Source organism: Thunnus albacares, chromosome 8, assembly GCF_914725855.1.
Source record: "Thunnus albacares chromosome 8, fThuAlb1.1, whole genome shotgun sequence".
Taxonomy (NCBI): Eukaryota; Metazoa; Chordata; class Actinopteri; order Scombriformes; family Scombridae; genus Thunnus; species Thunnus albacares.
The window spans coordinates 10,250,156-10,322,244 of record NC_058113.1 but is presented as its reverse complement, the minus strand read 5'-3'; the positions used below and the strand labels follow the sequence as shown (position 1 = coordinate 10,322,244).

Sequence of the window (72,089 nt, the reverse complement as noted above, 5' to 3'; positions counted from 1 at the left end):
TAACTCTGACGACATCCTTTGTGATGTGACACTGAAGACATTTTTTGTGAGGTAACACTGAGGACATCCTTTGTGACCTAACAAAGACATGAAATTTCATCCTTTGTGATGTAACAAAGACATGAAATTTTATCCTTTGTGATGTAACAAAGACATGAAATTTCATCCTTTGTGATGTAACAAAGACATGAAATTTCATCCTTTGTGATCTAACAAAGACATGAAATTTCATCCTTTGTGATCTAACAAAGACATGAAATTTCATCCTTTGTGATGTAACAAAGACATGAAATTTCATCCTTTTTGATGTAACAAAGACATGAAATTTCATCCTTTGTGACCTAACAAAGACATGAAATTTCATCCTTTGTGATCTGACAAAGCCATGAAATTTAATCCTTTGTGATGTAACAAAGCCATGAAATTTCACATCTGCTCAATGAGGGCATCTTTTTTGATGTAACACTGAAAACGTCTTTCGTGGTGTGACATTGAAAACATCCTTTGTGATGTAACTGACGACATCCTTTGTGATGTGACACTGAAGACATTTTTTGTGAGGTAACACTGAGGACATCCTTTGTGATCTAAAAAAGCCATGAAATTTCATTCTTTATGATTTACCACAGCCATGAAATTTCATCCTTTGTGATGCAACAAAGCCATGATATTTCACATCTGCTCAATGAGGACATCTTTTTTGATGTAACACTGAAAACGTCTTTCGTGGTGTGACATTGAAAACATCCTTTGTGATGTAACTCTGACGACATCCTTTTTGGTGTGACACTGAAGACATTTTTTGTGAGGTAACACTGAGGACATCCTTTGTGACCTAACAAAGCCATGAAATTTCATCCTTTGTGATGTAACAAAGCCATGATATTTCACATCTGCTCAATGAGGACATCTTTTTTGATGTAACACTGAAAATGTCTTTCGTGGTGTGACATTGAAAACATCCTTTGTGATGTAACTGACGACATCCTTTGTGATGTGACACTGAAGACATTTTTTGTGAGGTAACACAGAGGACATCCTTTGTGATCTAAAAAAGCCATGAAATTTCATCCTTTGTGAACTAACAAAGACATGAAATTTCATCCTTTGTGATCTAACAAAGACATGAAATTTCATCCTTTGTGATCTAACAAAGACATGAAATTTCATCCTTTGTGACCTAACAAAGACATGAAATTTCATCCTTTGTGACCTAACAAAGCCATGAAATTTCATCCTTTGTGACCTAACAAAGCCATGAAATTTCATCCTTTGTGATCTAACAAAGACATGAAATTTCATCCTTTGTGATGTAACAAAGACATGAAATTTCATCCTTTGTGATGCAACAAAGACATGAAATTTCATCGTTTGTGATCTAACAAAGACATGAAATTTCATCCTTTGTGACCTAACAAAGCCATGAAATTTCATCCTTTGTGACCTAACAAAGCCATGAAATTTCATCCTTTGTGATCTAACAAAGACATGAAATTTCATCCTTTGTGATGTAACAAAGACATGAAATTTCATCCTTTGTGATCTAACAAAGACATGAAATTTCATCCTTTGTGACGTAACAAAGACATGAAATTTCATCCTTTGTGACCTATCAAAGCCATGAAATTTCATCCTTTGTGATGTAACAAAGCCATGATATTTCACATCTGCTCAATGAGGACATCTTTTTTGATGTAACACTGAAAACGTCTTTTGTGGTGTGACATTGAAAACATCCTTTGTGATGTAACTCTGACGACATCCTTTTTGGTGTGACACTGAAGACATTTTTTGTGAGGTAACACTGAGGACATCCTTTGTGACTTAACAAAGACATGACATATCACATTTGCTCAATGAGGACATGTTTTTTGATGTAACACTGACAACAACATCTTTTGTGGTGTGACATTGAAAACATCCTTTGTGATGTAACTGACGACATCCTTTGTGATGTAACTGACGACATCCTCTGTGATGTGACACCGAAGACATTTTTTGTGAGGTAACACAGAGGACATCCTTTGTGACCTAACAAAGACATGAAATTTCATCCTTTGTGACCTAACAAAGCCACGAAATTTCATCCTTTGTGACCTAACAAAGCCACGAAATTTCATCCTTTGTGACCTAACAAAGACATGAAATTTCATCCTTTATGATGTAACAAAGCCATAAAATTTCATAGCTGCTCATAAAGGACAACCTTTGTGATGCAACAAAGCCATGATATTTCACATCTGCTCAATGAGGACATCTTTTTTGATGTAACACTGAAAACGTCTTTCGTGGTGTGACATTGAAAACATCCTTTGTGATGTAACTGACGACATCCTTTGTGATGTGACACTGAAGACATTTTTTGTGAAGTAACACTGAGGACATCCTTTGTGATCTAACAAAGAAATGAAATTTCATCCTTTGTGATGTAACAAAGACATGAAATTTCATCCTTTGTGATGTAACAAAGACATGAAATTTCATCCTTTGTGATGTAACAAAGACATGAAATTTCATCCTTTGTGATGTAACAAAGACATGAAATTTCATCCTTTGTGATCTAACAAAGACATGAAATTTCATCCTTTGTGATGTAACAAAGACATAAAATTTCATCCTTTGTGATGTAACAAAGACATGAAATTTCATCCTTTGTGATCTAACAAAGACATGAAATTTCATCTTTTGTGATGTAACAAAGACATGAAATTTCATCCTTTGTGATGTAACAAAGACATGAAATTTCATCCTTTGTTATGTAACAAAGACATGAAATTTCATCCTTTGTGACCTAACAAAGACATGAAATTTCATCCTTTGTTACCTAAAAAAGCCATGAAATTTCATCCTTTGTGATGTAACAAAGACATGAAATTTCATCCTTTGTGATGTGACAAAGACATGAAATTTCATCCTTTGTGATCTAACAAAGACATGAAATTTCATCCTTTGTGATCTAACAAAGACATGAAATTTCATCCTTTGTGACCTAACAAAGACATGAAATTTCATCCTTTGTGATGTAACAAAGACATGAAATTTCATCCTTTGTGATGTAACAAAGACATGAAATTTCATCCTTTGTGACCTATCAAAGCCATGAAATTTCATCCTTTGTGATGTAACAAAGCCATAAGATTTCATAGCTGCTCATTGAGGACAACCTTTGTGATGCAACAAAGCCATGATATTTCACGTCTGCTCAATGAGGACATCTTTTTTGATGTAACACTGAAAACGTCTTTTGTGGTGTGACATTGAAAACATCCTTTGTGATGTAACTCTGACGACATCCTTTGTGATGTGACACTGAAGACATTTTTTGTGAGGTAACACTGAGGACATCCTTTGTGACCTAACAAAGACATGACATATCACATTTGCTCAATGAGGACATGTTTTTTGATGTAACACTGACAACAACATCTTTTGTGGTGTGACATTGAAAACATGCTTTGTGATGTAACTGACGACATCCTTTGTGAGGTAACACTGAGGACATTCTTTGTGATCTAAAAAAGCCATGAAATTTCATCCTTTGTGATCTAACAAAAACATGAAATTTCATCCTTTGTGATCTAACAAAGACATGAAATTTCATCCTTTGTGATCTAACAAAGCCATGAAATTTCATCCTTTGTGATCTAACAAAGACATGAAATTTCATCCTTTGTGACCTAAAAAAGACATGAAATTTCATCCTTTGTGATGTAACAAAGACATGAAATTTCATCCTTTGTGATGTAACAAAGACATTAAATTTCATCCTTTGTGACGTAACAAAGACATGAAATTTCATCCTTTGTGACCTAACAAAGACATGAAATTTCATCCTTTGTGACGTAACAAAGACATGAAATTTCATCCTTTGTGACCTATCAAAGCCATGAAATTTCATCCTTTGTGATGTAACAAAGCCATAAGATTTCATAGCTGCTCATTGAGGACAACCTTTGTGATGCAACAAAGCCATGATATTTCACATCTGCTCAATGAGGACATCTTTTTTGATGTAACACTGAAAACGTCTTTTGTGGTGTGACATTGAAAACATCCTTTGTGATGTAACTCTGACGACATCCTTTTTGGTGTGACACTGAAGACATTTTTTGTGAGGTAACACTGAGGACATCCTTTGTGACCTAACAAAGACATGACATATCACATTTGCTCAATGAGGACATGTTTTTTGATGTAACACTGACAACAACATCTTTTGTGGTGTGACATTGAAAACATCCTTTGTGATGTAACTGACGACATCCTTTGTGAGGTAACACTGAGGACATTCTTTGTGATCTAAAAAAGCCATGAAATTTCATCCTTTGTGATCTAACAAAAACATGAAATTTCATCTTTTGTGATGTAACAAAGACATGAAATTTCATCCTTTGTGATGTAACAAAGACATGAAATTTCATCCTTTGTGACTTAACAAAGCCATGAAATTTCATCCTTTGTGATGTAACAAAGACATGAAATTTCATCCTTTGTGACTTAACAAAGCCATGAAATTTCATCCTTTGTGATGTAACAAAGACATGAAATTTCATCCTTTGTGATGTAACAAAGACATGAAATTTCATCCTTTGTGACTTAACAAAGCCATGAAATTTAATCCTTTGTGATGTAACAAAGCCATGAAATTTCACATCTGCTCAATGAGGACATCTTTTTTGATGTAACACTGAAAACGTCTTTCGTGGTGTGACATTGAAAACATCGTTTGTGATGTAACTGACGACATCCTTTGTGATGTGACACTGAAGACATTTTTTGTGAGGTAACACTGAGGACATCCTTTGTGATCTAAAAAAGCCATGAAATTTCATCCTTTATGATCTAACAAAGCCATGATATTTCACATCTGCTCAATGAGGACATCTTTTTTGATGTAACACTGACAACAACATCTTTTGTGGTGTGACATTGAAAACATCCTTTGTGATGCAACAAAGCCATAATATTTCACATCTGCTCAATGAGGACATCTTTTTTGATGTAACACTGAAAACGTCTTTCGTGGTGTGACATTGAAAACATCCTTTGTGATGTAACTCTGACGACATCCTTTTTGGTGTGACACTGAAGACATTTTTTGTGAGGTAACACTGAGGACATCCTTTGTGACCTAACAAAGCCATGAAATTTCATCCTTTGTGATGTGACAAAGACATGAAATTTCATCCTTTGTGACCTAACAAAGACATGAAATTTCATCCTTTGTTACCTAACAAAGCCATGAAATTTCATCCTCTGTGATCTAACAAAGACATGAAATTTCATCCTTTGTGACCTAACAAGGACATGAAATTTCATCCTTTGTGACCTAAAAAAGCCATGAAATTTCATCCTTTGTGATGTAACAAAGACATGAAATTTCATCCTTTGTGATCTAACAAAGCCATGAAATTTCATCCTTTGTGATGTAACAAAGACATGAAATTTCATCCTTTGTGATGTAACAAAGACATGAAATTTCATCCTTTGTGACCTAACAAAGACATGAAATTTCATCCTTTGTTACCTAAAAAAGCCATGAAATTTCATCCTTTGTGATGTAACAAAGACATGAAATTTCATCCTTTGTGATGTAACAAAGACATGAAATTTCATCCTTTGTGACCTAACAAAGACATGAAATTTCATCCTTTGTGATGTAACAAAGACATGAAATTTCATCCTTTGTGATGTAACAAAGACATGAAATTTCATCCTTTGTGACCTAACAAAGACATGAAATTTCATCCTTTGTGATGTAACAAAGACATGAAATTTCATCCTTTGTGATGTAACAAAGACATGAAATTTCATCCTTTGTGACCTAACAAAGACATGAAATTTCATCCTTTGTGACCTATCAAAGCCATGAAATTTCATCCTTTGTGACGTAACAAAGCCATAAGATTTCATAGCTGCTCATTGAGGACAACCTTTGTGATGCAACAAAGCCATGATATTTCACATCTGCTCAATGAGGACATCTTTTTTGATGTAACACTGAAAACGTCTTTTGTGGTGTGACATTGAAAACATCCTTTGTGATGTAACTCTGACGACATCCTTTGTGATGTGACACTGAAGACATTTTTTGTGAGGTAACACTGAGGACATCCTTTGTGATCTAAAAAAGTCATGAAATTTCATCCTTTGTGATCTAACAAAGCCATGAAATTTCATCCTTTGTGATCTAACAAAGACATGAAATTTCATCCTTTGTGATCTAACAAAGCCATGAAATTTCATCCTTTGTGATCTAACAAAAACATGAAATTTCATCCTTTGTGATCTAACAAAGACATGAAATTTCATCCTTTGTGATCTAACAAAGCCATGAAATTTCATCCTTTGTGATGAAACAAAGCCATGATATTTCGCATCTGCTCAATGAGGACATCTTTTTTGATGTAACACTGAAAATGTCTTTCGTGGTGTGACATTGAAAACATCCTTTGTGATGTAACTGACGACATCCTTTGTGATGTGACACTGAAGACATTTTTTGTGAGGTAACACAGACGACATCCTTTGTGATCTAAAAAAGTCATGAAATTTCATCCTTTGTGATCTAACAAAGCCATGAAATTTCATCCTTTGTGATCTAACAAAGACATGAAATTTCATCCTTTGTGATCTAACAAAGCCATGAAATTTCATCCTTTGTGATCTAACAAAAACATGAAATTTCATCCTTTGTGATCTAACAAAGACATGAAATTTCATCCTTTGTGATCTAACAAAGCCATGAAATTTCATCCTTTGTGATGAAACAAAGCCATGATATTTCGCATCTGCTCAATGAGGACATCTTTTTTGATGTAACACTGAAAATGTCTTTCGTGGTGTGACATTGAAAACATCCTTTGTGATGTAACTGACGACATCCTTTGTGATGTGACACTGAAGACATTTTTTGTGAGGTAACACAGACGACATCCTTTGTGATCTAAAAAAGTCATGAAATTTCATCCTTTGTGATCTAACAAAGCCATGAAATTTCATCCTTTGTGATCTAACAAAGACATGAAATTTCATCCTTTGTGACCTAACAAAGACATGAAATTTCATCCTTTGTGATGTAACAAAGACATGAAATTTCATCCTTTGTGATCTAACAAAGACATGAAATTTCATCCTTTGTGATCTAACAAAGCCATGAAATTTCATCCTTTGTGATGAAACAAAGCCATGATATTTCGCATCTGCTCAATGAGGACATCTTTTTTGATGTAACACTGAAAATGTCTTTCGTGGTGTGACATTGAAAACATCCTTTGTGATGTAACTGACGACATCCTTTGTGATGTGACACTGAAGACATTTTTTGTGAGGTAACACAGACGACATCCTTTGTGATCTAAAAAAGTCATGAAATTTCATACTTTGTGATCTAACAAAGCCATGAAATTTCATCCTTTGTGATCTAACAAAGACATGAAATTTCATCCTTTGTGACCTAACAAAGACATGAAATTTCATCCTTTGTGATGTAACAAAGACATGAAATTTCATCCTTTGTGATGTAACAAAGACATGAAATTTCATCCTTTGTGACCTAACAAAGACATGAAATTTCATCCTTTGTGACCTAACAAAGACATGAAATTTCATCCTTTGTGATGTAACAAAGACATGAAATTTCATCCTTTGTGATGTAACAAAGACATGAAATTTCATCCTTTGTGACTTAACAAAGCCATGAAATTTCATCCTTTGTGATCTAACAAAGCCATGAAATTTAATCCTTTGTGATGTAACAAAGCCATGAAATTTAATCCTTTGTGATGTAACAAAGCCATGATATTTCACATCTGCTCAATGAGGACATCTTTTTTGATGTAACACTGAAAACGTCTTTCGTGGTGTGACATTGAAAACATCCTTTGTGATGTAACTGACGACATCCTTTGTGATGTGACACTGAAGACATTTTTTGTGAGGTAACACTGAGGACATCCTGTGTGATCTAAAAAAGCCATGAAATTTCATCCTTTGTGATCTAACAAAGACATGAAATTTCATCCTTTGTGATGTAACAAAGACATGAAATTTCATCCTTTGTGATGTAACAAAGACATGAAATTTCATCCTTTGTGATGTAACAAAGACATGAAATTTCATCCTTTGTGACGTAACAAAGACATGAAATTTCATCCTTTGTGACCTATCAACGCCATGAAATTTCATCCTTTGTGATGTAACAAAGCCATGATATTTCACATCTGCTCAATGAGGACATCTTTTTTGATGTAACACTGAAAACGTCTTTTGTGGTGTGACATTGAAAACATCCTTTGTGATGTAACTGACGACATGTTTTGTGAGGTAATACAGAGGAAATCCTTTGTGATCTAAAAAAGCCATGAAATTTCATCCTTTGTGATGTAACAAAGACATGAAATTTCATCCTTTGTGATGTAACAAAGCCATGATGTTTTACATCTGCTCAATGAGGACATGTTTTTTGATGTAACACTGAAAACGTCTTTCATGGTGTGACATTGAAAACATCCTTTGTGATGTAACTGGCGACATCCTTTGTGATGTGACACTGAAGACATTTTTTGTGAGGTAACACAGAGGACATCCGTTGTGATGTAACAAAGACATGAAATTTCATCCTTTGTGATCTAACAAAGACATGAAATTTCATCCTTTGTGACCTAACAAAGACATGAAATTTCATCCTTTGTGACCTAACAAAGACATGAAATTTCATCCTTTGTGATGTAACAAAGACATGAAATTTCATCCTTTGTGATGTAACAAAGACATGAAATTTCATCCTTTGTGACCTAACAAAGACATGAAATTTCATCCTTTGTGACCTAACAAAGACATGAAATTTCATCCTTTGTGATGTAACAAAGACATGAAATTTCATCCTTTGTGATGTAACAAAGACATGAAATTTCATCCTTTGTGACTTAACAAAGCCATGAAATTTCATCCTTTGTGATCTAACAAAGCCATGAAATTTAATCCTTTGTGATGTAACAAAGCCATGAAATTTAATCCTTTGTGATGTAACAAAGACATGAAATTTCATCCTTTGTGACCTAACAAAGACATGAAATTTCATCCTTTGTGACCTAACAAAGACATGAAATTTCATCCTTTGTGATGTAACAAAGACATGAAATTTCATCCTTTGTGATGTATCAAAGACATGAAATTTCATCCTTTGTGACTTAACAAAGCCATGAAATTTCATCCTTTGTGATCTAACAAAGCCATGAAATTTAATCCTTTGTGATGTAACAAAGCCATGAAATTTAATCCTTTGTGATGTAACAAAGACATGAAATTTCATCCTTTGTGACGTAACAAAGACATGAAATTTCATCCTTTGTGACCTATCAAAGCCATGAAATTTCATCCTTTGTGATGTAACAAAGCCATAAGATTTCATAGCTGCTCATTGAGGACAACCTTTGTGATGCAACAAAGCCATGATATTTCACATCTGCTCAATGAGGACATCTTTTTTGATGTAACACTGAAAACGTCTTTCGTGGTGTGACATTGAAAACATCCTTTGTGATGTAACTGACGACATCCTTTGTGATGTGACACTGAAGACATTTTTTGTGAGGTAACACTGAGGACATCCTGTGTGATCTAAAAAAGCCATGAAATTTCATCCTTTGTGATCTAACAAAGACATGAAATTTCATCCTTTGTGATGTAACAAAGACATGAAATTTCATCCTTTGTGACCTAACAAAGACATGAAATTTCATCCTTTGTGACCTAACAAAGACATGAAATTTCATCCTTTGTGATGTAACAAAGACATGAAATTTCATCCTTTGTGATCTAAAAAAGCCATGAAATTTCATCCTTTGTGATCTAACAAAGACATGAAATTTCATCCTTTGTGATGTAACAAAGACATGAAATTTCATCCTTTGTGATGTAACAAAGACATGAAATTTCATCCTTTGTGATGTAACAAAGACATGAAATTTCATCCTTTGTGATGTAACAAAGACATGAAATTTCATCCTTTGTGATGTAACAAAGCCATGATGTTTTACATCTGCTCAATGAGGACATGTTTTTTGATGTAACACTGAAAATGTCTTTCGTGGTGTGACATTGAAAACATCCTTTGTGATGTAACTGGCGACATCCTTTGTGATGTGACACTGAAGACATTTTTTGTGAGGTAACACAGAGGACATCCGTTGTGATGTAACAAAGACATGAAATTTCATCCTTTGTGATCTAACAAAGACATGAAATTTCATCCTTTGTGATCTAACAAAGACATGAAATTTCATCCTTTGTGACCTAACAAAGACATGAAATTTCATCCTTTGTGATGTAACAAAGACATGAAATTTCATCCTTTGTGATGTAACAAAGACATGAAATTTCATCCTTTGTGACGTAACAAAGACATGAAATTTCATCCTTTGTGACCTATCAAAGCCATGAAATTTCATCCTTTGTGATGTAACAAAGCCATAAGATTTCATAGCTGCTCATTGAGGACAACCTTTGTGATGCAACAAAGCCATGATATTTCACATCTGCTCAATGAGGACATCTTTTTTGATGTAACACTGAAAACGTCTTTTGTGGTGTGACATTGAAAACATCCTTTGTGATGTAACTCTGACGACATCCTTTTTGGTGTGACACTGAAGACATTTTTTGTGAGGTAACACTGAGGACATCCTTTGTGACCTAACAAAGACATGACATATCACATTTGCTCAATGAGGACATGTTTTTTGATGTAACACTGACAACAACATCTTTTGTGGTGTGACATTGAAAACATGCTTTGTGATGTAACTGACGACATCCTTTGTGAGGTAACACTGAGGACATTCTTTGTGATCTAAAAAAGCCATGAAATTTCATCCTTTGTGATCTAACAAAAACATGAAATTTCATCTTTTGTGATGTAACAAAGACATGAAATTTCATCCTTTGTGACTTAACAAAGCCATGAAATTTCATCCTTTGTGATGTAAGAAAGACATGAAATTTCATCCTTTGTGATCTGACAAAGCCATGAAATTTCATCCTTTGTGATCTGACAAAGACATGAAATTTCATCCTTTGTGACTTAACAAAGACATGAAATTTCATCCTTTGTGATGTAAGAAAGACATGAAATTTCATCCTTTGTGATCTGACAAAGCCATGAAATTTAATCCTTTGTGATGTAACAAAGCCTTGAAATTTCACATCTGCTCAATGAGGACATCTTTTTTGATGTAACACTGACAACAACATCTTTTGTGGTGTGACATTGAAAACATCCTTTGTGATGCAACAAAGCCATGATATTTCACATCTGCTCAATGAGGACATCTTTTTTGATGTAACACTGAAAACGTCTTTCGTGGTGTGACATTGAAAACATCCTTTGTGATGTAACTCTGACGACATCCTTTTTGGTGTGACACTGAAGACATTTTTTGTGAGGTAACACTGAGGACATCCTTTGTGACCTAACAAAGCCATGAAATTTCATCCTTTGTGACCTAACAAAGCCATGAAATTTCATCCTTTGTGATGTAACAAAGCCATGATATTTCACATCTGCTCAATGAGGACATCTTTTTTGATGTAACACTGAAAATGTCTTTCGTGGTGTGACATTGAAAACATCCTTTGTGATGTAACTGACGACATCCTTTGTGATGTGACACTGAAGACATGTTTTGTGAGGTAACACAGAGGACATCCTTTGTGATCTAAAAAAGCCATGAAATTTCATCCTTTGTGATCTAACAAAGACATGAAATTTCATCATTTGTGATCTAACAAAGACATGAAATTTCATCCTTTGTGACCTAACAAAGACATGAAATTTCATCCTTTGTGACCTAACAAAGCCATGAAATTTCATCCTTTGTGATCTAACAAAGACATGAAATTTCATCCTTTGTGATCTAACAAGGACATGAAATTTCATCCTTTGTGACCTAAAAAAGCCATGAAATTTCATCCTTTGTGATGTAACAAAGACATGAAATTTCATCCTTTGTGATCTAACAAAGACATGAAATTTCATCCTTTGTGATCTAACAAAGACATGAAATTTCATCCTTTGTGACCTAACAAAGACATGAAATTTCATCCTTTGTGATGTAACAAAGACATGAAATTTCATCCTTTGTGACCTATCAAAGCCATGAAATTTCATCCTTTGTGATGTAACAAAGCCATAAGATTTCATAGCTGCTCATTGAGGACAACCTTTGTGATGCAACAAAGCCATGATATTTCACATCTGCTCAATGAGGACATCTTTTTTGATGTAACACTGAAAACGTCTTTTGTGGTGTGACATTGAAAACATCCTTTGTGATGTAACTGACGACATCCTTTGTGAGGTAACACTGAGGACATTCTTTGTGATCTAAAAAAGCCATGAAATTTCATCCTTTGTGATCTAACAAAAACATGAAATTTCATCCTTTGTGATCTAACAAAGACATGAAATTTCATCCTTTGTGATCTAACAAAGCCATGAAATTTCATCCTTTGTGATGAAACAAAGCCATGATATTTCACATCTGCTCAATGAGGACATCTTTTTTGATGTAACACTGAAAATGTCTTTCGTGGTGTGACATTGAAAACATCCTTTGTGATGTAACTGGCGACATCCTTTGTGATGTGACACTGAAGACATTTTTTGTGAGGTAACACAGAGGACATCCGTTGTGATGTAACAAAGACATGAAATTTCATCCTTTGTGATCTAACAAAGACATGAAATTTCATCCTTTGTGACCTAACAAAGACATGAAATTTCATCCTTTGTGATGTAACAAAGACATGAAATTTCATCCTTTGTGATGTAACAAAGCCATGAAATTTCATCCTTTGTGATCTAACAAAGACATGAAATTTCATCCTTTGTGATCTAACAAAGACATGAAATTTCATCCTTTGTGACCTAACAAAGACATGAAATTTCATCCTTTGTGATGTAACAAAGACATGAAATTTCATCCTTTGTGATGTAACAAATACATGAAATTTCATCCTTTGTGACCTAACAAAGACATGAAATTTCATCCTTTGTGACCTAACAAAGATATGAAATTTCATCCTTTGTGATGTAACAAAGACATGAAATTTCATCCTTTGTGATGTAACAAAGACATAAAATTTCATCCTTTGTGACTTAACAAAGCCATGAAATTTCATCCTTTGTGATCTAACAAAGCCATGAAATTTAATCCTTTGTGATGTAACAAAGCCATGAAATTTAATCCTTTGTGATGTAACAAAGCCATGATATTTCACATCTGCTCAATGAGGACATCTTTTTTGATGTAACACTGAAAACGTCTTTCGTGGTGTGACATTGAAAACATCCTTTGTGATGTAACTGACGACATCCTTTGTGATGTGACACTGAAGACATTTTTTGTGAGGTAACACTGAGGACATCCTTTGTGATCTAACAAAGACATGAAATTTCATCCTTTGTGACCTAACAAAGACATGAAATTTCATCCTTTGTGATGTAACAAAGACATGAAATTTCATCCTTTGTGACGTAACAAAGACATGAAATTTCATCCTTTGTGACGTAACAAAGACATGAAATTTCATCCTTTGTGATGTAACAAATACATGAAATTTCATCCTTTGTGACCTAACAAAGACATGAAATTTCATCCTTTGTGACCTAACAAAGACATGAAATTTCATCCTTTGTGACCTAACAAAGACATGAAATTTCATCCTTTGTGATGTAACAAAGACATGAAATTTCATCCTTTGTGATGTAACAAAGACATGAAATTTCATCCTTTGTGACTTAACAAAGCCATGAAATTTCATCCTTTGTGATCTAACAAAGCCATGAAATTTAATCCTTTGTGATGTAACAAAGCCATGATATTTCACATCTGCTCAATGAGGACATCTTTTTTGATGTAACACTGAAAACGTCTTTCGTGGTGTGACATTGAAAACATCCTTTGTGATGTAACTGACGACATCCTTTGTGATGTGACACTGAAGACATTTTTTGTGAGGTAACACTGAGGACATCCTTTGTGATCTAACAAAGACATGAAATTTCATCCTTTGTGACCTAACAAAGACATGAAATTTCATCCTTTGTGATGTAACAAAGACATGAAATTTCATCCTTTGTGATGTAACAAAGACATGAAATTTCATCCTTTGTGACGTAACAAAGACATGAAATTTCATCCTTTGTGACCTATCAAAGCCATGAAATTTCATCCTTTGTGATGTAACAAAGACATGAAATTTCATCCTTTGTGACCTAACAAAGACATGAAATTTCATCCTTTGTGATGTAACAAAGACATGAAATTTCATCCTTTGTGATGTAACAAAGACATGAAATTTCATCCTTTGTGATGTAACAAAGACATGAAATTTCATCCTTTGTGATGTAACAAAGACATGAAATTTCATCCTTTGTGATGTAACAAAGACATGAAATTTCATCCTTTGTGATGTAACAAAGCCATGATATTTCACATCTGCTCAATGAGGACATGTTTTTTGATGTAACACTGAAAACGTCTTTCATGGTGTGACATTGAAAACATCCTTTGTGATGTAACTGACGACATCCTTTGTGATGTGACACTGAAGACATTTTTTGTGAGGTAACACAGAGGACATCCGTTGTGATGTAACAAAGACATGAAATTTCATCCTTTGTGATCTAACAAAGACATGAAATTTCATCCTTTGTGACCTAACAAAGACATGAAATTTCATCCTTTGTGATGTAACAAAGACATGAAATTTCATCCTTTGTGACGTAACAAAGACATGAAATTTCATCCTTTGTGACCTAACAAAGACATGAAATTTCATCCTTTGTGACGTAACAAAGACATGAAATTTCATCCTTTGTGACCTATCAAAGCCATGAAATTTCATCCTTTGTGATGTAACAAAGCCATAAGATTTCATAGCTGCTCATTGAGGACAACCTTTGTGATGCAACAAAGCCATGATATTTCACATCTGCTCAATGAGGACATCTTTTTTGATGTAACACTGAAAACGTCTTTTGTGGTGTGACATTGAAAACATCCTTTGTGATGTAACTCTGACGACATCCTTTTTGGTGTGACACTGAAGACATTTTTTGTGAGGTAACACTGAGGACATCCTTTGTGACCTAACAAAGACATGACATATCACATTTGCTCAATGAGGACATGTTTTTTGATGTAACACTGACAACAACATCTTTTGTGGTGTGACATTGAAAACATGCTTTGTGATGTAACTGACGACATCCTTTGTGAGGTAACACTGAGGACATTCTTTGTGATCTAAAAAAGCCATGAAATTTCATCCTTTGTGATCTAACAAAGCCATGAAATTTCATCCTTTGTGATGTAACAAAGACATGAAATTTCATCCTTTGTGACTTAACAAAGCCATGAAATTTCATCCTTTGTGATGTAAGAAAGACATGAAATTTCATCCTTTGTGACCTAACAAAGCCATGAAATTTAATCCTTTGTGATGTAACAAAGCCATGAAATTTAATCCTTTGTGATGTAACAAAGCCATGATATTTCACATCTGCTCAATGAGGACATCTTTTTTGATGTAACACTGAAAACGTCTTTCGTGGTGTGACATTGAAAACATCCTTTGTGATGTAACTGACGACATCCTTTGTGATGTGACACTGAAGACATTTTTTGTGAGGTAACACTGAGGACATCCTTTGTGATCTAACAAAGACATGAAATTTCATCCTTTGTGATCTAACAAAGACATGAAATTTCATCCTTTGTGACGTAACAAAGACATGAAATTTCATCCTTTGTGACGTAACAAAGCCATGAAATTTCATCCTTTGTGATGTAACAAAGCCATAAGATTTCATAGCTGCTCATTGAGGACAACCTTTGTGATGTAACAAAGCCATGATATTTCACATCTGCTCAATGAGGACATGTTTTTTGATGTAACACTGAAAACGTCTTTCGTGGTGTGACATTGAAAACATCTGTTGTGTTGTAACTCTGACGACATCCTTTTTGGTGTGACACAGAAGACATTTTTTGTGAGGTAACTAAGAAGAAATCCTTTGTGATGTAAAAAAGCCATGAAATTTCATCCTTTGTGACTTAACAAAGCCATGAAATTTCATGCTTTGTGATGTAACAAAGCCATGATGTTTCACATCTGCTCAATGAGGACATCTTTTTTGATGTAACACTGAAAACGTCTTTCGTGGTGTGACATTGAAAACATCCTTTGTGATGTAACTGACGACATCCTTTGTGATCTAAAAAAGCCATGAAATTTCATCCTTTGTGACCTAACAAAGCCATAAAATTTCATAGTTGCTCATTGAGAAAAACCATTTTGATGCAACAAAGCCATGATATTTCACATTTGCTCAATGAGGACATGTTTTTTTATGTAACACTGACAAAAACATCTTTTGTGGTGTGACATTGAAAACATCCTTTGTGATGTAACTGACGACATGTTTTGTGAGGTAACACAGAGGACATCCTTTGTGATCTAAAAAAGCCATGAAATTTCATCCTCTGTGATGTACCATTGACGACATCCTTTGTGTGGTAACACTGAAGACATTTTTTGTGAGGTAACACAGAGGACATCCTTTGTGATCGAAGAAAGCTATGAAATTTCATCCTTTGTGATGTAACAAAGCCATGAAATTTCATCCTTTATGATTTACCACAGCCATGAAATTTCATCCTTTGTGATGTAACAAAGCCATGAAATTTCATCCTTTATGATTTACCACAGCCATGAAATTTCATCCTTTGTGATGTAACAAAGCCATGAAATTTCATCCTTTGTGATGTAACAAAGCCATAAAATTTCATCCTTTGTGATGTAACAAAGACATGAAATTTCATCCTTTGTGATGTAACAAAGACATGAAATTTCATCCTTTGTGACGTAACAAAGACATGAAATTTCATCCTTTGTGACCTATCAAAGCCATGAAATTTCATCCTTTGTGATGTAACAAAGCCATAAGATTTCATAGCTGCTCATTGAGGACAACCTTTGTGATGCAACAAAGCCATGATATTTCATCCTTTGTGACCTAACAAAGCCATAAAATTTCATAGTTGCTCATTGAGAAAAACCATTTTGATGCAACAAAGCCATGATATTTCACATTTGCTCAATGAGGACATGTTTTTTTATGTAACACTGACAAAAACATCTTTTATGATTTACCACAGCCATGAAAATTCATCCTTTGTGATGTAAAAAAGCCATGAAATTTCATCCTTTGTGACTTAACAAAGCCATGAAATTTCATCCTTTGTGATGTAACAAAGCCATGATATTTTAGATCTGCTCAATGAGGACATCTTTTTTGATGTAACACTGAAAACGTCTTTTGTGGTGTGACATTGAAAACATCCTTTGTGATGTAACTCTGACGACATCCTTTTTGGTGTGACACTGAAGACATTTTTTGTGAGGTAACACTGAGGACATCCGTTGTGATGTAACAAAGACATGAAATTTCATCCTTTGTGATCTAACAAAGACATGAAATTTCATCCTTTGTGACCTAACAAAGACATGAAATTTCATCCTTTGTGACCTAACAAAGACATGAAATTTCATCCTTTGTGATGTAACAAAGACATGAAATTTCATCCTTTGTGATGTGACAAAGACATGAAATTTCATCCTTTGTGACCTAACAAAGACATGAAATTTCATCCTTTGTGACGTAACAAAGACATGAAATTTCATCCTTTGTGACCTAACAAAGACATAAAATTTCATCCTTTGTGACGTAACAAAGCCATGAAATTTCATCCTTTGTGATGTAACAAAGCCATAAGATTTCATAGCTGCTCATTGAGGACAACCTTTGTGATGCAACAAAGCCATGATATTTCACATCTGCTCAATGAGGACATCTTTTTTGATGTAACACTGAAAACGTCTTTTGTGGTTTGACATTGAAAACATCCTTTGTGATGTAACTCTGACGACATCCTTTTTGGTGTGACACTGAAGACATTTTTTGTGAGGTAACACTGAGGACATCCTTTGTGACCTAACAAAGACATGAAATTTCATCCTTTGTGATCTAACAAAGCCATGAAATTTCACATCTGCTCAATGAGGACATGTTTTTTGATGTAACACTGACAACAACATCTTTTGTGGTGTGACATTGAAAACATGCTTTGTGATGTAACTGACGACATCCTTTGTGAGGTAACACTGAGGTCATTCTTTGTGATCTAAAAAAGCCATGAAATTTCATCCTTTGTGATCTAACAAAAACATGAAATTTCATCCTTTGTGATCTAACAAAGACATGAAATTTCATCCTTTGTGATCTAACAAAGCCATGAAATTTCATCCTTTGTGATGAAACAAAGCCATGATATTTCACATCTGCTCAATGAGGACATCTTTTTTGATGTAACACTGAAAATGTCTTTCGTGGTGTGACATTGAAAACATCCTTTGTGATGTAACTGACGACATCCTTTGTGATGTGACACTGAAGACATTTTTTGTGAGGTAACACAGAGGACATCCTTTGTGATCTAAAAAAGTCATGAAATTTCATCCTTTGTGATCTAACAAAGCCATGAAATTTCATCCTTTGTGATCTAACAAAGACATGAAATTTCATCCTTTGTGGTGTAACAAAGACATGAAATTTCATCCTTTGTGATGTAACAAAGACATGAAATTTCATCCTTTGTGACCTAACAAAGACATGAAATTTCATCCTTTGTTACCTAAAAAAGCCATGAAATTTCATTCTTTGTGATGTAACAAAGACATGAAATTTCATCCTTTGTGATGTAACAAAGACATGAAATTTCATCCTTTGTGATCTAACAAAGACATGAAATTTCATCCTTTGTGATGTAACAAAGACATGAAATTTCATCCTTTGTGACTTAACAAAGCCATGAAATTTCATCCTTTGTGATGTAAGAAAGACATGAAATTTCATCCTTTGTGACCTAACAAAGACATGAAATTTCATCCTTTGTGACCTAACAAAGACATGAAATTTCATCCTTTGTGATGTAACAAAGACATGAAATTTCATCCTTTGTGATCTAACAAAGACATGAAATTTCATCCTTTGTGATCTAACAAAGCCATGAAATTTAATCCTTTGTGATGTAACAAAGACATGAAATTTCATCCTTTGTGATGTAACAAAGACATGAAATTTCATCCTTTGTGATCTAACAAAGACATGAAATTTCATCCTTTGTGACGTAACAAAGACATGAAATTTCATCCTTTGTGATGTAACAAAGACATGAAATTTCATCCTTTGTGATGTAACAAAGACATGAAATTTCATCCTTTGTGACGTAACAAAGACATGAAATTTCATCCTTTGTGATCTAACAAAGCCATGAAATTTCATCCTTTGTGACCTATCAAAGCCATGAAATTTCATCCTTTGTGATCTAACAAAGCCATGAAATTTCATCCTTTGTGATCTAACAAAGACATGAAATTTCATCCTTTGTGATGTAACAAAGACATGAAATTTCATCCTTTGTGATGTAACAAAGACATGAAATTTCATCCTTTGTGACGTAACAAAGACATGAAATTTCATCCTTTGTGATCTAACAAAGCCATGAAATTTCATCCTTTGTGACCTATCAAAGCCATGAAATTTCATCCTTTGTGATGTAACAAAGCCATAAGATTTCATAGCTGCTCATTGAGGACAACCTTTGTGATGCAACAAAGCCATGAAATTTCATCCTTTGTGATGTAACGAAGCCATGAAATTTCATCCTTTGTGATCTAAAAAAGCCATAAAATTTCATAGTTGCTCTTTGAGGACAAACTTTGTGATGCAACAAAGCCATGATATTTCACATTTGCTCAATGAGGACATGTTTTTTGATGTAACACTGACAACATCTTTTGTGGTGTGACACTGAAAACATCCTTTGTGATGTAACAAAGCCATGAAATTTCATCCTTTGTGATGTAACAAAGCCATGAAATTTCATCCTTTGTGACCTAACAAAGACATGAAATTTCATCCTTTGTGCCTTAACAAAGCCATGAAATTTCATCCTTTGTGATGCAACAAAGCCATGATATTTCACATCTGCTCAATGAGGACATGTTTTTTGATGTAACACTGAAAACGTCTTTCGTGGTGTGACATTGAAAACATCCTTTGTGTTGTAACTCTGACGACATCCTTTTTGGTGTGACACAGAAGACATTTTTTTTGTGGTAACACAGAGGACATCCTTTGTGACCTAAAAAAGCCATGAAAATTCATCCCTTGTGATGTAAAAAAGCCATGAAATTTCATCCTTTGTGACTTAACGAAGCCATGAAATTTCATCCTTTGTGATCTAAAAAAGCCATGAAATTTCATCCTTTGTGATCTAACAAAGCCATGAAATTTCATCCTTTGTGATGTAACAAAGCCATGATATTTCACATCTGCTCAATGAGGACATCTTTTTTGATGTAACACTGAAAACGTCTTTCGTGGTGTGACATTGAAAACATCCTTTGTGATGTAACTGACGACATCCTTTGTGATGTGACACTGAAGACATTTTTTGTGAGGTAACACAGAGGACATCCTTTGTGACCTAAAAAAGCCATGAAATTTCATCCTTTGTGATGTAACAAAGCCATGAAATTTCAACCTTTGTGATGCAACAAAGCCATGATATTTCACATTTGCTCAATGAGGACATCTTTTTTGATGTAACACTGAAAACATCTTTCGTGGTGTGACATTGAAAACATCCTTTGTGATGTAACTCTGACGACATCCTTTGTGGTGTGACACTGAAGACAGCATTTGTGATGTAACAAAGCCATGAAATTTCATCCTTTGTGATGTACCATTGACGACATCCTTTGTGAGATAGCACTGTGGACAGCCTTTGTTATGCAACAAAGCCATGAATTTTCATAGCTGCTCAATGTGGACATTTTTTTTGATGTAACAATGACAACATCCTTTGTGGTGTGACACTGAAGACATTTTTTGTGAGGTAACACAGAAGACATCCTTTGTAATCTAAAAAAGCCATGAAATTTCATCCTTTGTGATGTAACAACGCCATGAAACTTCATCCTTTGTGATGTAACAAAGCCATGAAATTTCACATCCGCTAACTGACGACAACCTATGTGATGTCAGAAAGCCATGACACTTTATAGCTGCCAATTGAGTACATCCTTTTTGATGTATCAAAGCCATCAATCTTCAGATCAACTCCCTTAAAACCTTTTTTGTGATGTAACACTGAGGAAATAATTTGTGATGTAACAAGCCATGAAATTTTATCCTTTGTGATGTCACAAAGCCATGAAATTCAATACATGCTCTTTGAGGACATCCTTTGTGATGCAACAAAGCCATGATATTTCGCAACCGCTCAATGATGACATGTTTTTTGATGTAACACTGACAACATCTTTTGTGATGTAAGAAAGCCATGAAAATTCAGAGCTGCTCATTGAGCTCATTGAGTTGTGGACGTCTACATGACAGATAATACTAATAATGATAATAATTTGAAATATAATGTCAGAAAGGCTGGAATTGTAATTGGCTCATAATTATTTTAGGGTTAGGACGGCATTCGGGTTAAGGTTCAGTCTTGGGAAATCTGAATTTGATTAGGGTTACTGTCAGGTGCATCTTACTCTCTAAACTGCAGTTCAATTTGGAAGTGATCAAGTATTCCTCCAATAATTTGAAATATAATGTTAGAGAGGTTGGAACTGTAATTGGACTGTGGAAATAGGAAGTTCAGAATTTATTGATCTATACAAGTTGTGATATTAGTTGGATACAAACTGTGTCACCTGATTCCCAGATGTGCTGCAGCCACCTATTGGCTGGTTTAATTAATGCACCTACATTAGTGGGTAGGCTGAGCAGTTGGAGTGTGGCAGGCTTTAGAGAGTAAATACATGAGGTGTGTGTTTCTGACATAATGTAAGTAGTTTCTGGTTTGTTCTTGTTTGGAGTGTTTAATTAGTATCTGTGAAGGGAATATTGTCTATTGAGATTACTGCGCTGTGCAAATAAGTAAATTACCCTGCCACTTGCCTGACATAATTTCCTCCTTTTTCATGTATTTGTTCATGTGCATTGGCATTTAAAAGCATAGGCTCGTAATTTTTCAGGGTAAGGATCATATTCCTGCTATGTGGGTTCAGTCTTTGGGCAAGAATATCACGGTACGACTTCACCATTATGTCATGTTTTGTGCTCCACAGTTCTCTCACAACTGATGACAAAATCAATTCCTAAAAAACAATTGTGATACATATACCCTTTAGATGTATGAGACGATGACAGAGAACGGAGGGGAACAGACAGAAAGATTAAGGGATATTAACAAAGAGCTGCGAGGGAAATATGCTGCAATTAGTTTGGTAGCATTGTTTATGTCATTATTACACCTTTGTTTTTGAACCTACTTGTGATTGTGCCTGAGGTACCCACAGGAACACTGTGACATGACATGAAATTGAATGCTTCTTGGATGGTGGATCAGATTACTAAATAATAACACTGCATCATTTCCTGTTGGTGCATCATCAAAGTTTCTGGCCTCTGACAACATCAAGAGTTTATATCTTCTAAAAAGATTTTATTTTTAGCATCTCTTTATTGCATGATCACAAGAACTGTCTCTGCGCACGTGTGGACACAGAGAAAAACACACTCCCACTGGACATAGAGTTTGGCAGAAATGTGCAGACCAAATGTTTTTTCCTTCCTTTCTCTTCTTAAACACTAATCAGAGGATGGAGTGAGTCTGCTGTGTGTGCAAAGAACCAAAGAATAAAAATGTAAAAAGTTTCAGGGAGTTTTTGAACTCTTGTCTAGTATCACACACTACAAGACAAATAACCTTTATCAACATCAACCCTAAATTAAGCTGCAAGTTTCCAGGCCAATCCTATATTTTCTACAATATATTTGTAAATATAGGATTACCCTGTATCTTTTCACCACATTAAAGTGAAAATAACATGTAAGGGATTTTAAAATAAAGAAAATGCAGCAGCAACAACTAAAAGGCCCAAAAGAAATAAAAAATCACCATTTATGTTTTCATGTATCTCTTTATTTCTTCATTTTAAATACACTGATTGCCATCATCCACACTCTGGTCCAGTAACATGAAAAGTGACATGCACACATTCACTCTTCAACACATTCACACATCGAACCGTCTGAAATAGCTGTACCTTCATGTGTCATACACACTGGGACATATATTTAACAACCTTCAACATGTTAAAAACAGGTGGATGACATGAAAAATAATATCAACATTATAAAGTTACAACAGCTTTTAAAATTCAGCAGATGAACAGAGATCATTGCTAATTACCATTTACAATTCACCCTAAACCAAACCACAGTGTTAGAAAGTGCCAGAAGCCATGAGTCCCTGTTTGTAGAACATCTAAATAAATACAGATCCAGGAGCAGCCTTTTATATTGAACTAATAATAAATTTACACTATAAATGTTAGTTTTGCTATTTTTTTTTCTTCCCACCAAGACCTTGTCATATTGTGGTATTCTGTCACACCTGAGATAACTATGTAGGACTGTTAAAACTGTTAGCATTTTGCAGTAAAACGAATGGTTGTTGCAAACAGGACTGAACAAACTGCTTAATACTAATGTGACTCACAGGCTGCAGTGAGGAGCTGTTTTCAGTTACATGAGGGCATAACTATAAACTTGTTCTACACATGTGACTTGTGTCTCATGAAGGAAATTAAAATGAGGATGCAAAAGAGCTAAACAGGTTCAGCACCTAGTTTGCCTTTCAGTTCTTAAATCAGGGACTGCATTGCAGAGCTTAAAAGTGCAACAGAAATATTGAAGTTAGACATACACATAATCATAATCTTTAGAACAAACAATGTATTGCTTTCATCTGATTCTCCATTTTGTCACCAAATGAATTCAAACGCTCACAAGGAGACACCTAACGGATCATTTTACATCCCTCCTTGTTGGTATTCGAGTGAATAAATTTGGAGACATAAAAGTCAAGTTACATGTCGTCATCCTGACAGTACAACACACACACACACACACACACACACACACACACACACACACACACACACACAGAGTATATTTATATGAAAGTAAGACACCTCCAAAGCTGCAACTGTACCAGAAACGCCTCTGCACAAACTCCACCAACGGAATCAACGGAAACAACATTAAGTGCATTCAAAGTGTGAGAGAGAAGAATATTAAAAGTAGCTCTATAGTACTGTTATAATACATGTCATGAATTAACATTTGGCACTAACTGTATTATCTGGTCAACTGCTCTGTTTTATCTAGCAACACTGATAAGTAATGGTTTGACTGGCTAGAACTGGCTGGTTCAGAATCAGGATTTAATAAAAAGAGTTAGGCGAGTTTTAACCTGCTGTAACTGATGTAAAACAAAACAGAACAAAAAAAAGACTAACAAGACAAACATAAATAAAGGTCTAATGGCCGAGCACTCTTGGAACATAATGTGAAACTGAATCATAAAGTGTGTGCAAACTAAACCGACAGCGGTCGAAACAACTGAGTGAAGTGCACTAAAGAGATGATCATGTCACACCAGAAAGGGGCCATTGTGGTTATTCAGTTATAGTGGCGGCAGTGATTTATAAAGAATTTCATTATGGCTTAGAAATGGAGGTGAGCTTGGCACAGATATGTTAAAAACCTACTGTAGATGGTTAAAGTTTCTTACTTCTGCTCTGAATCAGCCAGTTCACATGTTAGCTACAGCTTCAACAGCAGGACTTGAATAAGAAGGATAATAAGTGATTCCTGCTGTTAGAGATTGGTTGTGAAAACAATCACTAACTGGTTATTTTACAGGTTATTGCTGGCTGATTTGACAAAGTCAGCGAGATGATCTGGACTACTGGAGACAACTTTGAGACTGTAACCACCCTGTTTTCTTTTAATTACAACCTTAACTTACAACTATAAACCCTTAAAGGAAATTTAAGTCTTCTGTAGTTCTTGTGCATTTTGCATTTTAGCAGTTATTTCTATTACAGACTTCACATTCACTTTTCTTTTTTGTAGTGCCACACATCTAAATGATCTAAAAATATTTTGATGGATTCTCATGGAGGGTAGCGATTGAGCTCAGTCCTGACTGATGGATACCAGGTTGATTATAGGGAGATCTTCAGGACACTAAAACTATCTCTAAAATTGAGCTCTTCTGAAACTAAAACTAAACATCCACAAACATTATCACGAAATGCTGGTATAACTACACACTCTCACACTTAAGCAACCAGCCAGAGTCATGTCACAGTTCTGTCATGTACTGTCTGTAATGTGCATCACTCTTATTATTTGCACATAAATAATATTTGAAGAAACTATATTTATTCTAAAAACATATTTACTTAAGTGTGTTTTTATCCTTTGATGTGTGGTATGTTTCAACTGACAGAAGCAATTAGACATACAGTTTGTCTCTGGTAAACACTACACACAACTTCAGTCTGTATAAAGCAACACAGTCTTTGGTCACTAAATAATTTTTTAAGAATTAACACTTCCTTTCAAGTACCATAGCCAAGTGTCAAAATAAGCTAAATAAAGCTGCTAACGGCTAAGTATATGTGCATTTGTGTGTGTGTGTGTATATATATATATATATATATATATATATATATATATATATATATATTTATATGTATGTGTATTATCATTTGTATGATTCTGTCACATAGATGCAACAGTTTGGCTTCCAGCTCCACACTTTGGTCCCTCTTTTATTTAATAAAGGTTGCAGTTTTGTGTCATTTAAATACTGTTATAATGACTGCAAATTTAACACTGGGCTCTGAATGTTTTTAACTGTGGGCCAAAATATAAACATAGTTTTTTCATGTTTTTTTTTTTGTAGTGGTGACATAGCACTTGTCATTAACTTCAAAGGAATCACTCTTGTGTGGATGTGGATCTTTGTTTGTGTCAGTGGAAGTGTCCCATGGCCTCAGCGGCCTTCACTCTCACCACAGGATCTGGATCTTGCAGCAGCATCACTAGACCTGAGGATGGAGACACACAAAACACAGTCAACACCAGAGGACAAACAGAATATTTGTTTTTAATTTTTGAAGGAAATGAAGGTGTGAAGGCTGTGCAGTGCATCACCTTTAGTGATGGTGCCCATGTTGAGGTGGGAGAAATGCTCCTCTGGAAGGTTTCCCAGCAGAAACCCTGATAACACACACATTATGATCAGGTCACATCATATAACAAGAACACAGTTTCTAACCCATACATCAACTTGAGTTCAATTGCTTCAGCTTCATTTGTATAGTGTACTAACAGGGCTGGATGATTGTGGACAAATTTATACATAAGTTGCTGCTGATTTCCTAACATTGTGAGCACAATATTTTAAAATTAATAAATGCATTTTAAACTTATAACTTTACCCCAGGATGTTTTGGCACAGATGTTTACAATATGAAGCAAGTTTACAGAGGGTTGAAGTCGTACCTATAAACATGGCAGCTCCTGCTCTAACCTCAGACCAGTTACTCTTGAAGAACTGGATGACTGAGATGTGGTAGAAGTTCAGCATGCCTGGAAAGTCCTGGATCTAAAACCACAAAACAAGCACTGAACATGAAGTAAGTATAAACATTGTCTCCTGAATAGTTTAACAATATGATCTTATCTGATTTTGCAAATAATCTTTATGTTTAATCCCAGATGTGACCAAATCTTTACAATTTATCTAGATATTCTGTCCAGATTTCCATATAATCAAAAAACCTGCAGGAATCAAAATCAAACTGATTTAACAAAGAACAATCCAAATGCATTTTATTCTCTGTAAGCCAAACTTGTGTTTATCTCACCAGGTACTTGGTGAGGTCATTGATGAACTCTCCATAGTGCAAGCTCTTGTCCTCATGGAGGTGGTTCTGAAACATGGTTGTGATCTGCTCTGATCCCACCACAGGAGCACACACACGCATTGCATACTTACACGCCTGGACAAACACAAAAACACAATCCATATTTGTAAGAAACAAAGTAGAAATTTGCCCTGCAAGTCTAAGATTTATCCACAATAAGACAAAATAAGGAGTTGTGAAAGCTTCTGTGTGTGAGTGCAGATTTCTTACCTTGACCACCTGTGGGTTTGGGTCAACCAGGTGTAACAGCAGGCTGACCAGAACATTGTGAATCTGGTCTTTGAACACCGCCTCTCCTGAGCCAAACTTGGACAGGTTTCCCATTAGATGGATGGAAGCACAGCGGATCTCGTCATTGTCCTGGATGAAGACAGAGCCAGTAGATACTATTAGTGTTACATGTGTCTGTATGTGTGGGAAGCAACTTCACCAGGTTCAACAACTCCAGCACTGCAACCAAATTCTGATAATTATGATTATTAGTTATAATGTGGTATATGTCATCATATAAAATCTTGAAAGATAAAATGAAACTTACACTCTCCAAGAAAGGTTTAATCTTCATGAAGATATAAACCACAAGTAAGTGGACATTCTTCTTGTCCAGATGGAGGAGAACTTTAGACAGACCTGACATGGCCTCAAGAGTAATCAGTTTACCTGCAGGAAGACACGAGGCCATAAATAAAAAAAAGAACTGTATTTCTATCAATGATGACCTATCCAGAGTGAGTGGCTGAAGTAGAATAAACATGATGGATGGGATCAAGGAAAGTGAAACTCAAAGGCAGTGGACTATAAGCCTTAAAAATATGCAATAATGCAATAAATTAGGTGAGCCATATTACATATTACTATAACTTTGCCTTTTCTAACATGACAAATAACTTTGTGGTCATCTTACCCGGGTCGTCTTTCTCCTCCATGCCTGAACTCATGGCTGCCAGCAGCTCCTTGGCGTATTTATTCACCTAGCGGGGGGCAGGAAGCGAGAGGGAGGAAGAGAAAGGGATGAAAGGTGTGTCCCAAGGATCCCTTAAAAATGTCAGATGTCAGTGATCTAACAGTTAGTGTGAATATGGTAGCGTAGAGTGTGTGAATACCTTCTCAGGTGATCCCGCAGCGATGTTGCCCAGCCCCCGCACAGCCAACATGCGGACAGTGCAGCAAGGATCTGATATTCTCTCCATCATGTTGTTCATTAATACGTCGATCAACATCAACTCTGTCACCACATGATGGTTTAACAGCTGGACTCAGTAAATGAGACGGAAAGAGAGAGATCATGTTTTCCATCTGTCTGTCCATAGACTATGTAAACAATTGGTAAGTGGTATGGAATAACTATTAGTAATGTAGAAATGACAGCAAGCAAAAGAAAATAAATCTAATGTTTACTTTACTTCACTCAAACACAGAAAAACTAAAAAACATGATGCAACATTTCATGGTGTATCACCTCAGAGAAGAAAGTAGTAACGGTGATTCTCTGACATTCATAGATGTTGTTTAAGGATGGACACAGACACTCTACAATGGCAGGCAACCTGGGACCAGCATGTTTAGCCATCGCCCTGAAGACAAGAGAAATATACTCACATTTAGACATACTATGTATACTGAGTGGATTAAATTATGATTAATTAAGTCTTATGTTATGAGAAAGAGAACATTTTTAATCATCGAAACAACTAAAACAAGTATTGAGCAAAAAGCACAGCAAACGTTTTTGGACCCTTGAGATATGTACAGGACTGCGCATCACATAAAGTATTTAGTTCCTGATCCTGTTTTTTCCACTTATTTCATTTTCAAACTGCACGCAGCCATCTTAGTGTGTCTGTACCTTGCTAGTAGTGTAACTCCAGTAATGTGTGTACTTGGTTCCTTCATTGCATCCCAGGCGTTATCCTCATCCAGTCTTTTCGTCACCTCATCTAACTGGGCTCGTGCCAATAAGATTCTCAGCGCATCAGCTGCTACCCTGGATTAAAAAAAAAAAAAAAAAAAAAAAGTAGACCAAAATTTTACCTCACACAGCTACACCTGAAATGACACATTTATAGAGCTAATTCATGTAGATAGCTCAGCTATATTTTTCTAGACACGAAGAGACAAATATGCCCACCCTGCTACATGGACGGAGGCTGTGTGTTTAGTGTTGTTGTCCTTCGGTGCTGAGACCCCAACACTGGCTCCCAGTCTGACAGTGAGACAGGAGAAGAGCTGAGGAAACACGCTGACTGCCGGCTCCTGACTTTGGCCATTTAATAACAGCTCTTTGAGGCCACACGTCATCTGGAAACAAAGACCACACAGACACACATGGACATGTTAACATCCTTTTTTCTGGTGTGAAGCTGCTACTGTCCAGTGCAGAAACCAGATGAAGAGTGCTGTGCATGATGTCAAAGGTAGCCGCAGAAAGCTTCTATTTGTTGTAACTTTATAAAATGACTAGGTTGCACGACAGCACCTAATCAGAGGACACAAAACTGAACATCCTATGACAAACTTCAAATTTTGTGGAAACCTTCTAATTTATAATTAGAAGCCTTACTTTCTTATTTATAATCAGAAGTGATGTGTGTGTCTGCATAAAAGTATTCATATCTGAATATCATCCTTCTAATACTAATGGCTACAGTATATTCAGTGACATGTCTGTGAGTGTTTGTGACTTACAGCCAGTGGCTGATTAGTGGCCACCTTTGTTGTCCCTCCTCTGACCATCGACTCCTTCCTGTCTACATAGGGTGCCATGATGACAAGTTTCTCCATCACCATCTCTATTATCTGATTGGCCACAATGGGGTCTGCTCCCAAAGCCATCCACATCTCACTGGTCCAGCTGGACAGACAGATAGAAAACTATTACAGAAGCAAAAAAAAAAACATCTTGGCTCTAAATTCTTTGTCCTGCAAAGACAAAAATAGCAACTGAAAATCTGAAGAAAAAGTAACCAAATTTATTTGGTGAAACCTTTTATGAGCTTGTGTAGTTTATATACTTTTTTCTAAGTTTTGTGTGTATGTACCTGTCATATGGAAGTGGCTGGTTTACCAGTGTATTAATAACAGTCTGTAGATGCTGAGAAGCCAGGATTAGTACCGTCTGTCCCACTGCCACTCTCACCTAAACACAAGTACACAACACACATTATTATATATCAACTGCAACATAATAATAATGAAGTTGAATATAATTATGCAGGAAGTTGATCATTATTGCAAAATAAGTCAAAGAGGTCTATATGACTTAATTATTCAAAACATGCTAAAAATACCAAAAGTATGGCAAAATGCATAATATATTCATAGGCCACCAGAACTGTCAAAACCAAAGCTGTGAAATGAAAAATAGTGATGATTAACATTGTAATACTTCTGTCGCTTCTTACCTGCTCCTCTGTGATGTTCTGCAGACGCACATGGAGCACCTCCAGCATCTCTGGGACCTAAACACATAAATGCACAATATCCATAATACCATCCCCATATAAAACACACACAAACACATACAAAGATGCAAAGACAGAAAGCACAGTGTGGTAATCCTCAGCAGACGTAACAAAGGGCTGAGTGAGAGTATAGTTTATGTGTGTGTATGTGTGTGAGAGAGTGAGGGTTAGCGTGTGTTTGCATTACCATCTCTTGTAGTCCAGCTCCTCTGTTCTTCAGCAGAGTATTCAGGATGACAGATGAAGCTCTGCAGCAGTTTGACTGACTGTCAACCAGCCCTTCAAACAACATGAACACTAACGTCGTCAGCTGCTGCTGAGGCAGACGCTTACTCATCACCTAACGCACACAGAAGAAGACACAGTTACTACACAGACTGTTACTGTAACCACTATGTTGATGCCAACATTAAATAAGGCAAGAAAAAAAGGTTTATTGCTGATTTCCATAATGTACTTTGCAAGGAAACAAAAGGATTTAATACAAATCAAAAAAAAAGTTCAATTGTAAGACAGCTGAGGGCGTTGTTGAGTGGTATTAAGTGTACCTTGGTGAGGTCAGAGCAGGTCTTGTAGAGAACTGAGTGGTCAGGGTTTTCTAGTCTGTCTTTTAGGGTCAACAGACTGTCCACAGCTTCATCCTTATAATCTAGAGCGAAACCTACACACAGACATTCAGTGAAATATTTAAAAAATGCAATGAAGTAGTGTGAAGAAGAGTTTAGGTTCAACATGAACTATCCAAGTTTTGAGGGAAATATTTATAAATGATTAGAAATTAGATGTACAGTGTGATGAAAATTCAGACAATGAAATGACGTTCTCTCCTAAACAAAGTGACCTGGTATGGGCTCTGTGTCTCTGTACCTTCATATCGTAGCTGTATGTAAAGCAGTGAATATAGACAGTCGATAGCAGCAGTGCGTACAGCAGGGTGAGGGTCAGAACAGCGTGGAGACAGTCGACCCAGCAGGGCTCCAAGGTTGTGGAAGGTCACTATGTTCTTGACACACATGCACACAACAAAAGTCAGAGAGGACATCAGCTTTGTGAGGGACATCTTTACTGTGTAAAGCAATGATAGATGGTGAGGGTTTCCTGGATGCATGCATGTGTAATTAAAAATCTGTATTGTCCACAATATTTGTGTGTGTTTGTGTGTCTCTGTACCTTAACGGTCAGGTTATCCAGGTAGTAGGCCAGTATGTGAGCGGTGGCTGTGACAGCTCTCTCTCTCTCATGGTCCTGACCTGAGCTCAACCACGACTCAATGTGCTGCACAGGACAAAAATACACATGATGTCAGACAACACAGTTACTATATAATACACAGGGGAAAGTGACTTCTTGATGTATGGCAGTTCACAGATTCTAATTATTCTTTTATATAAGCCAAACAATAAATTAATATTTCAAGTATTTAATTGGTATAAAATTGGTCCTTTGAAGGACTATTAGCATCAGAGGTGAAAGTTGTTGAGGCTTGAAGGAAGGGAGGGATTTCTGGTGGCACATTTGTTACTATTGTTCAGGAATGTAGTGTAACCACACCAAGTGACAACGGCTGCCACGATTTAAATCAACAAGTAATCAGTTTCTAAGTACAATTAAAAAACAACAGAATTGTGCTATGACACAAATATTACTGGCACTTAAAACTAAACAGTTAATTAAACTAAGACAACAGGCCTCACCTTGAAGACACTCTGCAGGCCATCAGGTGTTGGATCCCTGGCCAGTACACTCTTCAGCAGCTCCTGCAGTGCAGCCAACGTGTCTTTGTACAAAACCTGTACAGATTCCCCAGGATATGTTAGTTTGATAGCATCAAAGTGCACACAATGTTTTATAAAGTATACATGTTTCAAACGTTTGTGTGTCTTTCTACACAAGAAGAAACATCAATAGTGAGTTGTACGATTCTGCTGTTGCTAACGGTTACTGAAGGACAAGTTTTGGTATCTGTGTATTGTATGTGTGCACACATCTCTGTCTGCTTTATTTCACCTTTCTCTGCTCTGGGTCCAGTATCTCGTCTTCTTTAGTTTTCTCTGGAGTGTGTGTCTCAGATGGCAGAGAGAACACGCTGTTCACACACACCTTCAGCAAGTCAAAACTCTCATTCTCACTCAGCGCAGGATCCAGAGGCCTGAAGCACTAATAGTCAAAGGTAAAACACTGGCAAATGACAGAATCTCAATGGAAGAATATAGGGATACCATACAAATTATTTTTTACTGATCATGTGCAATAAACATTGTCAGTTTATTTCATTTTAATTCACATGTTTGTGATGACTTGAAAATTTTTAACCCAAATGTTTGACCAAAGGAAAAGTAAATACATGTAAAACACTTTCCATTTACATGACAGAATATTAGTATTTCTTCCAGGGGTCAAAATGTCAACTGCTGACTCCATGAATAAATGACAAATCTGAAAGTCTTAGAAGTACACTGAGGGTCTCATTATTTTTTTAAGTGAAGGATACATTAAATTGGCACAGGTGCTCATCACGAGATGGCGTACTGGAGTCCGCAGTGCATCAGCTGGCTCTGCCTTTATAAAATCCTGACAAGGGAAGAAATCAGAAAATAACTGTTGATATATCACCAATTACACATTTATGACTTGTTTTAGCAAACTGAAATGAAGGACTACTCACCAGCATGACAGTGATGAGCTCCTGTTTGCGAGAGAAGATGTAGCCTTGTTTCTTCACACACTCACTGATGGCTCTGGCAATGAGCCCGACACTCTGAATCAAACTCAGTTTCATAGTCAGGTCCTGAAATTGGGTAACACACACACACAAATGCAGGTAGACAAATACAGAGATGCAAAACACGTACAAGACACACAACAGAGAAAACGAGGACATACGAAGATACAAAAATTAATGTCAAAATATGAAGAAAATTGGATAACTGCATTTTCCAAATTGTCAGGAATGCAAACAGCAAGGCCTTTAGCAGACACAACTCTACTACTAGCTTAGTATAAGCAAAAACAATCCAAAAATCACTTCAGCAATATAAAAATCAAGTCCACTCAGTCCATCAATCAATCAAATCAATCTAATAGTGCATTTGTAGATTGATCCCCCATGCCTATGGATGGAGAGAAATCAAGAGATCAGAAGTCCGAGTTGATTAGAGGAGATTGGTTCAACAGCAAACCACCTGCAGGTCTAAGAAGTGACGGAAGAGCTGTTAGGATTTAGCAAGAAATTATAAAAGCCTTTTCACACTGTGAGTTGCTGGTGAGCATTTAGAGAGCAATCCACCATTAATAAATGTGCAGAATCATATGGATATGGATTTGTATGTGTGTAGTAATTTCACTTATATAATAGAAAATCTTAATGTTGACAACTTAAAAACAGCATAATAATGCAGGATTGGTGTGAAACTGCTTTATCCAAGATCCAAGAATGTAGTAGCAGGTTAGCACTACTTGCTTTTCAACCCCATTTAAAAAGTGACATACTGTAAGTGATGCCTTTCTGTTCGTTATCACTTAGCAGCATCATATGACTAGCAAGTGAGGTGGATCATTCAAAAGATATTTTAAAAAACTTCAAAACTTGAAGCACTTCAAATGAAAGGTTTTAATTGTTTTTACATCAGATTAGTGGGTTAAACTGAGCGATGATACTCCAATCCAAATCTATTTTAGAGTATCAAATACTCAACTCCAAAGGCTAAAAAGGTGACTGTAAAAAGTTAATAGTTTTCTCATTGATGGAGAAAAGCAGCTGAGGTCAGCTTGAACTCTGGATTATACTGTAAGATTTTGCTGTACTTTTCTGTACTTTGACTGTTGGGACAGTTCAGACTAAGCACATACGTGTGGACAGCAGTCAATTACCCTTCAGGAATGCTTTACAGCTTTTTTGTGGAAAACTGGTCAGAACTGTTTAGCAGATCTTCTCTATCAAGAGGGAAATTACAAACTTTTAAATATCCTCCTTTCAAGCCCACCAGGAGTGAGTGTTGATACTCAAAAGATTTTTGATGGTGTATCACTTTAAAGCTACATTTCACTGAGGTAAAGCATTTTTACTTATTACAGTGAGCACAACCAAAGAATTTCAGAAACAAGTCATCTGTTAATGGTGGTTCATTCATGAGCGTCTTCAAAAGGCATTAACAGTAAAATCTGATGCTCTCATTGTGAAATGTAACTTTAAAAAGATATGCCTGGGTATAAGCATGAAGACTATGTAGTTACTTTATTTTATCAAGCTGTGTTTTTCTTGAGTTGTAGACTTTCAGTGAAGATTTTAGAGATGACATCACCATGTGTGTGAGCCATAGAGGGAGAAATACAAGAAGAGAGAGCAAGACAAGATAGAGGAAGGATAAAAGAACAAAGAAAAAGAGCCCCTGAATTCCTGTGACGATACCTTAGTCTCTACTTTAATCCCCAGAACCTGTATGAAATAGAGGCGATAAAGTCATGAGCACAAATACAGCCCCGTAATCTGCAAGATTAAGTTCTTATGTCTAAAACAACATCCTGCGTGAACCAAGAAATGTCTCGTGACAGTTAGACTGTAATTTTTCATTAAATTCCTGTTATATTATACAAAAATGAATGATCAGCGGTTCAGACAATTCACACAGGTAGTAATGCAACATGTTCATATAAATTTGTATATTTTTAGATTTATAATAATCATACAATACGAAAATCAGATTACACTTTTGAGTAGATCTTGTGTCCAGATGCAGGCCCCTATTTGGCTGACTATCTTAAATGATGGGCTCCTGTAGTCTAGAGACTGTAACTCTTAATTTCTTATTATCATCAATATCATTGTTTGTACATTCTCTGCCCAAAAGTCCCTTCTTCAACAAGTTTCCCCTGTAATCCCCATGTTACCATGGTATTCACATTACCTTCGTATTGAAGTGTTTACTGATGCAGCGAAGGATGTCCTGATCAATGCGGGTCAGTATCTTTTCTGGAGGTGCATTCAGAGCCACTTGACCGTAACACAAGATTAATGTGCTTTTCACCTTCTCGACCTCAACATCATTACGTTCCTGAGGAAAGGAAGGAGAGACAGAGACAGACAAGCTCTTTTTACCGTATATTAACAGTAATACAAACCAATATAAAGAAACCATGCAATGTTATTGAATCAATTTTCATTTGAGATATATCATAACGGTTTCTTGTACTTTGAGCAGGTTGAAGATGCTTGGTGACTTCTTGAAAGCATCAGATTTGCCAAACTCATCCAGCTTGGTCAGAGTTCCCTCTAAGTGGCTGTTTGCACACAGCCCGATGCCCATTGCAACTCCCTGATAAATACAGAGGACAGAAACCAAACGTTAGACCTCAACCCTGTCTAGATATCCCCAAACAAATCAGTGACAGAAGGTTTCAGGTTATTTCAAAACCACAACACCAAAGAAATCACCATAAGCCATCTATGATTTAGACAGACTGTACCTCTCTTTCAATAGCGTCATTATGTCGTGCTGTGAGGAGGATTTCCTGCAGCTGTTTTTTAACCAGCTCCTTATTGAAACACTGCTGGAGAGTCATTCCTATACACTGATACAGGAAACTCTACAAAAGGGAAGAAAAAATATAGATTAGAATGTTGTCATGTATAACAACACATTATTATGTTGTTACATAGGCACTATACTGTAGTATGTACTGATTTTGGTCCTCTTCCTACAGGTTGGGTCCCCTCATTAGGTTGTAAGATAATTTTAATGTGTCTATACATACTATACTATACTGTAGAAAGGGGTGTTCACCTCTCCACGTACAAACTTGTGGCAGCTGGGTCATGAGGAGGCATGGCTCTGTTTAAAGGGGTCATGAACCAAAAAGGATGAGGACCACTGATCTACACTGTCAGCTTTTGAGCTCGATTATGACTTGCATGAAGCTCTAAATTAGGTTTGCTGTGGGGTCTTGGCAAGTTAACAAACAACAAACTGCCATTCATTTCATTTTTGATTAGTTTGCCTACTGGACTGCAACAATATGGTAAGTGGGAAAAAATACTAGATTAGTAGCAGCTATACTTGTCTCACCTCCATGTGCACACACTGCTATGATTTGTGGGTAAAGTGAAGCTCTTGAAAGCACTTACCTTCTCCTCTAAAGCGTTGTTATATGTGGAGAGATATCTTGTCGCTTCAGCTGCCAACTGACACACCCACTTGTCATCATCAATAGCAGCCAGGGTTTTAGACAAGAGCTGGAGAAAATTTTATCATATTACAATGACATTTCAGCAAATTAAGTCAGAATTAAATATTCCTGAATCCAAATAGCCAAACAGCATAATCTCTCAGTCTTAATCTACATAAATAGCCAAATAATAGTTCTGAACATCATTCAGTCTACTGCTGCTCATTATGGACCATTAATACTAAAAGAATGGGGATTATCAGTCATGTTTTAATAAAAAGGAAAATGGATGAATGGAGAAGTCTAGAAATAATCAAATAACACTAAATACTGCTTTAGCCTGTTTAGAATGTGAGATCTAAATTTTAAATGTTGACGGCTTTCGGGGTGACTGTTCTAACTACACATTATAACATGAATGAGATGATATTTTCATATAGAAAAACACACCTTCAGCAGCTTCTCATCCCAGTGCTTCTTATCTAGACTCTCTGCTGTTGACTCTGGAAAATACAGCACACAGTCAGACTTCAGTATGGAGGAGAAAACAGATACTGCGCATGAATGATGAAAAGGAACAAGAACTCTTGTCCTCCAACTGTAAACTCCCATCCAAAACAAGTAATTTCGGATGGTTAAATAGCAAACGTTATTTTTAATTTTCAGCTGTAATGAATAATAGTAATCATGGCTTAGGCTAAAGAAAGGCTGATGAAAATACAACAAACTAAACTGCATCCTACAGATGCCCAAATGAAGTCAAGTAGAGCAGCGATTCACTTTTAAGTAGTGACAGCGGTGGAAGTATCACCTTCTCCTGTACCTTTACTATACACAGATACACTAAATACATAGAAGAGATTATATCTCCATACCCTCTAGTATTGTCAACAGAGGAGGTATCTCTTTCTCCCAGAGTATCTCTGTATTTGGGTGAATGTTGATACTGAGGATTTGCAGGAGAGACAGAGATGGAGCTCCATGACCTCTGCTATTGAACGGAAACGCTGCATTCACCTGGAACACAGCAATGCAAACACCAACACAAACACATGTAGATTAACACAATCCCATCAGGGATGTTACAGATGACTACTTGCTTTGATTTTATGTACCTCAATTTAAATGAGCTGCTTTTAAATTGTATGTTAATGTTTGTATAATAATACTTCTACTTAAAAACAGGAACTGAAAAACAACAGTACAACTGAACCATCTGAGTAGGATTATTTTATTATTCCTTTCATCCCTCCATTCTGGATATATGACGAGAGCAGCTTTTAAAAATCAATATAATAATACTAATAATATTCATGATAAATAATGAAAGACTGTAACTGAAATATTCAAATGAAAATTAGACTTGACAACTGATAAGGGTTATTGGGCATGATAAAGGATTAAACATTGAGGTTGCATTAATTAATTGACAGTAATCAACATCAGACACTACTGTAGTGTGTTATACTGTTGGCTATACTTACCAGCAGTCTGATCATTAGTGTTTGAGGAGACGCTAGATTGACTGCAGGAGAGAGATAACACACATTTAGCTTGGATTCAATTATACAGAACAGGATGAATTTTCAATGTGCAAAAATTCATTTGTAAAGCTTCATTTTCCATAATTCATGCCTCTCATTCATGTCTGATAGATGTACCTGGTCAGTAAATTTTCCACCTACCTTCCTGTGTAAAGTCTATGTTGAAGCTGGGCTCCTTGTTTTCTTTCTTCTTGTTGCCCAGCACTATCAGACTCTTACACAGAGGAGTGGTGGCATTGCTGTACTGTGAAGGGGTCAGATAGTACAGCAGCTTTGGCCATAGCACCTACAAACGACAAAATACATTCAGTATATTAAGTTTCTGAGCAATGCTCATCTATCTCACCCTGACAATGGAAAAAAACTGCTGTTAACTGATATAAATTTAACCCCAACTACTTGGTTACAAAGCTCAACTGCAGCAAAACTAAAATCTGCAACAACATCAGCAGTTAAAATATTCTGGGAACGTAGATGAATCAGTCACCAACAGATAAACAGATCAGACGGATGGGTAGATACCATACGTACATCAGCTAGTCTTCCGACGGTGGTGGTGAGGAGATGAAGGGCGTTGTCACACATTGACCTCAGTGCCTCGTTGGTCACCTCCTCTGGATCTGTGGGCTTCTGTCCACGCTGGAGTCACACAGATACATGAACAAATGGGAATAAATATTTTACTTTACCTTAATCTCTTCCTCTGCAATGCAAAATGATCGATATTGAATGTTGAAAAGTTTGAACAAATAGCCACTATATCAGCAAGCTATGTTTTAACTTCTTTACTTCTGAGTGTTACAAAAGGTTTCAGACTTGCAGATATTTAACGCCTTTGCTCTACATCATCTGTTGCACTGATAACTTATTACCACTGAACTCATGTATATTTAGTATACATGTGTGCATGTGCTTGTTTGTTTATAATTGTTCCCTTTACCTGTTTGAGTTTTATTAACTTTCTTTTAACAAACATTCTCAAAAACAGGTTTCCCATAACAGTGTGTGTAACTTTCTCTGGAAGATTCAGAAAGTAAAGCTACACCTCTTTACATCAACAGTTACACAAATAATCACACAAGCTACCGATACAAGAAAAATAAATTATTGAAATTTAACAACAACTTCCACACAAATCAATTTAACATCTTAGCAAAGCTTATAAAATAAATGACATTGCAGTCGTACCTGATATGTGTCATGTAAGGCACAGTGTTGAACTATGAATCGAACCAGTAACTCCCCTCCCTCTAACTCCAGATAGCCATGATGAGCCATGGCGCTGATCACCTGGATCACACGCTTCTTCACCTGGGAAACAGAGTCAGACAGAGTTTTAACTGCCAATGTGACTTCTTCAGGAAAACTAAACTGGCTGAATAGTTCTGTGCATGTGTGTTACCTTGTTGCTGTGGTCAGCCATTGGTTGCCTGATGCTGGCCACAATCAGCAATTTCTTGCTCTCCATCGTGGAAGCTGCAACACACACACACACACATTAACACACAAATAAACAGATAGATAAAGGAGGATTATGGATTATATACTCTGCATGAGTGTGGTCGCATTTAAATTATTACTTTGATATACTTTTAACTGCCCCTCTAAGCTCAGTGTGTATGAGTTGGGGACTGTGTATGTAATACTTGTGTCTGACTGTATTTCCTTACTGGTGGAGTTGATAAGGTGACGTAGCACAGCCAGGGAGCCCATCCTGTTCCGCTCATTACTATTTTCCAACTTCTGTATGACAAACATTACCAACCGGTCTGGGAAAGAGTTGGCTGGAAAGAGAAGAGGAGAAGTTGAAAGAAGGACGTTTAAATGTGAAATGCATTTATTGTTAAAGAAATACCAAAACAAGGACAAAACACAGGAAACACAAACAAGACCAGAGAGAAGGGGAGAGAAGTAGATGGACCGTCACGGTTAATGTGATTATCTCTTGGGGGACATTGAGTCTGACACACTATTGGATGATCTTATTACTGTTCTTGTGACTCCATAGAACTAAAGCAGATAGAAAGGCCTGATGCTGTTGGACCATGTTCATTTTTTACCACACTTGTTCACCACAGACCTCATATTAGTGTTTAGCATAATCTAATGTAGTAGCAGCAGTCAATAATTACACATAAACACGACCAGCAGCTGAAGAGCTTTAGTACCTAACAGGCTGAAGCAGCGCAGGACCTCATTGTGGTTCTTGACAGTAGGAGGGTTACTGTAGTCAACGGGGGCAGACACCTGGGGGAGACAAAGGAAATGTTACACTGCTCTCAGACAGCAAATATTGTGATATGTCATGATGTGAGTTACGTGGGAAAATAAAGACAATCAAATTCAGCTTAACTGGCTCACTGTAACACACTCTTGCTTATAGTAGGAATAATAATAGTAATAATAATGAAGAAAATAGTTGTATACATAGTAAAAATAGTTTGCAGTTACTATTATTTGGTTTCCCAAGGGAGTGGCTGATCACGTGTGCTCTTTTTATAGCACTTCGTCACACCTGAAGAGTTTAAAGTACAATCACAGTCTCCTACTTGGGGTAAATTTCTAAGCTGAAAATAGGAACTGAGAATTTCACATTTTTTAAAGCCTCCTTTCAAATTCAATTTGCGCTTTCAAGCAGCTAATTTGGACTTTCTGAACTTCAGTCAGTTTCACTTCCACACATATTTTGTGTCTACAAATGTAGTTAGGAGATGTGGTCTAAGATTAGGATAGGAATGATAACTGTAACTGTTGTAAAAGGTGCTTTAACATCCTGGTGAAATGATACTCTCCGTCCCCATTAAGCAGTCCCACCATACACACAGATAATTTGCAAAGTCACTGTACTAAAATGTAGCAACAGTCAAGGCATCGTACCAAGTGTCAGCTGAGTCACAAGGTTACGAAAACATCTGACTACAGTGACTCTCTTACAGTCATTTGACACATATTGTGAAAGAAAGCAGCATAATGTGAATATAAGACGCAAAAGGAATCCAGTCCAGTGTGCCCACCATTTAGCCACAGATTTTTGGTTCCACTTTGATGAATCGTTCTGTCACTAAACAGGGAGACTGAGACACACGGACTGGATTACAGTTGGTGCGGTGTGAAAACAACGTAGTCTTGTGATAGAAATTGCTACACAGACTGTTTAACCAGAAACTGTCAGTAATCAGACCAGACAAATCCAGGTACAACAAGTCTTTTGTGCTTGCGGTTTGCTCAAGGTCTGTTACCGGGCACGCCCAATGTGGGTTTTTTTTTTTTATCAAAGTTCTGACTTGAAAAAAAAGTGACAGCGAAAACTTTTTGCTGCCACAACAATATTTTATACCTTAATGGAACTTTTTTGATAATCTTATTCATTGCACGCTGAGGAAAACCAGTTTACTGCGATGTTAAAAAGACAAACAAAAAAAACTCTGAATTCTGTCTTTTGCAACAACACATCAAAATGATTACCCTATTCACATCAGTTTGTTAAATTACAAATTGTGGGTTTCCATGATGCCAAAAAAGTTAATCAAGGAAATAGCTGAAAGTTAGAACTTCTTTTGCAAGTTTATTATCCATTTAAAATGTTTGTCACATTGTGTCTCCTGAATTCAGTAGCTGTGAAAAACTGCTAAATGTCTGGTCAACAATACCTGGATGTATATCTGTGAATATGGGAGGAGTGAAATTGCTACAAGAATTGCTACCTAGTTCCCTCTTTTTATGAGCTCTGTCATCCGTTAGGGAAAAGCTAACAAAACCATCTGGTTCACTCAAGGTTAAAGCTGCAGAATTGACTTTAGTATGTATTTATTTTTGTAATGTGTACCTGTTGATGCAGTGCAAAGAGTAGACTGTCCAGTTGTGTCTCCAGCACTCTGCTGCCCATGTTGACAGAAGCATCAAGCACTTGGCACAGACTCTGAGTGAAGGCAGAGGAAAAAAAAAAGTGTGGTGTCGCAATTACTAGTGCCATGTTACACACACCGTTATGGGAAACCTGTTTTAAACCACAAGCACTGCTGAGGCACATCATAGCTGACAGAAAGAGTTACGGTGAACCATTTGATCCACATTACAAAATCCATAATAAACAGTCTATACACACTTTGCTAATGACATAGTGCTCGTTGTTTTTCTTGTACAGCGACAAGATGGCAGGGATGAGTTTGGGAATCTGCTCCTCCAGTTTATCACTGGCCATCAGATGACACATTGAGCCCACTGCCTCAGCTACTGTTAGCCTCAACTGGAAAACAGAGACAGAAAAACAAGATGTCAGGTGACAGTCATGAAAGGCATAAGGGGACACCCTCTCATGCATTTGTAACAATGGGTCTGTAAATAGGAAGGAAATAAAAAGGGGAACAACAGCCGTTTAAAAAATTATGTAAGATATGATATCATTCAATAGATAAAACAACTTATAACTGCAAATCAACTTGGTAGCCATGTCGTTAAAGTTATATACTTTTATTTTCAGGTAAAAGAACTGACAATAGAACAAAACTGATCCTACTGATTTTAGTAAATGTTCTGTGACAGTATGAATATCCTTCTGAGTTCATTTGTTTTCTGGGGTTTATGTGTTTGTAACTCTCTGTTTGCTTATTCAGTGCCCTTTTGAACACAGCTGTGAATGTCATTCCACTGAACAATAATTAGCTCTAATAAGTTCCCTGCCTTCGGTAATGCAGCAGGAAGGCACAGCGGTTAAATTGTTAGACTGGGTCGACATGGCCTATACAAACACAAACAGTTATTTGTGTGGTTACTACATTTTTAAGATCCCATAGAAAATATGCTTTACCAGGCTTTAACAGATCCAAATAGTGGCAAAAACACTAGTAGTAACCATGTGGTCAATGTGTCAATTCAGGAACAGAAAATGACCCCAGAAAAGGGTTCTCACAGTGCATCATGATTCTCTGTAAAATGAGAGTCACATGGGATTCAGATTTTCTTGAATAAATCTACTAATGTAATCCCCTTGTGTCTATAAAGGCGTGTTTGGTATGGTGATGCAGTGTTTAAGGCTCCTCTTATGGATGATTTCGTAGTCAACTAGCAGGGGTTTTCTGGTTGATTTCTCATGGTCTTGAAAGCGTCATCATATTGTACTTTGTAGTGATTTTTTGGTGTTACCCTGCAGTAACACACTGATATAACACACTAACACTTGCAAAATATGCACCTTAGACTGGCATAATCTTTGAAACAAAAACTCAAAATGTCAAGCTTTAGTTGGCTAACCTCATCTCCCCTCCTCACACCAGATCAAACTGTAGTTTCACTAAATACTCCCTGAACACATCACTTGCTGTCAAATGTACAACTCAACCCCAAATACTGAGCTACTGTAATCTCACCTTAGACTCCCTGCTTTGTAACCAGTTATTGAAGAGGATGTCAAAAGCAGCATAGATTTCACTGGAGAATGTGTCTTTCCTGACTGTGGGATCTGGAGCCTTGTCCAGGTTGGCCAGGTACTCTAAGATACTGTCGCTGAAATGACACAGAGCTGGAGGAAGAGAAACAAAACAGGGGCAAACAGGAGGAGGAGAGAAGAAGACAATTTGATGACAAAACAGCAAGAGAGAGGCAAGGAAAGAAAAAGAAAGAAGACAGTTGCATATTTTGAAGTTGCAATAATTTTTGGTTACAGAGGGACCTGAAAATATTCATAAGTTTTATCACTGAAATTTCTTTGCATAATGTTCTTCTCTCCCAAAACCTGTGGGTGAATACCTGAATGTTGTGTTTCAAGACTTTCTGGAGAGGAGCTAATACACTCACAACAATTCTGACAACTCAGAGAGCAGTGTCGGTTCTTACCAGAGGAGAAGACCCACTTCATGTTGTCCTGTTTGGCCATGCTCAGCATGGGCAACATGGTGCCCAGAATAGCATTCAGGAAAGGTACCATGCCATAAACTAGAGAACAAAGAGAGGAGTACGACGTTAATGACATGTTTGTACTTCCTCAAAAACTCTACAATATGTTACATCAATCCAAAAGCAAAAGTAGGTAGTCTGGTCACAAAGGTCTCAGAGACTGCTGAGAGATAATGACAAGGATGCTGCAAGGATTTTTTGCCCTGATCCTGATCAGAATCATTTAATATTATATTCAAAGTATATCCAAACAATATATCCAAAACAGATGTGTTTGACAGCTTGGTAGCACTTTACTTTTCTTCAGTGTTAAGTCTGAAGAAAAGAAAGTTTGGAAAGCCCCTCATCATTCTTAGCATGAAACAGAGACTCCAGTTTATATTTAGTTTTAATTACAAAGACCTGGTGCACTGGCAAAATGTGGCTGAAACAGAGCAAATTCTTCTTTAACTCCCAGTTCCTGTTCTTGCTTCACTCTCGGTGTGGTTATCATTAATTGAAACTGCTCAGTGAAACTCATTTGCATATCTTACCCTGCAGTTCATTCTATCTCAATGCTTTAAGAATAAGAAAACTTTTTTATATGCCAAGTGCTAATTGATTATAAATGTCCTGATCACTTCAGTGCCTCTGGACATCTCTTCAGGTGTGAGTGCTACATAATCCATGTAAAACATACTACTAATTATTATCATTTCAAAACCACAAGAGACTGCTCCTAAAGACACGTATTCTGGTGTTATGCTTAATGTTTTGCTTCCAAACGCTGTTTTTGGACAGGTTTAACAGGTTCATGTGTTTCTCAACAATGTCTTAACATGTCACCTGTGAATACCTGCCCTGTCAGCCAAAGTCCTGATTTCCTGGTGTGTGTGTGTGTGTGTGTGTGTGTGTGTTCCTCCAGTTGGTTTGTGTGTGTAATAGCTTTCTTACCATTGGAATCAGACAGGTTGGCTAGTGTTTGGACCACAAAGAAGTGAGGTAAGACACCTGGCTGAAACTTGCTCAATATCTCCTCCATGATGTCATTGATGTGCTTGTTACCCACAGCAACCAAAATATTACTGGCCGCCTGCTGCCAATCGGGGATGACTTCCTGAGTGAGCCAGGAAGACAGAGACAGCAGTAAAAATGGATGTAAGGAAGAGACTGTGTAAATTTCACAAATACTAGTAGATAATCATGTACTTTGTCATCTTGTCCAAAGCTCAGCTGCTCTCTGCAAGACACAGAAAATTTGACATTCAACATTTGACATATTCTACCTTTGATCGTGTCATCTCATCTGAGGCCAGGGAGATGATGCTCTTTATCCTCGGGTAACTGATCGCCTCTATTCTGGAGCCAACAATTAGCTCAATAGTCTGAAGAATCACAACCCTGTGACTGACTACCAACTAGAGGAGGAGAAGAAAAGAGGCAACAAGAGAAGGAAGACAGGAATAAGAGTAAAGAGCATATTTAAAATATAAAACCAAAACAAAATTGGAACACAGCATTTATTTATCTGTATCAAACAGCTGCAAATACCAAGTAATATGTTTGCAATAGTCCTTCACAAAGGCATATAGTTATAGTAAAATACAGTACGGTACATTCAACAACATTTCAATAAAAAAGGACATATATGTATTATGTCACTGATGTTTCCCAAAACGTTTCCTCAGTGTAACGATTCATCAACTGATTGTCACAAACTTGAGGGCTGTGACTGTATGAAAAGATGTTGCAGCATCAAGCTGATTCATGGTTTCCTGGCGACATTTCTAAGGACAGAATGTGCTACAAAGTCGAAAACAAACCACAAAATTTGCCTTTAAACCTCAAGCTACATGACTTATTGCTTTGCAGTCTTGTAGGTGGACTGATATTTAGATCAGTCAAGGTACTGGATTTTAGGTTTGGGTGATATTTGTTATTTATATATCAATAGTGATATAGTAAATCTTCTGGAATTAAGAAATATTTTACAGATACAATATTGTCATAAAGTAGCCCTGCTCAAAGGTCTGATACAACTATCTGTATCATGTCCCAGTATATACAGTTCTGAGTGACTGAATGTCGACAGGGGAGAAAAGACTGCTTGACTGCCATTTGTGAAATCTGACAACCCCAGATTAACACTCAGTTTGTCTCTGTGACACATACAACTACTTATTGCAGTGTTTACATCTTAAACTTGAGTGAAACCTCTAGAAAGAATGGCTTAGCTGGAATGCTGTTGCTGTTTCTAACAATGCTGGCAAACCACATGCTAGGGGCTCTGAGAGGCCTTTTAAGTGTGACCGGGTTTAACAGATTAGCAGCAGACTATTGTTAGCTGGAGTTACAGGAGTCAAGAAAGATCTGTAATAAAACCATTGACCATGTTAATCATATACTGTAGGTAACAGTTCATAATGTTTGCTGCAAGCCTGTTTAAAAGGGCGGCGTTTCCCCTTATCAGAAATGAGAAGCATGCAGAACTTCCCCTGCAGCTTTCACTCTAAATGTGTACAATATGACACACAGTACAGTCACAGCAATTAAGCACTTGTATGTGATAGTAACTAGTTTTGACATTTGATACTAATAATAACACCAGCTGTTGAGGCAGAGTTATGACAGTATTACCATATACATGTGGTCATGCTAATCTGGCAGGTGTTTACAATAATCGAGGTGTTTTACCTTAGGATGTTTCAGCAGGTAGTCCTGACACATGGCTAACACTCGGTCTGGCTGCTGTTTTCCCAGGGTCAACATAGACTTCCTGACCTGCTCCTGGACCTCAGCATCTTTATCAGTGGCTGCATCTAGTAGTGCCAGGGTCACCTCTAGATTATTAACACAACAGGATAGAGAAAGTTTAAAAAGTAGAAAGTCATATAAACAAATATTTGATGTAGAGTAACAGAATAAACACAGATTGTGGAAGTAATTTGAGAAAACTACTGCTGTCTGAAACATGATCTGAGCAGAGTAAGAGCCTGAAGAAATTTTAGAACACAATGGGGAATACTGGATTTCTGCTGTGTCCAGTAGAGCAAAGAAATAGCTGACAGACAAGCAGAAAGAGAAACAGAGAAGAGCTTACGTTCCACATCTGTCTCATCCATGGTGGACAGAAAGAGGGTTGGTTTCCTGGAGCCTGTGGCTGAGGACGGAGCTTCCCTCCTGGGGGACAGATGGGCAGAGGAGGCTGTCTGCAGCTAAGGAACAGAGTATAATGAGGATATAAAGTGAATATTAATATAAAATGCATTAGCAGTAAAGTCAAGGTTTCACAGACTGACATGTGCTTATTTTCATTGAAAATATTTTGTGTATTGTGTATGTGTGCCTATAATATGGCTAGAGCCTGACCGATACTGGATTTTTGGAGCTGATACCGATACCGATATTAGGGAGTAAAAAAAATTCAGATATTGATATATTGGCCAGTATCCTATATCACTTGTGACAAAGATATGTGATGGAGACAGGATATTTTAAAGACAGTTTAACAATCAACTTTATGATCCAAAATGATATCATTGCACTAAGACAGTAAACTTCACTGGGAATTACTTAAAAAATTACAAAATATTGGTGTATATTGGACCGACATATATACAGATAAGCTGATATTGGCCGATAACAGCAGACTGATATATCGGTCGGCTCTAAATATGGCACACATGATTTTTCCTCACTTAAAATGTGAATTTTCCCAAGCCAGAAACAACAATTTCTATATATATCTAACTAAAGAACTATTTGTATATATCTAACTAAAGTCATCTGACTTGCTTGTAACTTCAAAGCACAGGAGCTTTCTGAAAAACAACCTTGACAAACATTCACATGACTGTCAGGCCAGGTGATGATGGCTTACAGCTGACATTATAACCTCCGTGACAGACAACCAGCCAAAGCAGCGCATGAGACAACATTACTGTCTCCAACTAAGAGCTACAGAGGACTGTTTGTATGAAGGCTGAAATATTTTAACATGTGTCACTTCAGGTTTCTTCGCTTTAGATGCAGTGACTCACCTGTTCAAACCACTTATGTCGCATTTACCACCAACTACAGATGGACACGAAGCAGCTAGCTAACTCGTACAGTAAATTCTAACGTTAACAAAGCTACGAAATGAGGACATTAAAAGACAAACACACCTTGCAGTGTTAGCCAAGTAACCTACTGAAAAACATTAGCATGCTAACCTAGCTGCGGCTGCTACGGAAGAGCAGCTAGCATTCACACATCACTGATTACATATAAAACACAGCCTCGCTAATAAGACTAACTTACCGACTCCCAGCGAGCGTCCGGTAAACGGTAACCTCTCACGTTAACGCTACTTGTCGTCTCGGTTTAGGTTGTAGACTTCCCTGTCAGTGCCACAGCGGAGGTTAGCGCTGTGTGTGTTGCTGTCACTGCAGGTGTAAACACGCCTGGTCATGTGCTTCCAGTCAGCAGCATTGTGGGCGGACACACACAGTCTGTCACAGCACTGAGACACATAGAGCTGCAACTCATCTACCTAAACTACCATCACTGTCACTGTCTGCTGCGGGGGTGTAACTAAGCACATTTCATCAGTTTTTAGACAGGCTGCTTGCACTTTACATGAGTGTTGTCATTTTTATGCTGCTTTTCTTCTACTCCACTACAATTCAGAGGGAAATATTGTACTTTTTACTCCACTACATTTATTTAACAGCTGTAGTTACATGAAATAATATATGATAATCTTATAATCAGGGCCAATGTTACGCCATATTTGGTGACCCATCAAATTCTGTGACCTGCCCTGATATTCTTACGCTTACCCTAACCATCTCACTCATACCTAAACCTAACCAACACTGCAGCTCACAGAATCTGATGGGTCACCAAATACGGTTTATCTTCAGCCCTGACTATATCGGTGCCCTAGGTGAGACTTTGCAACAATAGTAGTCTACCTCTAGCCCAGACAAAAGTCCTCCAGAAAAAAAGGCAAGTGAAGGCACCAGTCAGTGAGTGTTTGGTGGCCTGGCCTGAGGTAGCACATAAAGTCTGGTGGCTGCCTGACTGACCAGTAAGGCTTTGAAAAACAAACCAGTTTAAAACCCATGTAAATCAATGAGGAAAAAGGGAGGAAAAATGCTAAGAAGGGAGAACAAGTGCCTATTTCCAAACGCTGTATAGAAGCAAGCACCTCTGTAGTAAGGATGTCAGGAGGTCTATCAGCAGGAGTAACAGGATATGGTGGAGGAGAAACCACAACAGAGTCTGGTTCTCTGTTGGGCTCTTCGTTCATGGTCTCACCATCCGGGACTGACAAAACTTCAGCTGGAGGCATCAGACGAGGTGGAGGAGCTAAGACAGCAGCAGAGTCTCGGTCAGTCTGAGGCTGAAACAGCACACAGATCTCTCCCACTGCGACATCAGTGATGGTGTTCAGCCTCTTCACCAGGACGTCTTCAGTGTAACTCTGTCTAACCTTCTCCTGGATAGACAGGACCACGACATCTCTGATGGAGCGTGAGAAGGTGACCTGATGCAGCATGATGCACAGAGGGGTGGGGACCTGGTTCAGATATGATTAGCAGAGTTGACATATTGACAGAATAAATCAAGTGTGATGAGACAAGTGAAATCTCTTCAGGATTCTTCTTGCCAGCTTGAGAAGAGGCTCAAACTCCCAGAGCCTTCAAACAGAAAGAATACACAAGCTTCATTTTTACTCATTCTCTCTTCCTCATTAGAGACAAATTGGTGTGACATAAGACAAGTTAACGTCAGGTGTTGTGCTGGACTGTGTGTGTGTGTGTGTGTGTGTGTCCCAGTAATTCACCTCACTCTCACTGTGCTCTTGCTGTCCTCCACCAGCAGATCATTCATGTCTTCAGCAGACACAGCAGATGTTTTCTGCTGAAGTCTGAACAGTTCAGCCACCAGTGCAAGCTAAAGAACATGCTAGAGATCACGTCTTTATGCTGAAGTACAAGACACAGTTTATGAGATTTTACCTGGTATTTTACATTAGTGTAGACTTGAAAATATAACAGCAAATTAACATCCTGACTGTAGATGTCGACCAACTGGTGACTTAACAATCTGGAGACAGATACGAGCCCAGATTATGTTAAAGGGTTACTCCAGTGATTTAGTATTGCATCTCCATGTGACTGGAGGACTCACAGGAGACAGAGTCATCAAAGTATTTATTTATTCAGTTACACTTTGTTTATTCAGGAAGTTTTATTGAGATGAAGATCTCTTTTACAGAGAACAAGAGAACAAGAGAGTTCAGCCACACATAGCAGACATCATACACACATTTCACAGTAAAAACTAATATTAAAATTATCAGTAAGTGCAAATTTAAAGTTCCAAGGTCATGATGTATGTATGATATGTATGGCCTGTGTTCTCTCATTAGAACATAATAGAGTAAAAGCACAAATATTTAGAGATATATACTCCAAATGATGAAAATACTGAAACACATTCTGCAAATATTTTTCCTTTCAAAGGTTTAACTGCTAGATACAAGATGTCTCCTTCTTCACTGTAAAGTCTGGAAGCTACATGTTTCCACATCACTATTAGGGTAAACATCCAACTTAAGGAACAAGAAGAAAAACACATTTATGACTGGAGGGGGACTTTACACTTAAAAAGAGCCAGTAAAAGACATATAAAATAATCAAATAAAAGTTTCTATGATACAGCATAATGTTGTTTTATCAACTACATGTACACCTTCAGCAGCAGCATCACAGTTTGCATCCAAGTCACCTGATGTTGTTGTCTTTACAACAATAGTGATAACTTGGTATAATAATAATCAGAATAATCTTTATAGTATTACTATCATTAATAATAACATTCTGATAATATATTATTATTATATATATTAACTTTGTCCAGAGGGGCACTTCAGCCAAAGAGGGCAAAGGGGCAGCGACTTGAGCCGGTGTATGTGGACGTCCACCATCCTCCCCGACCACCTACCAACGATTCTGGTGCGGTACATAAAGTGATTCCTTCACTAAAAAGTGTTGCATCTGAACATAATCCAGGCAGTGATCATGTTTGTCACCACAACTTTATTGAGAAAATAATTTAGTGATATATAAATGTATTTTGCAGGAGACAGGGTTGGAGGGTATGATGATAAATCCTGAATAAACAGAACTCTAGTTTTTATTGTTAAAGTCATCTGCAGGATCAATTCAGTCTTTTTGAAAGGAGCATAATCCTGTCAGTCTTTGGCTCTCTGAATAGATATCTGATTTTCAGGATTTGTACAGCCATTAAAGACCAAAACATTTTCCATTGGGTGTTATAGTAATAATTTTACTGTATGTGATGATGTTGCTGCTAAAATGAGAAAGAAAAACATTTATTTGATGGGCAAATAACACATAAAGCTGCTTAACAGGCCATGTTTTATAAAGCACAAAGATGTAACAACATGTGTATGTACAACCATGTACAGTGTTCAATACAATATTACAACAATATCAAAACACTTCATTCATATTTTCAGGTAATTTGCAGACATGCATACCTTTCTGTCAAATATCTTGTGAACAAAAAACAGCAGTTACATTAGAGTTAGTTAGATGTTTGATTTGTAAAATATGACTATAAAATACAAAACTTATAGTCTTAGTCCATTTACTTAGATGTATATATGATTTACATTATTATTACAGGTACTTTAAAGAAGGTTAGATAAATGTAGCTTTTAATTACAGGTCCTCTGAGTGGCCAGTGTTAGCTGCTGCCCATTCAAAGATTTTTCACAGGTAAGTGCTTGACAGTAAAGCTGTCTTAAAACCAATAAATATCAGTGCATAATAATCATATTAAGGTTAATTGGTTTTAGTTTAAGCTTAATTGCCCTTTAAATGTTTGATTATGCTGGTCAATAACAGAATACAGTGACATTTAATCTAAAAGTAAGATAATGATCAGTAGCAGCCACAATGCAATGTTATGACAAAAAGTCAATAACAATGAAAAGAATTGACATTATACTAACACAGACAAAAGGTAAAAAAAGCTGCATTACACAGGATATTCATGATATGATTAAAGAGTAAAATAAAATAATACTTTGTGTCTGTGTACAACATTCAAAATGCAGAATAAAAGAATAATTTATAACACTGATATTTTTACCCTGTAAAACACAGACATCATGATTACCCTGCAAAAGGAGATTTTAGTTTTCTTATATTGAACTAATCTATCTCAGAGCGGACAGAACTACAAAAAGACTACAAAATGACATCATATCCTGTCTGTAGTCTCTGGCAGTCTTCATGCAAGCTGGAAGCTGGAAGGTTTTTCATCCTGAGGAGAGGACATGATGTCAGGAGAGGCTGAACACAGGCCCGCTGTCCTCTCACTGTTTACTTCAATAGCACAGAGGTCTGAAAGAGGCTGTTATAGTTTTAACACAAGTCGACAACATCAATCACTTTGACTTTTTCCCATCGTAGCTGCATCTGATGTAGAGATCGCTGACTCTTCTCAGTCAGTTGTTAAGACTGAGTGATGGTTTGATATCTTCTCCTGTTGTCGATACATTACCACTTGTTGGTCCACACTTATTATTTGTTGTTTCTTGTTTTTCCAGTTGCGGGACTCATGGGTCAGCAGTAGGCAAGTCTCGACCTGGCTGTGTTTTCCTGTGGGAACAAAATAATTCATCAATGACATATTGGTATATAAACATATAGAAATATAAACAAACTAGAGTTATAACAATTTACTCTATATGTGCCCTGGCTAATCTATATGTGCTATAAATTAGCCAGAGCAAGACTGTCTTACAAACAGATCTAGCAGATATTCCAGGTGGTTTGTTCGTAACTAAATGTATCTTCAGTTTCAACATGGAAGTCCTCAAGACAACAAACTCTCAACTGTCACGTGACTGTTGTTTCTTTCCAGTGACAACGACAGGTGTTAAAACAAGCCAAACAATTAGTGTTACTTTACATTAAGATAAAAGCTAATATTGCTCATGTCATTATGAGAAACTAAAAGACTATGATGAATATGTGCTACACATGTTTTAGGTTTGTGTTAACATATGTGAAACAATGAAAAGAAATTTGCTTTTCATAAGATGAGAAAATGTCATTTTTTCTAACTGGTTTATACACAGTATGGAGTTTGCATTTGGTTTACAGCTTGTTCCTGTGACTGTTTATAGAGAGATGGCTCAGATATGAGAATGAGAAGTGAAATGAAGGTGTTTTCACAGATTATTCTTACGACTCTAAATACTTTATACTAAATATCCAAGTAGGTTTACTGTAAAGGGGAGTGAATATACGTACTCGTGTTTGGTGAGAGGGGCTTTGTCACAGGTGACTTCTGTGAGCCCCCCCTCCTTTGTCTGAACTTCTGCCTGTTGCACACTGCCTCTCGGAGTAGATAGTCCATTCAGCTTCACTTCTCTACAGCAGGGACACACACAAAGGTTTGAATTACAATGATGCCAATTTGCTGTCATATACAATGTATTGTGCACAGAGAACAGGACATAAACACATACCCACTTACCCATTCGTGGTCCCCTCTCCATCTTCAACCCCTTTGAGGCCTGGAACTTTCTGTCCAAAGAGTTTCACGGCGATGAACATGAGCATACCGCAGCGATTTCTGTAGCAGCAGGTGGCGTCTACCGCTAAGAAGACAATCAGGAAGATCAACATGACAATGCCAACAACGCTGCCTTTGGTCACGCCGCCTGCAGGGTGAGAGAGAGAGGGTCGGAGGGGGAAGGAGAAAGACTTCGATGATTTACTTAAAAGTGGATTGAAGTTTGGAGAACATCTTCGTCGTGGTGAGCAATATATTTGAGGTATCGTTAATTTCAGAGCCATTTGCACTGGTGCTCCTTGTTGATAGTCTGAACCAAATTTCTAGATATCTTATGTCTAAGGATACAGGATAGCTCCTACAGGCCACATACCTTTCTGTTCTGCGATGGTGAAGCTGAACTTGGCAGGGATAGAGGAACCATTAGCATTGACTGCTGTCACTTCCAGGTGATATTGAGAGCCCAAAGGCAGGTCCTTGAGGAAGACAGAATCAGCATCCGATGACATCTCCTTCTCTTTCCACTCAGCCCCCTCTTTATCCTGGTGAAAAAGAGCGCATTGGAGAGGATAGAAAGAGGGAGGTTCAGGAAATAAAATGAAAATATTGAAACAGAAAACAGGGGAGAGATATAAGTGGTTGTTTATACTAGGTCGTCCAAAGTATACCTCCACTTAACACTCAAAAGAGGCGAAGAACAACCAAATAAGAATGGACTCATGCCTTCCCGTACCTGTCTGTATCGTATGTTGTAGTTCAGCAGAGGAATTCCATCATCATTCTTTTTAAGGGGGACAAAGAAGGAGTTCGCTTCTATTTTCATCGCATTGGTCTGTAAAACTGGACTGTCTGGTTCACCTACAGGCAGGAGGCGGAGGGACAAAGAAAAGAGAATTGAGTGACTCTGGTGTCATTTGTGGACTGCAACTTGTTTATATTGTGCATGTTCTCTTTTTTGCGCCCATGCTTTCAATTTCCCTTTGGGATGATAAAGTTAATCAATCAATCAAAATAAGAAAAAAAACAATTGTGACATTTATAACTTAATTGATAGATATAATTTGAGCACTCTCATGTGGCATGGACATAAAAAGACTAGTAGTTATGTGAGGAGTAGGCTGTTGACTCTACTTCAAGAACAGATGACCATACATTTACATTTAACAGTCATGAATAATAATTAACACATACCTACTAGATTTTATTACTGTACTAAGCATATCAGTTTATTATTTCTTAGTTGATTAGATCACAGTTCTTTACCTCCTGAGGATGGATGGCGGTGTCGTCAGCAGCATGAATGAACATCGGGCAGCAGATGATGATGGCATGGAAATGTTATGATGGTTGGATGAAAGATGAAGAAAATGAATAATGTCAGATAAGAAGGAAAAACCTTGCTTTCAATACATACGGTATGTACAACATACACAGCAGCTCGCATGAATACACATACTGTAAATGGTACATCACTACATTTGCATACATGATACATTCATGCATATGTATAGACATGTGTAAATAAGTACACACACAACATTAAATGTGTATTTGCTGTGTATTGACAGTGTGTGTTGCTAATATCCTGTTAGTGTGTGTAACACTTACGCATTCCCAGTGTGCGGACGTTGTTTGTGTCTGAAAACTCTCCCAGTCCCCGTGCATTCAAGGCAGCTAAACGCACCATGTACTTTGTGTATGGCTTGAGGGAGTTGACAATTAGTGCATCTAAAAGAGCACAAACACACACAAAGACATCATTTACTGTACATAATTACATATTATTATTTGTGGCAGAACATAGTTTAAGGTGTAAAAGGTATAGAGTATCATGATTCACTATCTGATTTTCTCCTGAGACTCATGATACACAAATACAAAACTGTTGATGAGGAGCAAATGTTACCTGAAGCTGGGACTATGATCTCCTTCCACTGTTCTTCTGGACTTTGCTTCCACTGCAGGACATAGCTTGTGATTGTTGTTCCTCCACTGATGGGTTCGGTTTTGAGTGAGAAGAGGACTGAGGCGAGCCCAGGTGAGACTGACAGGTAGTGAGGTCGACCAGGCTGGGCTATGGAGGTGGCAGGGTGGAGGATTGGAGAAGGAAAAACTAAAGTTAGAAAATGACAAAAGAATAAAACTGGATGTTTAAAAACATAGCTGCATCTATTTTTTTCCTTCACCAAAGACACAAAGTCTTACTGAGTATTGCAACTTTTCTGGAGGCATTTCCATGGGGGCTGACAGCCATGCAGGAATACAGTCCACCATCAGAGGGCATCATGTCTTCAATCACCAAAATACCATCCACGACATGGACTCGCCCAGAAGCAAAGCTCTGACAAACAGACACAAAAACAAACATCCAATCACATATTAGACCAAACATAAATTCAGATTAAGTGAGATGTGTGTGTGTGGTATGCATCCATGCACTCTTACCACTCTTTGTCCAATGGGGTTGAGCCAGTGTAGCTCAGGCTGAGGATGTCCAGAGACATTACAGGACACAGATACACGCTCACTCACTGACACATTCTGCTCCTCTGCTGTCACAGACACATCTGGGGCCTCTGAAATGAAACATCTCCATCATCATGACAGTAACCACCATATCAACATTTAAAGAAACACATTTCATTTTAATACAATGGGATAAAGTAACACCATGGTTGAAAAGCAGGTTCATGTTGACGATGCTGATTTATGGTTTAATCTTTATGTCATGTTCTGATGGCGTTATCAGAAAGGTGGGGGGAAAAAAATAGTTTAACCAACCAAAGACATGAACTGTGATGGTGGCATTTCTCTCAGCTATCTTGTTGGTGGCGGTGCAGATGTACTCCCCGTAGTCGGCTCTGACAACAGACAATACAGTCAACTGGCTACGGTCGGAGTTGAACTGATGATGTGAGTGGTCAAACTCCACCGGCCTGGAAGTGGGAAATGTAAAGCAAAATACACACTGAGTGATGTTGCAGTGATTTGTTGCTAATAGGCATTCAAAATATGAGATATAGCGATGCTATAGATATTTACAACTTAATGAGGAAGGGGAGGAGAAAGAGACCAGAGGAGGAGGGAGACAGAGAAAAAATTGGAAGGGGAGAAAGATAGACAGACACACACACACACACACACACACACACAGACACACACACACACACACACCTCCTCCTTGGACACACGCACTCTGCTCCACCCTCCGGCACACAGACAAGATGGTATGCTACATTAGCAATACTAAGTATCAGGGGGCACTAGTCTAAATATCAACACAAAACAACCCAGTTTTGTTACAGTTGGTAGATGTCTTCAACCAAGATTGTAATTGAAAAATAAAATATTAGAATTGAATATTTGTGAAAAACATCTTAGTCAACTGATTTAAGTGAAACAAATGAATTGAAATAAGCTCATAAATTATGCTGTGAAATGGAGAGAAAACATGTTCAGATCAGCATTGGTTTCCATTTGTACTATCCTGTATATTGTCAACACATTGATGCATAATGAAGAAGGCAGTTTTTTGTTTCGTCTCCAACTCTCCACATAGGTAAAACCAGGTCTTACATTTTCCAGGTGATTGTGGGTGTTGGAAAGCCGTCCACCAGACACAACAAGGAAACATTGGTGTCTGATCCAGCTATCACTCTCTTCTCATCTTCTTTCACACTTACAGAAGGAGGAGCTGCAGAGGGAGGCTCATATTTTAGGCAAAAGTTTTCCCATTTTACATAAAACAAAATGTTGTGCTTCAAATGTATTATGGCATTAATACTTAAGGTGAAATGTGTTTGTTAAGCATAGAGCCTAACCCTTGAAGCATCCCTAACCACAACACTCCATGGCAGATTTTCTTTTATCTTTACTCAATGAGCGATCAGGTGTGTCAATGTCATGCTTAAAGGCTTATTAACAGCATCTATAGCTGCTCATGCACACATTAAATTTTTCAAGAACCAAAAAAATCATGTCATAATGGATTTTTAGAAACACTGGTCATTATTTAAATCATATGAAGGAGATACTGACCATTGACGACAACGGAGACGGAGAGCTCTTCCAGGACGGGTCTATTTTTGATCTTGGCTTGACATATGTATGTCCCAGCATCGCCTCTCTTAACTTTTTCAATAATGAGTGCGTTATCACTCCGTTTATGCACACGTTTTCCTTCTGAGGTGATGTCGACAGAGAAAGAGACAGACATAGAGAGATGCAAGAAAAACAGATGTGCAACACAGACATGCAGAAACAAGAGTGATGGAGAGAGGGAACGGAAGAGACAAACACACAGAAAGACAGAATTATGATTCTGGATAAAGCCCAGTATTCAGTGACATTACTGCAGTTGGACAAGGAAATCGGACTGCAGAGCCTTTTCTGCTGCACCACAAGGACAGCACAGAAAGAAACACTGAACTGTATGCAACCAAAACATTCAGTATCTACTGTATGTCTACATCTAAAAGAGTAACAGTCACAGACACTTATCTAAATCCTATTTCAGAAGCAAATCCTTAATTAAAGTCCCCCCCCCACTCAAAAATGTGTAGGAGACATCTTATGTCCAGGAGTTCAACTTTTTAAGTGAAAAATATTGCATATTCATAGATTCAGAATTTTTATTAAGGAAGAAGGAATAGATGTAATTTTAAGAATTTCTAATTAGGTAATTTAACTTTTTTTGTGGAAACATCATATCAGACACAAACTATTATTCAAAATTCCATTTTTATATGTCTAAAACATGTCAGGAGGGGATCTTTAAATAAAACTATCTTGCTGTTACCTAATAAGATACATTTTTAACAGTGCATTGGTGCTGGTCTTACCATTTGAAGGGATTTCTTCCTTGTCTTTGAGCCATAGAACGTCCACTGCTGGCTGGCCAGACACCTGGCACGGAACACTTGCATCATCGCCCTCCAGAAACTCATAGTAGGTCTTGTTGCTGCCAAATGATGGACCCTCTGACAAAAGATAAAAGGGTTAGGATGCTTATTTTAAAGCAACAAAATAATTAATATCATCATCATCAAACATGAATTTGTATCTGTGAATGGATGCACCAACACATATATAATGTATGATTGTTCTTACATACCATAAACATACAGCCTTTCCTGAGTTTCATCATTGTGTCCGCTGTCGAACTCACACAGACAGGTATACATGCCCGCATCCGACATCCTAACCTTGTTAATGTTCAATTTAGAGGAGGTCTCATCCACTTGTTGCACCTTTTCTTCGTCTACGTCCTCTCCATCCTTTTTCCATGTTATCGTTCCTTCTCCCCCAGCTAAGACAGGAGAGGAGATGGGAAGAAAGAGAGGGAGTTAAAATAAACGTGTAGATTTATATTAAAGCATCTAGAAGAGGTTCAAGCTGAGACGTTGCAGACACACAGAAAAATTTCATGACTCACCTTTACACAATAGTAAGACGTCTTCTCCCACCGGCACATCTTTCTTACCGATAATAATTTCCATCTTAGCATCTAGAGAAGACAGGACGGGAGAGGAGTTATCAAAGGGGAAAAATCTTACTGATGGTTTTCCAGTTAACAATGACCTGATTGAAACTGATGCTCTAGGGGGAAGTTCAAGATTCAGTTGATGACACAATAGATTGATTTTATATATTTGTAATTTCCTGATTTCTTTGTAAATTCTTCATAATTTCCTAACTAACATTTTTTAAATAGAGTCACGGAGCGGTAATGATATTTATTAAAATAAAAATAAAAATGGCCTTACATAAGACATTTATGCAACGCTGTGCTTTTAAAGTGTAAAGAGAGTCCACTTTATGACACGAAACTCTGCTTTAAAAAACCAATCCAAAAAAACCTCATAATACGACAGAAGACAACAAAAACTGATTGCAAAACATAAATGGTAACCATAAAATGTATATTTATAGCTATATAGTGAAAAAAAAATGCAAAACATCAGCTTAATCAAAATATCTTTTCTAAATGTTTAGACAGGCAGAAACCAACTGAAACCAGTGTTTTCCCTGTTTATACAAACATGGAAACTTTAGTTTGGGGACAAAAAAGAGGAAATCCAATGCTTACACTTGAAAAGACCAACATAAGCTCACTAAGCCAGGAACAACTTCTGCTTACTCTTGCTTTGTGATGTGGATCAAAACATTTCATTACAACATTGTCTTTGCAGCTAAAATCTAAATAATGTTAAAATATCTTACCTGTACTGTACACCACCACCAGCAGCAGCAGCAGGGCCATTCTCAGGATGGAAGCTGATTGGTTTGTCATGTTCACCTCAAATCACCACTCTACAGTTTGTCTTTTAGGTCTGAATTTTTTTGTTTTCTGCTCAACTGGACAGAACACTCAAATGTTTTATCTAATAAAGTTTACACACAAAGAAACCTCAAATATCTGTAACCCAGTACCACTCTGACACTCAGACACCTGTTGTTGCTAACTACCATCAGTATGACAGGGAGAGGGTCTGTGTCAGAGGTTATATAGGGGTACCAGAGCAGAGGACATGAGAGGAAACGAGAAGTGGGTGGGGGGAGAGAGAGAAAGCACATAGGTCCTCATTCCTCCTTTGACTGCAGAGTTACTGTAGGTCATTCATGAAGAGAAATGGGAGGTGATGATTGAATTACGTGCCTCCTCCTCTCATTCCTTTCCTATTTCTCTTTGTCTTTTTGCCTCACAATTAGTCCTATCTGTCATTTGCCTGTCATTATTTCTCTATACCTTTACCAATCTTTGTTTTTTTTCTCACTCCTTCCTCTCTCTCCCCCCACCCTCTCCCTCCAGGATGAAAGACGGGGAGGCAGCCCCCCAGGGGAAGAAGAGATGGGGAAAGATATTATTATCACTCCATCATCTTTTCCTCTCTCATTTAAAAATGGCCGTTTTACCATGTTCCAAGTTCTTAAGCCATTTAATCTGCAAAGTATATTAGTTATGACTCATGTCCCACTGAATTAAATCCACTTTTCTTGTGAAACCCAATGTACTCACAAGTCCACAGGAGGCAGGGAAAATGTTGAATGGAAATTTATTTGTAGTCACATAAAGCCTGGTCCATAACCAACTTGATCCAAACTGTAACACACACGTTATTGCCCACTATCTCACGTGGCCAGATCCAGTTGCATGAAGAACCAAATGTTGGCCACACAAGGCTAACGGGGTTATGGGAATAGGCATATATTAAAAGATTGATCTCGAGATTTTATGAATCGATATTGGATAATTCAAATGAAGATTGATTTGAATCAGAAAATCTATTTTTTAAACCCAGAACTGGGAAACTGGGATTTTTCTGAAAGCTCAGACATATCCGATTTGGTACTTAATAATACAAAGTGCCTGAAAACCAAGCAAACCTGGATTGCTTACATCAGCCAAAGTCTGCCATTCAATGTAATTAAACCCAAATTTAATTGATATAATGTAATTTTGTAAGTATTTCAAACCCTCCTATGACTAACATCAACTCTTTCCAATCTATCCCAACCATGCAAGATAGTGTGAACGCAGCATAAGTCATGTCACTGAGCTAGCATGTGCAGTAGGCCTTTTTCCAAGACATTCATGTCACAGTAGGAAAAGCACAGGTGTAAAATGAATGACGGCTGAATACCATTTAGCTGCGTTGGTTTCAGGGTCCAGGTGCATGCAGATTATTTTAAGCTTCATTATCTCAAATCAAGGACTATTTTAATGCACAACTCAGAGGGTGATTTTTGCTCCTCAAGACTTAAAAGGGCCATTTTAGTTCAGGACTAGACCTTACTTCCCCTTAGACTAAACTTACAGCTCTCATTTACCCTGTATCAGGAAATGAGAGAATAATCATAATAATGAAAGCACAGTGCAAAGCAACTGGATGAGAGATTACATTACATGGAGTGATGCCTCATCATATTTAAAGATAATTCCATCCAAAGTCTGACTAAAACTGAAATGAACGCAGAGTATTTTGCAGAGGTCTAAACAAGTTACTTTCCAAATGTTCAGTGGTTTGTTAATTCAGACACTCTGGCGCTTTGAGGAAAAGCTCCACTCTGTCTTTCTGTCTCTCTCATGATGGGTTGGTCTCAACTAAAATGGTAGTCCAAAAGCGTCAGATTTTTTTTTATTACCTGTTTTTATCAGTTGTTGAGAATAGAAAAATGATCATTGATATAGGCTGCTTTAATATAATCACCTGATTGTGGGGACTGTATGATGATAAGTTTATTTTTAAAAAGACAAAAAGTGGGCTAGCACAACCATAATTTTGTTCTCCCTAACTGAATAATGGGGATGCATTTGCTCCACTTGCTTCATTGCTCAGGCCCCTATGCCTGTGCTTTTCCTCTCATCACACGTTCAAATGTCTTATATGAAAAACGCCTGTGGAATATTCCTGAAAAAGTTTCTAGAAAAAAACAAACAGTCTCACATGGGATTCATCCAAGCATAAGTGCCAAAAACCGCAGCTCCTCCAATGGCCACTTGAGGCTGGCTCCGAAAGCGAGTCAATCCTCATAGACCCCCATGTTAAAATGCCCAACTTTACAGCAGAAATAAACATGTTTACAGCCTGGTACAAAAAACAGTTTTGGTCTCTATAGCTAATTTCCATTTTCATTGCAACTGTATGCCAGGTGAATTTTTACATAATTCACCCGTTTAAATTTTATTAAGGCTTAAAGTTATGTATAATTAAAAGCGTGGCTGCTTTGAGTGACAGGTGGGTGCTGTCACAGGCAAGTTGCTACCATGGTGACAACGTTGGTTAGATAAAAAGGGTCAACCAAATGACCATCCTCGAACACACGCCCATGAACACCCGGCTTACGTCACTGCTCTTTCATCTACGTCGCGTTAGTGCCCGCTGCCAGTCAAGTTTCATTCCTCTGGGTCCTATCACTTCTATTGGCTAACAGCCAGCCTGCCCCTCCCACCTCCCCCTTGATAGGTTATCAGTCTCTACACCGCCGTCCAGCCAGCCAATCAAAGGGTACAGAGTCCAAAGGGGCCGCCTATCAGGTTGATTATCAGGAAGCGCTATTATGGCTCATTAGAGCGGAGTGTGCTCATAATGAGGGCTGTTAACGAGGGCTATTAACGAGGGTGGGCACACTCTGAGAACTACTCTGCAGCACATTCTTGCTAGCTGTGTTTTTTTCTACTTGATAACGATTGTAATTCATAAAACTGAGAAAACATGGTACACAGTAAAAGCAGCTGGTTGACAGTAGCTGCAGTAACTAATGACTAAAATGGATCTGTTAAGTTTTAGTGCTGGCTTGCACTTATGGATTTTGACTTGAGGCTCACAGTCAAACCTACAGTCATGTACATGACTGGGCAAAACTTTAAGATGCTTTAGTTGCAGTTATGCAAAATGTGAGTGAATGATTCTTATTTATGCAGACAGCTGCATTGGTCAAAATGCAAGTGTATCTATTTAACAAACATCCAGCATAGGCATCCTGTTAAAGCTGTTTTAATTAATATTTTGAGCAATGATTTATTTAGCGTTAAATAGTTACATGTATGTGAAAGGGGTCATTAAACCCTCAGAGAATTATTCATCAACTCAATACAATCACAATAAAGTGTGGTGTTTCTTGTGGAAACCATCTTTGACAGAGTATAGATAAATAGCCTAACAGACAACAGCATGAAAACACCAACCAGACAACTGAGAAGAGTTAAATTTTGTAGCGTGGCCAACTAATGCCTACCATACACTAGAAGACTTTAAGAAGACTTTGAAAAGACTAAAGTCTGACATCCTCTCACATCTAAAGACAATGTGTCATAATTTTGCAAAGACTGGGGATCTTGCAGTGTCACTATTTGCAAGACTACAACTAGATTCCTTTTGAGATTATTTCCCATCCTGCTGATGGAAATTTACAAGAAGAAAAGCTGTTGAACAATGGAGCATAAATAGAAGCAGCTCTTGGCCACAGCTGCCCTTGGGTGTGCAGTGGTTTGTTCTGAAAAACCAGCCAGAAAGAAAAAGAGAAGAAACCGCAGAATGTGGACACGACCCTGGTTGAGAGAACGGGGACAGCAAGGATGCGCCTTCGTGGAGTTCCTGCCATGTTTATTATCTACCCAGTTTGCTGCTTCCTGTTTGGTGCTGGAGAGAGTGCACCTATTGGTTGTTGACAATGTGTAGGTCATTGAATTTCATTAGCCAGCCAAGATTCAAAGCTGTCAAAAGCAGCTTTTACCTCTTAAAACATGATAACAGGCTATTACATTAACTTAGCTAGCTAATGCTAATCAAAAGAGTTGCAGTCTCAAAATTATGATACCTGTGCAGCACAAAGGAAAGACAAAGATATTGAAGAAGAAGGTTGTGCAAGCTAAAAAATAAGGAGAAACAGAGCTAAAGCGAGAGCGTGAATATATGAGACTTACATTAGCCAGGTGGCCAGACACAAACTTGCGGAAAACGCGAAAGGCTCTCTCTAGAGCCAGTGCTTGGTTTGTCCATTCTGGGCTACTGTAGAAACATGGTGGTGCAACATGGCAGACTCTGTGGAAGAGGACCCGCTCCCTACATAGATATAAAAGGTTCATTCTAAGGTAATGAAAACATTCTTAATTTCAGGTGATTATACACTGATTAAAACATACTCATGAATATTATACTCCATTTCTTCCAAGTTTGTTCTGCCACTAAATCTTACAAACTGGTCCTCTAAGGTGATGCATTGAACTTGTTAGTAAACAGTTGCTCATTACACATCCAGCAGTTATGGAGCAACGTTATCATTCATTTGACTGATAATGTTGCAAATGACTCTCTTTGAGCTCAGTTTCTGGTCTCTACCAAATCCTGAGGGAGATATTTGGCTCTTTAGCTATTAGTCTGGTGCTGAGCAGGTAGTGTACAGTGGGTTTTTAAAGCTTTTTCTCTGAGCAGCTACCTGCCGCAGCCAAAAACAATGCTATGAGAGCGGTGAGAGTGAACCAAAACAGTGAAGTTGCGAGTTGGACGGCTAAACAATGGGATGATATAAAGCCGATTCTCTTTAGGTTCATCACTATGAGCACCACGTCTCACATGACAAATTGTCATTTAATACATTATTATTATAGAAAATATTGATTATAGCTGCTTTAAGTGTGTCTTGTGCAACTGACATGTTGAGATATGTGACAGTTCTAACAGGGATTAAAACCTTCATAATTTATTAGAGATTTTTTTCTTACAATAAATGGAGAATGCTGCAGATTTTGAAATAATGTAACACCAAGTTAACTGTTAAGTTATTAATATTAGCTAGAAACAACACTAATGGAAAGTTGCCTTTTCATCCAGGACAACACACACAAACACACACATGACATGAGTGTTCAATGTTCCTCTCTTTGTCTTTGTGACCCATAAATAAACAAAATACTGAGAACAATAGCTGCTCTGTTGGTGCCAAAATCTCTATATTATGTTCATAATTGTTTTCAAAAACTCACACACACAAATACACAAACACATGCCAATTCAATTTTAGTAAATTAACAGTGTTACATAATCTAAAGAAAAAACACTGTAAATTCAAGAAAAAGTGAGCCAACAGTGTGATTCTCAACCAGATGTCCAAGTACAATATGTGTTGTGCTTCAAAATAATTAATAGTCTGATGTAAAATAATTAATGATAGTTAATTATTTAAGTTGTAGGTAAAATATAAACACAGATAAACTTACAGGTGTCTGTTTTTGACCAGAGCTGTGAGCTTTTACTGTATCATACAACAAACTCTGACTCTAGCAGCCTACTGTATATAGCTATTAACGTTCTAGGCTAGTTTACATATGAAGGACAGTTCAGCAGGGTGGATACTTATGGACACCACACGTGTACTGTGTACTCTTGTGTCTGTTTTCATGTCTGACGACAAAAACACAAACTACATTGTATAATAATATAATACTTTGACATAATACATTTTTGTATATGTGTGCATATAATACACAGACACAAAATGTATATACAAACACAGCCACATATAACACAGACACAAAGAAACAATGAGTTGACAGCTGAAGACATGAGGACGAGACGGCAGGAAGAGGGGAGAGAGACAGAGACAGACTCTCGTGACTGGAGAAGACACACCCTCACTCCCCCTTTGTGTGAACAAAATAGACCTGAGCGTGTGTTTGTGCATGTCTTCAATTATCTTTACCACACAGATAAGCTATGAACCATTGGTTTATGTAACCAGCTTATTTTTAATGTAAGTCCATGGTTTTGGTAGGCAGTCTAAAAAGAATTCAAGGCATTATTATACAATTATAAGTTTAAATATTCTTTATTAAATCACAGATAAACCAACGTGTTTCAACTCAGAGTCTTCATCAGGGTATAAAGTGCAATGAGAACAGGTGTCCAATTTAAAACAAGTGGTCATGTGACTAGGTCACATGGCATTCTGCCCCTTGAAGAGACCACATATGAGACATAACAGTAAGAACAACAAAACAAGTGAAAACATATATTATAACAACCTCACATATATAATGACAAAAAGGAAGGAGATAAGAGTCAATATTCAATCACAAATCAATAGCCTAGAGTATAAGTTAAGGACAATCTGATAATATACACTACTGTAGGTAAACAGCACTTTAATAACACCCTACAGTGTGAAAATACTCATAATGGATCACCCTTAATAGTACTTGTCAACAGGTGATCAAACCTCATAATTAAAACAATAATAATCAGTACTAAGAGGAAGGAATAATGATATTATATAAAATGCAGAGATAGAAAAAAACAGCACTCACACAGAGTGAGAACAGTATAGTATAACATGACAGTATAGTATAGCAACAGAAAAATCCACATAGGTGCTCTATCCCATGACAAAAGAAGTTATAGAAAGGGGGAGAAGTCAATCTCCTTGTTTAGGCCTGGAAAAGGAAGTGGCCCTGAGGGTATAAACCCAAAAAGTCTCCCGTTGATGGCCATGGCTTTCAAGGTATCTGGGTTATGGGTCCTAATAGTGTAGTTGTGTTCAGCTGGTCTCTCCTGCAGCTTGCGTTTTTTTGCAGCCGATGTAGAAACAGCCAGACTCACATATATAAGTATATATAAACAACATATGTTGTGCTGCAATTAGCAAAGCTTTGGCATTGAAATGTCTTTTGACTAAAAACATCCACAAATGTGTTGTCTGTTGCAAGAACCAAGAGCTACATCTGAATGTACCGGTGGGTTTTGGGAATCATGTAGTGGGTTTAGTGGGGGTAGATGACTCCTCACCAGTCTTTGAATGTTGGTGCCCTTTTGAAAGAGAAGACTGGAGGCTCGGGAAACACTGAGCAAAGTGTCCCAGTTTTTAGTGATGATGTGTGTGTTATCATAGGCCATGTTGCTGTACTGTGTGCTGAAATAGATTCTGGGTGGTTGTTGTTCACAGGGTCTTTTGTTTAGAAGTTGCTTCCTGGCGAAGATTTGGCTCTAGTCAAAGCTTTACTGAGAACCTTTTTGTTGTAACCACTCTGTTCAAATCTGTGTACATGTCTTTAGTTTAGTGTTCATATTCATTCTCAGTATCATAGATCCTCCTAAGTCTCTGAAACTGGCCATAAGGTATATTTGATATCGGGTGAAAACCATCTGCCTTTAGGATTGTGTTCCTCTCACTGTTTTTACTGTAAATCAAAAATCCTGTAAATCTTCAATCTGATAGTTCACTTGAATAGTTTTAGTGATTCTTGACCTGAACACAGACACACATTGTTCCTTTATGTTTGATTGAACTGATCAGTGGTGTGTATTATATAGATATTAGCCCACAATTAAACTTAAAAAAAACAGAAATTTTGCTTTCTCCATTATTCCAAGCCTGCTACAGCTTCCATTCCTTCAATTCAGAGCAACTTCAGTAAAATTCCTCCTGCTGACAGAACGAGAAATATTTCAAGTCAAAGTAAAACGAAGAATCATGTCACTGCCCCCATTTCAGTGCAATCATGTCGTCACTCTATACTATTACTGCGACATCAAGATGCAGGAAGTACCAAGTGTTCACACACAAAGATAATGATCAGTGCTTTAGCCTGCACATGTGACACTAATAGTTTGTGTGCGTGTGCCTGTATGTACGTAATGCCTACACACGTCCTCTCCACCCAGCTGAAAGTATGGCAGTACTATTATTTCCAAATTTAAAATTCAATAACAATCTAACAGTTCTAACTATATATTAATAGCTTTTCATTCTCAATCAGCTGTAAATACCAAGTCAGGAGTCAGTTGAGTGCATGCTACATGTGTTTGTCCTATTACTATGTATTCTTTTATTTCCATACCCTTTAGGCAAGATGTAAATAAACTGTAAATTTGGAAGAAAAAAAGTGCTGATTTTATCATTTAAAGGTCCAACACACAATCTTGGACTGACAGTTACCAAACAAATGATAACTCCATGGCAGCAGTTCTTGGGGAATTCACAAAATCATGTTTCATAAAACTAGTAGTAATGAAGTGGTTCACCGTCTATCTTTAAAGATACATTTATTGTTCATTTTACACTGACTTGAACTGACTGAAACGGGCATTTTTCCTTTTGCCCCATTTTGTTGTTTACACTCTGCAATGCTAAAAAGGCACTGGCTTTATCCAATTTATATGACTGGTTGGCACAACACAGTTACCTACAAATAATAATTAATGCAGCATTTCTGGAAAAATACTTTTCATGTACTGCAGTGTTGCTTGACCAAGATGTCATACCATCACCATGAAGGTCTTGTAGGTATTGCAAATGGTGTAACACTTATTTTTTTATTAGCATCACAGTATTCTAAGTAGTGCTGATTCCTCGCACGCAGGGCCGTTGTTTATGCTCACGTCTATAGTATCATCACTGTTACTAAAATAGCAACAGTCCAGACTCTAAACAAATGGAAGATTTCCCTTTCTCCCTATGCTCTCTATTGTTATCAATGTGAAAGTGACAACAACGCAGCTGGTCGCTATATTTATCCAGGTTATATTTATACACAGAGACAAAAGACAATAAGAGAGACGGCCATCAAAACCTCTGTTTAGACCAACCATTGTTGTCACATAAACAGCTAATAAATAAACACAACAGTGTGTTCTCCCCTTGTCCACCGTACGTGCTTGGATTGTGTGTGCTTTTACTATGTCACGTCTATTCTGGACTGCTCCAGTGTTTAGTAGGACCCACGTACCTCCACAAATCATCAGCTAACAAGGGGAGTGACCCAGACGACTTCCTGCTCTCTGCTCCTCTCTTCCTGTCTTCTTGTGCCCTATAGGAAAATCATAGTGCATTAGCAGGTGGTCCTCTAACATCTGTTTATCTGCTTGGTTTTCTCTGAGCAGATGATTTCATGTCAGTTAAATGACAGATGACCCACTTGCAGAATGAACTTGGGTTATGTGATCAAAAAACTACGAGAGACTTAAGGTCAGGGAAACAGCACTCTGGCAGTATTCCTACAACAACAGCACTGCCAGAGCTATTTGGTGGAGTGAAGTAAAAGAGAGGGCGAGGCTGGTACAAAGTGTGCCACTACTCCAAGAGATGATTTTTCAGCCAAAGCCATGTCCCTCATCAAACAGCTGGGCAGTCTAAACAATCCTGAATGTCGCCGTGAAGTCTCTCATCAGATCTTTCATCTGAACATCGAGAACGTCTAAACCCACTCTGGCAGATCCAGCTGCAGATGTGCTGTTCATTTTGTTCTGATTAAAATACCAACATCCGAGTGTGAGGACCTGAGCACTACTGCTTTCAGAATTACATTATTTTACATCAAGTGAGGGAAATGCTGCTGAGCCATTTATAAAGACACCACAGGGATAAAGATTTGGAAATTTTGACAAAATGTTTGCTGCAAGAGCTGCTTAAATGTGGAGCTGTTTGCCACTAAGATCTCATCTCCAAATATATTTTTACATGTCAAATGTGTGACAGCATTTTAGGTCTGTTGGTTGATAGAAAAGTGGCAAGAGCTAAATCTGGTGAAGAAATGATTAAGTAAACTCTGTTCTTCACTCATTCAGTCCATCATCAGTCTGTCATCTGAAGCCAATCTGATGGATTCAGTCAGAATATACAATAGATGGGTTCTGTGCATGTCACGTCACTGAAATTCAAAATACAATCAGCAACAACAATAGTAGGAAGACAGATGGTACGGCAGGCTGGTCTGTAGTCCGCTTGTCTAAATTGTGCTAAGACTAATCAATCAGAGCAGCGTCAAACTTAACAGGATTAATTCATCAAGCACTTGGACTTAATGAGCACCTGCAAGCTGGTTCTGCATCTCTACACTCTGACGTCTATATCTTTAACAAAATATAAATAATCTTCACGTTGTTGCAAACTCTCTCATCTGCTGAGGAAGACCGTGAGATGTAATTGAAATCTCTGGCAGAATTCATATGAGTCTTCCATTAACAGTCAGATGAATCAGTTAACTTACCTAAAACAAACACATAAATTACATATATGTGTGTCAATGGGTCGACAGCTCTGTTGCTAAAACAGTTTCCCATGACATTTTGAACTGAGGGGGAAGTTGTTGACCCCATCTCTGCTTAGGAATACAAACAATATTTTACCAGAATGGAGCCCTGTTTATTTTACTTGCCGTTTATTTTGCATGCCATCACATGAGTGAATGAATTTATGCCCAAACACTGCAGGAGGCTCTGAGTGGTTTGCAGGCAGCTGATATTTTACTGGAATTTCCACTAAGGATGTTTTCTTCCAAACACATGCAGCCTCTCATTTAGAAAACATCATTAAAACTGATTGAATGAATATCCGCCATGCTTTGGATTTTCTGTCAGTAATCTGATGTTGAATTTTATGAATGAATGTTAATGACATACAGGATTCACAAATATGGACAACAGATTTCTTGAAAGTTTGAAAGTCAAAGCATTTAAACTATCCTGTTATAAAGAATGAATACAGATTTGTTTTCCCTCTATCTTGTACTTTCATATTTCATATTTCATATTTCACGTTTCATCAGAGCGGGGCAGAAGAACCCATGTACTTTGTAGACATTCAGTGACACAGTGTTTGGGCACATTGGCACGTAACCTTTCCATGCTGCATTACTGTAAGTAATTTGTTATTGGGTCTTATCTCAGCCTCAAGTGTTCACTGAGACCTATTCTTTTGTTGAGCCGTTACCTCTGGGAGTTGATGAGGGTAAAAGGGAAGATGTCAGATTTAAACACATACGGTAAATAACAACCCTCCCCACCCCCCTGACCCCCTTTTCACCCTCTCACTCACAAACACACACAAACACATACAAATAATGAAAAGAGGCCAAACATTTTTTGGTTTCAGCTCAAATTATGCTTTTCTTTATCATGTATTGTTGTAAATTGAATATCTTTTGGATTTGGACTTTTGGTCGAACAAAACATTTGAAGACGACTCCTTGAGCTCTGGGAGGTTGTGATGGGCATTTTTCACTATTTTTTTTGATATTTCAGAGACTACACATATAATCAAGTAATTGAAAATATAATTGAATTATTAATCAGTAATGAAAATAATCAACATTATTTTCTTTCAACCATAAATAAAGCAATGAGGCCACTTTTTATATTCTGTGGTTAAACCTTCCATAACATTTCTAGTCTTTTGGTGCAACACAGAACGTACAGTTGCCTGTGACTCATTTTTTGCCAAATGAGTTATAACATAAGTTAGCCCTCATATACTAGTTGAAAAAAATGAAATCTGCCCTCAGATACAATCCTACAACAAACAGTCAAACAGTAAAAAACTATTTTATTAATACATGAATTAAAAGAAATACACAAACAAAACACATTGAAAATATATAGGTGTATGTTTCTACTGCAGCTGTAAAACATTGGCCCTCATAATAAATAATGTGGAAAAAACTGGCCCACTGCCTGCACTTACTTGCTTACTCAGTAGCAGTGATGGAAAAAGTATTACTATACTTAAGTAAAAGTAGTGATACTACAGTATAACCCTGTACTACCGACCCTGTTATATTATTATTATATATTACTGATTTGTTACTACTGATGCATTTAGTATAAGCAGTATTTTAATGTTGTAGCTGGTTGAGGTGGAGCAAATTCCAATTATTTGATAGTTTAATCAATAATAATGCATCATATTTCCTTAAAGGATCATATCCTTAAGACCCTGCACACACATAGTCCTCCCACACTGGTGTTTCCACTTATGCTACTTATGCTCCCTAATTAGACATCTTATGAGGACTGTGTTAGACATGTACAAACTGTGCTTGATTGACATCTCCGCCACCCAGCTGTTGATTTTGTTGTACTGTACCTGCTGGGGCACCAATTTACACCTAACTAGAGATCTATCAGCCAGGGTTATTGAAAACATCTGTGTTGATAAGCAGAGCCTTTAATTTTCCAATTAACTA

At 37.3% G+C, this 72,089-nt stretch overlaps 2 protein-coding genes and 1 long non-coding RNA gene across 5 annotated transcripts; 1 reads left to right on the top strand and 2 right to left on the bottom strand.

Moving 5' to 3' along the window:
- Nucleotides 1–23,101: 23,101 nt before the first annotated feature.
- mroh1 (maestro heat-like repeat family member 1) lies at nt 23,102–48,484 on the bottom strand. 2 transcript variants are annotated; one of them, XM_044358842.1, is made up of 45 exons: nt 48,329–48,484; nt 47,127–47,241; nt 46,721–46,866; nt 45,313–45,444; nt 44,981–45,143; nt 43,988–44,086; nt 43,522–43,673; nt 42,261–42,401; nt 41,982–42,074; nt 40,324–40,402; nt 39,826–39,939; nt 39,558–39,631; nt 39,344–39,466; nt 38,687–38,794; nt 38,297–38,441; nt 38,096–38,136; nt 37,487–37,628; nt 37,062–37,114; nt 36,571–36,678; nt 35,913–36,032; nt 35,639–35,761; nt 35,354–35,500; nt 34,858–34,884; nt 33,115–33,237; nt 32,941–33,020; nt 32,457–32,598; nt 32,144–32,239; nt 31,620–31,724; nt 31,317–31,452; nt 30,998–31,110; nt 30,637–30,789; nt 30,390–30,446; nt 30,027–30,124; nt 29,674–29,839; nt 29,117–29,286; nt 28,835–28,972; nt 28,448–28,562; nt 28,092–28,238; nt 27,893–27,959; nt 27,527–27,648; nt 27,199–27,348; nt 26,929–27,063; nt 26,564–26,666; nt 26,213–26,278; nt 23,102–26,106 (listed from the first exon to the last, which is right to left on the bottom strand). In XM_044358842.1, exons 2-45 carry the CDS (start codon nt 47,146–47,148, stop codon nt 26,030–26,032), a joined length of 4,911 nt encoding a protein of 1,636 aa, XP_044214777.1. In that variant the 5' UTR covers nt 47,149–47,241; nt 48,329–48,484; the 3' UTR covers nt 23,102–26,029. The 2 variants fall into 2 exon arrangements, with proteins under 2 accessions (XP_044214777.1, XP_044214779.1); XM_044358844.1 differs by lacking the exon at nt 34,858–34,884.
- Nucleotides 48,485–50,260: 1,776 nt separating this feature from the next.
- Nucleotides 50,261–70,730, top strand: LOC122987769. The gene is made up of 3 exons (XR_006404591.1): nt 50,261–50,583; nt 64,215–64,226; nt 70,721–70,730. It is a non-coding gene; the product is annotated as an uncharacterized LOC122987769 (long non-coding RNA).
- ncam3 (neural cell adhesion molecule 3) lies at nt 51,398–62,148 on the bottom strand. Of its 2 annotated transcripts, none has more exons than XR_006404590.1 (16): nt 59,855–62,148; nt 59,067–59,138; nt 58,746–58,940; nt 58,474–58,611; nt 57,671–57,814; nt 57,209–57,326; nt 56,414–56,568; nt 56,078–56,208; nt 55,838–55,973; nt 55,539–55,706; nt 55,240–55,360; nt 54,366–54,492; nt 54,006–54,174; nt 53,586–53,780; nt 53,368–53,487; nt 51,398–52,710 (listed from the first exon to the last, which is right to left on the bottom strand). XR_006404590.1 is itself a non-coding variant. In XM_044359800.1 (16 exons), exons 1-16 carry the CDS (start codon nt 59,922–59,924, stop codon nt 52,668–52,670), a joined length of 2,094 nt encoding a protein of 697 aa, XP_044215735.1. In that variant the 5' UTR covers nt 59,925–60,963; the 3' UTR covers nt 51,398–52,667. The 2 variants fall into 2 exon arrangements, 1 of the variants encoding a protein (XP_044215735.1); XM_044359800.1 differs by having other exon boundaries at nt 53,594–53,780; nt 59,855–60,963.
- Nucleotides 70,731–72,089: the final 1,359 nt, after the last annotated feature.

What these genes read in the sequence shown, in the direction of transcription:
- mroh1 (XM_044358842.1), bottom strand. Translation starts at nt 47,148, where the DNA reads ATGGATGAGACAGATGTGGAAC. An exon ending in ATGAGATGACACGATCAAAG is followed by an intron (nt 45,144 to 45,312) that starts GTAGAATATGTC and finishes TGGCTCACTCAG; the next exon opens with GAAGTCATCCCCGATTGGCA. An exon ending in CAGCCACTTCCATATGACAG is followed by an intron (nt 29,840 to 30,026) that starts GTACATACACAC and finishes CTGTCTGTCCAG; the next exon opens with CTGGACCAGTGAGATGTGGA.
- ncam3 (XM_044359800.1), bottom strand. Translation starts at nt 59,924, where the DNA reads ATGACAAACCAATCAGCTTCCATCCTGAGAATGGCCCTGCTGCTGCTG. An exon ending in CCCACAATCACCTGGAAAAT is followed by an intron (nt 56,569 to 57,208) that starts GTAAGACCTGGT and finishes TCCCACTTCCAG; the next exon opens with GCCGGTGGAGTTTGACCACT. An exon ending in ACAACATACGATACAGACAG is followed by an intron (nt 54,175 to 54,365) that starts GTACGGGAAGGC and finishes CTTTTTCACCAG; the next exon opens with GATAAAGAGGGGGCTGAGTG.